This window comes from Triticum urartu, chromosome 6 (genome assembly GCF_003073215.2).
Source record: "Triticum urartu cultivar G1812 chromosome 6, Tu2.1, whole genome shotgun sequence".
NCBI classification, from domain to species: Eukaryota; Viridiplantae; Streptophyta; class Magnoliopsida; order Poales; family Poaceae; genus Triticum; species Triticum urartu.
In genome coordinates, this window is record NC_053027.1 from 140680777 (window position 1) to 140752865 (window position 72089).

General features: G+C 44.7%; 1 pseudogene; it reads right to left on the minus strand.

The window, feature by feature from the left end:
* Nucleotides 1–6944: 6944 nt before the first annotated feature.
* Nucleotides 6945–13140, minus strand: LOC125517343 (annotated as a pseudogene).
* Nucleotides 13141–72089: the final 58949 nt, after the last annotated feature.

A 72089-nucleotide genomic window follows, 5' to 3' on the forward strand; every position in this document is an offset into this window, starting at 1 on the left:
TTAGGCGATCTCCATTCCCTTACAAACTCCTTGGTTCAACTCCACAATCTTGACGGAGGCTCCCATGTGACACCTAACCAATCTAGGAGACACCACTTTCCAAAAGGTAATAGATGGTGTGTTGATGATGAACTCCTTGCTCTTGTGCTTCAAATGATAGTATCCCCAACACTCAACTCTCTCTCACACACACAGATTTGGTTTTGGTGGAAAGATGATTTGAGTCGAAAGCAACTTGGGGAAGGCTAGAGATCAAGATTCTTGTGGTTGGATTGGAATATCTTGGTCTCAACACATGAGTAGGTGGTTCTCTCTCAGAAAATAAATACTGGAAGTGTAGGCACGTTCTGATGGCTCTCTCCATGAATGGAGGATGGGTGAAGGGGTATATATAGCCTCCACACAAAATCTAGCCGTTACACACAATTCACCAAACTCGGTGGGACCAAATCGAGAAACTCGGTCAGACCGATATGGTTCAAAATGTGAACATTGGAGTTTTTGGTGGGACCGATGTGCTAGGGTTAGGGTAAAATCTCAACTCGGTTTGACCGATTACACAAACTCGGTGCGACTGATTTTGGTAATAAGCAAAACAGAGAGTTGGTCAAGCAAACTCGGTGGGACCGATTGCGTATCTCGGTGAGACCAAAATGATTGCAACAGGCAATAGAGAGTTTGCAAGCCCATCTCGGTGAGATCGAGATCCCATCAGTGAGACCGAACTGATTAGGGTTTCTGGCAGTGGCTATGTCAAGTGAACTCGGTGGCGCCGGATAGATCAAATCGGTAGGGCCAAGTTTGACTTTTGGTTTGGGACATATGTGGAAATGAGAAAGTGGTTGAGGGCTTTGGAGCATATCACTAAGAACTTTGAGCAAGCAAGCCATTAAGCAACACCTCATCCCCTTTTAATAGTATTGGCTTTCCTATGGACTCAATGTGATCTTGAATCACTAAAATATAAATGAAGAGTCTTGAGCTTTTGCCAATCTTTGTCCTTAGCATCTTGAAGGGGTTCCACATCCTCTTGTCCATGCCACTCTACTATTGAACTCATCTGAAATATACTAGATAAAAGTATTAGTCCAACAAGAGATATGTTGACATTAATTACCAAGATCACCCAGGGAGCACTTGTGCTTTCAAACACAAGTTGACAAGAACGTATGCAGCATAAGCATGCATGAATCATATAACAAAAGCATGACAAGTTTATCCTACCTACTATGATGTCATCCTAACACCACATCAAAAGAGAGTGTAATCCTATCACATCAAGCTCGCCATCTAAGGCGTTATTATCTACCACCTAAAATATGCAAGCCTTGGTTTTAATTTTATCAATTCATGGCTCACACAAAATATACATCATCATGCATGCATGCATCAGCACCACGACTAGGAGAGACCCTTCACTACATGTAGTAGTGCTTGGCCATGTAGGTCATAAGCCGGAGAGAAATATGGTACTCTTCCATTCTAATAAACCAAAGACAATGTGCCTTGTTGTCCATGAGGTGGCTTGGAGCCATCATCAGAGCCTCCGGGCGGAACCCAACGTTGCCCTTAATAGTGTTGTAGAGGGCGGGTTACACATCAACAGGCTTTCTCTCTCTCTCTCATGGCGGCTGCCACCTCCTTGACGGCCTCGGTCATGCTGGTGAAGACGATCACCTCCTCCTCCAAGGCACCCCTCTTCCTCTTCCTCTTAGGAGTAGGTACGTGATCACCATTTCACCAGCCTTGTTAGGGCCATCAAAGATGATGGCCTCTTACTCCTGGGTGTTTGGATAGTCAAGTGAAGGTGCATCAAGAGGCTCAGTGGAGCCCATGGAAATCTTGCCACTAGCCAAACTGAAGGAGGAGACAGCCTGCATTTGAGGGTAGTTCTGGATGGGCTTGTTGAGGTAGTCAGAATCCTTGGGGTGATCCTAAGAACGAAAGACAATGTGCTTAGTTGTGATTGACAAGTTAGATCAAGTGAAACAAGTGGTAGGTTAGCTAACCAGGACGTGGCCTCTATAGTGCTTAGCCTTCAACACAATAGTGAATGTGTCCTCTTCCAATTGTGCACCGCTAAGGTCTCTAAGCTTTGACACTTGGACCCACATAGTTCTCCACTTCCTAAGATGGTTGCTCGCCTAAGTTGAGGTCACTTATGTGTCACGGAACTCAAAAACTATCTTCGCAACATTGTTCAAATGCACCTACTTGAAGCATTTATCAGTCCTCACCCCGCAGGAGGAGATATCACATATCATGTTGAGGATTAAGGTGGATAGGAAAGGAGGGCACTTCATTGCCGCCCCTTCACTCAACCCCCTCATCAATGCCTTACCAGCCTTATTAGCCAACTTTCTAGCTAGCTCCTTGACACAAGAATTCTCACGCATCTCCACCACCAAAGAACACAACCTCGGCAGCTCGACCACCTCTACATTTTGAGGCTCCGACAACTGAGAGTCATCAACATAAGAGGGATACGGATGGGATACTTGCAGCGTTAGGGCCTGACTAAAGTTAGTGTCACTCATGGACTACTATGGTTAGCATCAGGACTAGAAGTCTGAACAAGAAAAATGCATCACTACAATGGTAAGCATCAAGAGAAAAAAAATGTTGATCATGCATCATTGGGTAAAGTTCGAATGATCTTCACTGCATGTTGACACGTATAAGAGGGAAGCTGGTACGAGGATGAGAACTACCAGCGGCGGAGCCAGAAAATATGTATTAGGGGGGTGGGGGTGCTACTAAAACAGGTTGGGGAGGGCCAAAGTGTTGAAAATAGATTTTTAGCAACAAATTAGTACTAATTTTGCCACTGTTCATAGCAAATTACTTGCAAAATCCTGGTTTTAGGGGGGCAGGCCCCTGCTGGTCCCCTCTTTCTCCGGCACTGAGAACTACGATGTGTAGAACCAACCCTCGTACCAACGATCGCCCTAATACATGGACTACACAACAATGAAGATCATGAAGCTCAACACACTACTACAGAACATGCATCTAGCGTACTACACATGATCAAGATGGCATCTGATCTACAACATCTGCACATAAGCATCGATCTGCTGCATGCAGAACCTGACATACTAGCACATAAGAATCGATCTACCACTACATCATCGACATAATCACTGCAAACAAGTCGTTCTTGCAAAACCTACCACATCCTCACACAACATCATGAAGCATCTACTACTCTATAAAAGCACGAAAGGGCGGAGAACCAATTCATCATATTCATCCATCCAACAAATCTTACGGCTCAGAATCATCCTGTGTTTGTGTTTAGTGCTAATTGCAATTAGCCCTTACCAAACGCACGTCTCCCTGCAGCCCACCTCCTCTCGTCGTAAAAAAGGGGAATGAAACCGCTCCTGCCTCCTCTCTCGAACTTCCCCCACGCGCCCACCGCCGCAGTCCCTCGCTCGAAGAAAACCCACGCGGCAGGCGGCGCTCGCACGCCTCCCCCTTGCCGCGCCCGGTGAACCCCGCGTCTCACCCTCGAAAAGGGAGACGTGTTGTGCCCGGCCGCCGCCCCGTGCCGCCGCGGTTGATGCCAACGAGGGTGCTCCCGTACTCTGGCCGAGGCTGCACTCTCACATCGTTTCCTCCCTGGCCCTTTCTTCCTCCTCGTCGACATAGGAACGGGGGTCGCCGTATTGGGAAGCAGCTCGCCGCCACACAACACGAGGATGGCGAGGCCTAGGCCGCCGCTGAGCCGGACGAGGTCGCCATCCGGGTCCTCTGCAAAGCTTGTGGTTGGCCACTTGGCTCGCCGCCCGTCTCACCTTTCAGCAAGCACCACTGTAGTTTGGGACTCCCCATCCAGCTCGCTCTTTGCTACAGCTTGCCGCTCCCAATTCAGGTCGCCATATGCCTCTGGACAATGTGTTTATACTACAGGATTAATTTCTTGCAACTGCACATGGAAATTGCTATTGCATGATCTGATATTTAAGTAGCTCTCACCGATGCGTACAAAAATTCAATTCGTTAGCAACCTGAACAGTTTCTTTTGTACAGGTTGAATCTTGTGCACGAGTGTGGCTTGGGTTTCATTTTGTTTTGCTTGGTACAATGCTTGCAATGGAAGTGCTGAACATTTGTGGAAGAATAGATTTTCACCTAAATTTCTGTTGTATAACACACATTGAGGCAAGCTGGCATCGGCAAGGAGAAATCGGACACCTCAAGTTTACGAAGTTAATGACAAAAAAGAGAACTTACTAGACTTGATGAGTGCAGACAATGGAATTCTCGATTTTTATTTGCGCTATTCAAAAGATGTTCTGGCTTCAAAACATATTTGTAAGCCTTGGAGCTTGAACATTGGCTTAATCCCAAGAAGAATGAAGTTTGATTGTACAGTACCTGTTGTTTCTCTTTGCAGAATTCCAAAGGTACTTTCATATATGACTCTTCATTATGCTATTTATGTCTGGACCACTAATTTTATAGTTTGGTTAAAAATCATTTAGTAGACTATAGCAACCTTGATTTCAGGTGTAAGGATATTATTGCACATCCATAGCTGACACTGGAAGCACATTGAAGTATCGAAGGCATTATGACAACATGCTGTACCAACTTGTTGATAAAAAATGAGTGCCTTTCAAAGTTCCAATGAATTTCTCACTAGACATTTTGTCGCATTGGCTTGAATATGTATGTTGCGTCATTTGTGCACAATGAAAACTGTATGAACCTGCACTGGGTGGTGTATTTTTAGGAAGGTTGTCCTTTCTTCAAAGACTGAAAGTTTCCTGGTAAGCGTTACTTTTTCTGAAAAACGGTGTGTTTGTGCACTGTAATTTTTTGTTTACATAAGGTTTCTCTTTGCTTTTGTGGGCATAATGTCGAGACAATAATATTCAGAAAGTTGTTGTTTTAGGGAAACTCTTAACTCCATATGTCAGACCCATATCATTGTTCAACATGCATAGTGTTCTTATATCATCTCTATGATGTACTCCCACCGTAAATAAATATAAGAGCATTTAGATCACTACTTTAGTGATCTAAACGCTCTTATATTTCTTTACAGAGGGAGTATTAGCTTCCTTTTATATCGCAGTAGTCTTTGTTTTGGCCATGTACCTTCAAACTGAACAAAATGGTTTGTCTGACCCCATGTGTGAGGAGATTATTTATATGATGTGTGACCATGTTTTGCAAGTTTTGTTTGAGGAATCTTTTATTCTTTTTGCAGTTGGTAAGACATGGGTTGGACTTACTTCCGTCTTCAATCTTTGTGCTAAAGTGATTCAAGGTATGTTCGATTGCTCACTTAGGATGGTTACTCAACGTCTTTGGGAACCGAGAAAGACAATTCTGTATTCACAAATAAGGCCTAAAGTTCGTTTTTACATTGAAAAACTATATACGAAAAATTTAGTAACAATCGAAATTTCATTCATTCACTTTGTGAGAGGTCACACAACACCATGTTCCATGTTGTCTATTTGATCCTTGTGGCAGAATCATAGACTCATACATACTTGCATATATACTGTGACTGGGCACCAGTACATATGCAACATTCTTAAGGGAGTTTGTTCTGATTTTTTTACCAAAAAATTTCTTCTAATTTATATGCATGCAGAGGATCTTCAATTGGTTTTATCATTTATCTAGGCTATGCAAGGTTGCATATTCGTGGATGGTCTTACTAATGGGTAGGAGAGTTTCTAAAGGGTTAATAAGGCATGCCAAAACCCCTTTTATGGCCATGTACATGTCAGAGCATGAAAAGGGAACAACAAGGCCTTGTTTGGATATCGTTTTTCTTTTAAATACACACATAAAAAAATTCATGTCTCTGCCTGCCAGTTTTGTGTCTAGCAGAATACACTTGTGTCCGGTAATATACACTTTTAAATTTAATACCTCCGCATTAAATTACACTGATGTGAAGTGCGGCCCAAAGAAGCTACTTCAAGTGTATTCTAGAAGAAAGAAACGATTGTAATTCTATGGAGTAACAATCAGGACTAACACAGTGTGTGTTCCTTCCAATGGAAGTTTTTCTAAGATCCTGGATGAGGAGTTGTTCCTGCATAGCATGTATTAACGTTTTAGGCATGCCTTTGATCAATGAATTTAGCATCTGGGCACTTCTGGTTTCTGTGTTGAGGCAACAATAGTTTCAATCCATAAGTTTTTATATATGTATTGGGAAACGTGCAATGCATCTTGTCTGGACTAAGAATATTTAATACTCTCTCTGTCTCATAATATAAGATTGTTTTTCAAGCTAGCACGGTTTGAAAAACGATCTTATATTGTGGGGCGGAGGGAGTACGTGTAAGGAAAAGTACAAAGTTTGTGGTGTCCGAAGAATTATCTATGTTGTTTCTTGACATGCAACAACTTGAACTTTTTTTTTGAACTTTGCAACAGCTTGAACTTCTTTTGTTGCAAAGTGCTTTACTATTTTGACAAATAGCAATTTCAATGATTGTAGTGTTTGACTAATTAATATTAAACATAACGTGCATTGCACGTGCATGTTTACTAGTTACTTACAAAACGTACCATACAACCTTTGAATCTGCCACATGCTTACACATCTAAGCTACAAGGCCCAGGGTTTGATGTTACTTACACCCATCGAAGGAGCGGGGAAGGAAGGGAACAACTCAGAGAAGAGGAGGAACAAGACTTGCCGCGCCAACCACCACCGACCGAAGATGTCGTCACTTATTCGTTGGTGAAAATGCTTTTCCCAGGACGGAGAAGATGATGTCCCTTACTTGTTCTCTAGTGTGTATACAAGTGAGACTTGTTCCTTTTACAAGGCCATCGCATTTCTTCCTTACGCGTATATGTGTTGCATGCTATAAACTTATTAACGATCTGTGATAACCACCCCTACATCTTCAGAACGCACAATCATGATATCATCGATCTGGAGTTAGATTGTACAGTATGACTTTGGTCTCAAAGACAATCTTCATACTTGTTGATCCATACCAACACACGGATATTTAGCTAGTACAAATAAATTGTGAAAACAACATCATTATATGCTCAACATCATCGTACACTGATTATACAGTGCCCATATAAATAACAGAAACCTGATACTCAACATACATCTCAGTTATGACCAGGTCTCAATGATAAACTTGCCATTCTTTTTCAGACCCGTCACCCATTGCCAAACATCATTTTTTGGAACACCACCCTGCTGACATAAAACTTCTTCCAATGCAGCCGTAACATCAGCAGGCATTCTGGTAGAAGACCCAGCAACGTATATTGTAGCCTCAGAGGAGCATAACATGTTCAACACTCTTGCACCCTGCTCCCTAATTTTATCTTGTACATAGACCTTTTGAGGTTGATCCCTAGAAAACGCAACAAATAAACCACCACCCTTTTCTAGGGAAAGCACCCCCTGGTCCTGGGCATGATTTAACCAGAAGTCCTTGTACAGAAAATCATTATCTTGATTTCTACAGCCAAAGAAGAATAGAACAGGAGCAGTTGGTTCTGCCACACTCTGTGCAGCCCTTTCCTCCACAAACGCACGGAATGGTGCGCATCCTGTTCCTGGTCCAATAAGCACAAGAGGAACTGATGGCTTTGGATGAGGCAGGGATCCTCGGTGTATCCAACACGGTATAATACTCTCTGCACGTAAGTAGACTGTGAGAGAATATTGATGGTTGTTTTATCATGTGATTATATGATATGTCAAGTGGAGAGTACACATTATTACTAGAGGAGCAGGAGTGCCGTCAAGGAAAAGAACACAAGAAAGACAACACAACATAGAGGTTCCCAACTTTAGCTAGACGAAGCAATTGATACCTTCATTTGGAGAGAGCCCCGCTAGCCATGTAGAGCAGAGACCATGTCGTGTCCTCTTTAAAGGAGTACGCCATGATACAATACTGACAGTCAAGTGTATCTGATTTGGATGGACTAATGGGGATGACGAAATGGAAAATGCTCTTCTTTTTAATGGCGGTGTCAGTTGCACCAACCATTCAAAAGGCATGTGCACCGAGGGAAACTCCTGCAAAACCTAAAAGCAGAACACATCCATGTCACTTTTGAACCAAAAAAGCTCAAGTCAAAGGACAACAGGCATGCTAAGGTATGTACTGCAAGAATTTTATCATCAAGAAGACAACTTACTTCCAAAACAGTCCGGTTCTCCTTCTGATTGTACCAGTAAAGGTCGTCTCTTCCTTCAGGAGAAGTTAAATACTGAAGTTTTTCCTTTTCATCGGTATCTGTTGCGAAATAGCTCATGATCTACAGAAGAACATCGTAGTTGTGTGAGCATAGAGGGGGCATATTAGTCATAGACATCAGGATTTCAGAGGCCAACATAAGATAGCAAACTACTACAAAAATATATGTATGAGATGAAGCATTCAGGGTATTCCTCTTGCCTCAAAGAAATATCGCCGAGGGGAAGCTGATGTGACATCCATTGTCAAAGCAACAAAGGTCTTTAGCTTGATGGGATCCATCAAACTGTTCATAGGTGAACCTTTGGAAAGTTTGTCACTACCCTTTGCTCGAATCTGGGCAGCAAAAAGATATTGTTTCCTCTTTGGTTAGCTACACAACTGCAACAGGTTGACTGGTTGAGAAGATATATAAGAATACATAACTACATCTAGATGTATCCCTTTTAATGGATAAAGTCAAGGATCATGCACTGATGAAAAAGGGAGTACTGTCTAAACCAAGATAAACTGCTAGCTACTAGAGCAAACAATCCCGCTAAAGGCAGTTATATGTGATTTTCAAACAGAGAAAATGTGCACATAACTACTATTGTGGGTTGTAAAAGTGCTAAGAAATTAAAGCTGCTTCTTTAGCAGAGAAACACACAGAAAGAAGTAGGAAAACTAAATCCAAAAGGCGACAAAACAGATCCACATACCGTTATGTAACAATCTGGATCCAAGTTACAGCGTTTAATGAAAGCATCAACAGCTGATGGATTCTGACTTGGTAGAATTTCTAGGGCATCACCAACTTGATAACTGATGGGCTAAAATGAAAAAAAATATGAAACAATATTTTAGTTTCTTCCGCGTGTTTAGAAGATGATTACAAGCGAATATGATCATATGGACTAAAGAACATACAGAATATCGATCTTCCAATTCAAAATGGCGGACATCTCTGTCAGAATCTCCCTTAGTCAAACATTGATTTGTTACCTAAAATGGTTAGCAATAGCATCAACAACAGAAACTAAGTAAAAAATGGATCAACTAAACTATAACACAATTATTACAACATTAATTTATTTTTTAGTCACAGTACAGATGAAGCATCCCCATAAATCATAATGAACCATTACTAATTTACTATCCCCAGATAAGTTTATTACACCACAGCCCAGCTATTCACAGAAACCCCAGCTATTGTGTAGAAATTCCTTAATGGTACTTACTGAGCAAAAGAACATGACAATCATGACAACAAAATGCAAGTTGATTGCAATCATGCATATTTAGGGATAAAGTGGACAGCTTAATTGTCTACGGAACAAGCAACCGTGCATCATTTAGTGCTGTAAAAGCTAGCTTTGCATTCGAAGCTTGCATATGGTGCATATTTGCCCGTAGAAAAAATGGTAAAATAAGCCAAATCCAGCATAAGGTGCCTCACGCAGTCATGCCCTCACGAGTCCACAGAAAATCTACTATGCAGGGGCTTGTGCATAATACTAGTATTGTACAACAAGGTCGTACAATGTACTAAACTACAGTCTAACGTCAGGAGATCGACTTCTATACAAATTAGTTCAGACGCTTTCAACCACTGTAGAATTTGGTAAGTTGCAGCAAATGAAAGTTACTGAGGAGCAAATAATTCAGTGACCCACCAAACAAGACAGGGCAGTATCTTATATGTAAGTGCAGAAGATTCCCTAAAGATGAATGTATACACACGTGTACAATTTCTGGATCAGTTAAACATTCATAAGAATAAAATAAATACTGATTTCAACTGTTAAGCTCTTGCAGAGGGTACAAAACATACCATTTGTAACATGAATTGTGGTTCTCCTTCATTATGATACTTCAGAGCAGGGGACATTGAGCGCGCGCTCTCAATTAATATTTTGGGGTCTAGAGAAGATGACATACAGAATCCATTAAAAAGAAATATTACATGGCACTTTACATATTACTGGTAAAAAATAGCAAAATTGAGACCTCCCACCTGAAATGGTGGTATCTTGTGGAGCCGAGTAATATATGACTTCTACCTTTGCATCCCCCAAAATATTCAAATTAGGATGAATGGCATCAGATATTCTTGGTAACAACGACGAATTTGTTTGATTCAGGGATTTCCACAAAATCAGCAACCACGGATCTAGAGCTCCTTCGTATCTAGTATACAATAACAAAATAATTCAGTAGTAACTTTGAGGAATTGCTTTGGAACTCCCCAAAAAGGTGCTTTCTATCAAGAAGTTCAAAAACCAATGCTTAAATTTATCACAAAAAACCATGTCATTTGACTTCTCGAAAGCCCGCACATGAATACAAAAACAATAGCAAATACCAAAAAAAGGATGGTAAATTAAAAGAATACCCAGATGAATGTTGATCATCTCCCAAGCCTTATTCTGTGATTCTTTTTGCACCAAGATTGAAAAGCCTTCGATCGAGCTTCTTTGCAGGATACTGCAGTGCAAACACGATTGTGAAGATGGAAATAAAAACAAGCATGTAAAATTTTGAAAACCATAAGAGTCATGATTTCCGAGTAACAGAGAACAATTTACTAGCCAAGATTTTCTTGAAAAGAAAATGAGCATAAAAACAGGGCACTACAGCCAAAGAAGAGTAATGAGATATCAAGATGGTTGATCATGCAGCAAAAATTTATGTTTAGAACATACAAAAAGGTTAATTCCTGAATGTGCAAAACTGGATATGCCAATATGACTTTGTTATTTTAATGATGTTTCTAGCTAAGCATTTGAATATGGCATAAGTCTTTTGTTCCATATCTTTTCTTCTAACCCTGCGCACCTCATGTGTTGCTAGAACTTTGGAATGTTATATTCATAATTAATTCTCACAAACAAATGAACTACAGATCATTTCATCAAATCAACATAAATAATTGGATTAAAATTTAAAAGCAACACATAGCCCAATAGCAGGCTGCAAAATCTAGTCCGAAGTCTCACATTGTACTTCCCATAGGTTGAATCGCCGAGCCCAAACACGGCATAAATAGCCCTTCCAGCCATCGCGCACCCAGAGACTTTCTGGTAAGGTATGTCCAAAAATCCTGACATCCAAAACCCAAACAAAAAATGGCAATTAGAAAATCAACACTCCAAAAAAATACCAAACAAAAGAAGCACCTATCTCCCAACCTTCATGGAATCTGGGGGGTCCCCCTGCCCCATGGTGGACACAACGAAGACCACATACCTTTCGCGTGGCAGGCAACTCTGCAAAAACAAGTGGAAGTAGCAAGTGATGTTCATAAGCATCAGATGAAAGGGTTTTGGAGTGGGTTTTCTAGGGTTCCCAGCTTACGGGATCGAAGCAATCCATGGAGAGAACATCGACAGCCAGGCAGCCTCCACGCTCAGCCTCTCGCCCTACACGTTCGGCAGCGTCCATGGCATTGCCAGTTTGCGATGCATAGAGCACGACGAGGCGCTCGGGCGGCTCTGATGACGAGGCCGCCATGGAGAGGTGGGAGCTTGGGAGGGTAAATGGAGTCTGGCCTACATGTTCAATTTTCAGTCTATCAGACACAAGCACAAATAGTCTTTGACAAAGATAGAGGTAAGCAAGTTCATTATGTCTTTTTTAACATCTAGTTGTATTGAAAAAACTTAAACAAAGACACACAACTCCAAATTTATCAGCATTATAAACATGCTCAAAAGCGCTGAGAACACATTTGTGCTGCACACCCACTCTTGGGGATGACAGTCATTACCATCGCGTCTGATGTACACATTCAACTAGGGTCATCTACCAACATGATTGCAGCGATAAGAACAAAATAAAAAGTTCAGAGAATTGTCTGCTTTGGCTTATGAGTCATAATGCCTCACTTTTCGTAAAGTATCCATTAGAGAACCCGTCTGGTAGATTTCTACAGCAAATAGGCTATAGATTTAACTATGATGTAGAAATAGCAATGATTACAGCACATGCATATCATGTTTTTATAATGTGAGGTAAGACATGACAAATCACTGGCAGCCGCGCATCGCCACGTTCTTGGTGCTTCCAAATCACTGGCAGTCTGCTCTCAAGGTGAGGCTGTTAAATTTGTGTTCTTTTTTCCGTGATATCGTCATGGAGTGACTTAAAATCAATCTGTACTGCCTTTGATTTCCCTTATAGTTTCTTCATTGGGTCTTCTATAGATTTGGTTGGGATAAGTTAGATTAGGATTTGTACCCAATTTTCCTAAGAAATACAACAATCATGCACCATACACATGTCCACCACATACATACATGTTAAATCCAATAAATCATGCTACAATTTACCACATAAATACATGTTAAATCCTATCGAATTTGCCTAAGCAATCCAACAACCATGTACATCACAGGATGGAGCAGCAAAGATCATGTGTGGATAAAGGGAAAAGGAGGGCAGAAATCTACCTTGGTCTTCACGGGATGGAGTGGCAACAGCAGCCGGATCACAGAATGGAGTCGGGGCGCCGACGTCCGGTGTTCGATAAGAAGCCGTGGGAGGAGGAGGTGTGGGTGCGAGGAGGCGCGGGGTGGAGGGAGTCACGAGTCGGCGAGTCGGAGGATAAAAGCTCGCCGGGGCTAGGTTTGCACGGGCGGGGTGCCGCCGCGTCCGTTCCAAACTTCCAATCGCTAAAACGCCATATCTGATGCACTAAGGTAATTGATGTTACCTTAGCCGTTTCTTGATCCAACGAAGATTGATGCAACACGAAGTGCGGAGATCCAACACAATATCTTAGCCGTTTCTTGATCTTCGTACGGTCTAGATATGCTCGCTAAAACGCGTTCGATCTAAACATCGTGTTTAGCAACCACCACCCCACCATACTAATCAGAACCATCCCCTCAACGTCCTAATGGAAAGAAAAGAGGAACCACGCCGTGCGAGTGTCGCCCCGGCCGCTGAGCAAGCTCATCCTCGCCCCACTGCGGGAGACGCATCCCTCAAGCGCTGCCCCACTGCCAAAGCCCCGCGCATGAGAGCCGTCCGATCGAGATTCAACGAGAATAGACCATTCATCAAAGGTGCATAACCATAAAAGATGTTACTCATATAAATAGAACAATCATTATTCTCTGACTTAAATGAATAACCGTTTCGCAATAAACAATATCCAGATATAATGTTCATGCGCAACGCCAGCATCAATTAACAATTATTGAGGTCTAAAACTAATCTCGAAGGTAGATGTAGAGGTAACGTGTCAACGGCAATCACGTCAACCTTGGAACCATTCCCGACGCACATCGTCACCTCGTCATTAGCCAATCTTCGTTTATTCCGCAGCTTCTGCTTCGAGTTGCAAATACGAGGAACTAAACATGTTGGGGATATAATTACTGGGTATGACCCACTCAGGAGGGGGCGGGTCATACCGCTAGCGGTTCATAAAAAACAAAGCCCATGAAGATGCTGGAGATGGCGGTTCACGAAACAGGCTTACTGAAGGCCTGAAACCCAAAGGCGACTTAAAGCCCACATGTGTAAACCGCCATATATGTATGACTTGTATTGTAAGGCATGCGTAGTTAGTCACCGGGCCGGACAAGTTGTGTATGAGCCGGCCGGGACTCCTTGAGTCGCTGGGCGTCAACCTGTATATATAAAGGGACGACCCGGCGGCGGTTTAGGGTAAGAAAAAATAGATCGAAAGCTAGGTCAGGCGTATTCACTCCCTGGTAATCGAAACCCAAGCAATACCACCTCAAACTAGAGTAGGCCTTTACCTTCACCGCAAAGGGCCAAACCACTATAAACTCCATGTGTCCTTTGTCCCGTTTAACCCCTTTAAGCTAACCTAGTTGCGATGACTCCACGACTAAGTCCTTCTGCTAGGACATCTGTCGTGACAATTCCATGACAGTTGGCGCCCACCTAGGGGCCTGTGCACGGTGGTTTCGAGTTCTTACAGGGCAACTTTGAAGGGGTCAAGGGATACGCTGTGGGCCGGATGACCAAGAGTCATCGTAGGAAGCTCTACATCGACGATGCAGACTGGGGCCCCGAGGTCGGCTCAATCGAGTACGGGTACCGGGTCCCCTTCGACGAATCCACATTTTCATCGGCAAGATCAGCGAACCAGGCCCTAAGCCGGACATCTACACCGACATCGTCGAGACGGCTCAACGTGCACGACCCGCTCTGGTTTAGCCCATCGTGAAACGCGCCTTTGTTGGGTTTATCCATGGGGCGGAATTTGAGGACGGATCTGTATCTGGCGGTGAGACGGCCATCTATTCTGATGGTGAATCGTCCACGGGCGAGACCAATTCATTGTATCAACTGCAAGACGGACGGCTTGGGGGCTATTCCGATGGTGACAGTACTCCGAACCCCTACGAGCCGCCGAACAAGGTTGCGATCTTCATGCCGGTACACAACCGGCGCTTGGTTCAACACCCGTCGCGGCTATGACCTTCAGGTCAATGGCTACGGCGGAGGCTGGTGCTAGCGGCTCTGCGCACGCATGGGCTCAAGTTCTCACCGAATTGTTAGAGGCTCTTGCGACTCTGATGGGGGTGGAGGTAACCCCGGACAACCAGAACAGCACAAGGTGGACGTGGCTAAGCTGCGAGATGAGATAGCTCAAGACAAGGAAGAGCTAGCGGCTGAGAACACCAGGATGGCTGCAGAACGGGCTGTTTTGGATGCTCAGGCACAGCGGATCCAGGCGGATTCCTTCCGGCTCATGTTGGATCAGAACGCTTCAAATGAGGTCATGAGGAGGAGGCACCGGAGTCATCTACCCCTGGTTTATGAGCCAAGGAACCTCCTCAACACACCCGGAGCAGGGACTAGTGATGGTTGAAGCGCTTGGGGCAGGAGCACCGGTTCAGGCACGCATGACGGGCTCTCCACATGTGAATAATACCCCACCTCAGCATGTTTCAATGCCACCGGGTCATTACTCTAACCCTTTGGACAATATGATTGTTGCGGCATTGCGATTGGCGGCTCTAACGGTTGAAGGCGAGTCTGCAACAACGATAGAGACACGGCGCGCCAGGGAACTCCTTTAGATAGTTGTGGCTCAGCAGGCGGCTTATTCTTATATCTGCGAGCGGATTCACTCAACCCCTCGTCCAAGACGGAGTTACACCAGGCACATTGAATCACCAGCGGTTTCAAGCAGTGAGCGGCGTCGTAGCCAGCCTCATGGACATGACCCGGCACGCGGTGGTGCCAATGCTCAGGCTCTGGTGGATCGGGGCAGAATGCGTCGGGAGACTGAGTTGGCGGCTCAGCAAACGGCTCATCAATACTCTCCGGCTTATCCGACAACTTCGGTGGAGGCAGGTGTGACCTCTAGAACCTTGGGTGTGCCATGTTTAGTGTCGGCTCTGCGTAACGAGCGTTTGCCCAAGGATTTCAAGGGTCCTCGTAAGATGCCTAACTACACAGCAGATCAACCCCCTGAAGCTTGGGTTGAAAGTTATGAGATGGCAATGGAGCTGCTGGATGTTGGCGATGCTGCATGTGCTAAGTATTTCACTATGATGTTGGATGGGACGGCTCGTACTTGGTTGAAAGGTCTGCCTGCCAACTCCATTGGATCATGGGCTGAGTTGAAAGCCCGGTCTATCCAGAACTTTAAAGACACGTGCAAGCAGGCTATCACTACTAGGGAAAACCCTATACATAGAATCTTAGCAGCAGCGCGGCTCAAAGAGGAGCGTTGCTGCTAATTAGCAGTAGCGCGGGTGTGGAAAACCCGCTACTGACAAGTGCTTAGCAGTAGCGCGCTCGGCGTAACCCGCGCTGCTACAAATATGGACCGATAGTGCCCACCCAACTCCATTTAGCAGCAGCGCGGTGCCGTGAGCCGCGCGACTGCTATAGCTGTAGCAGTAGCGCGGTTTTTCTGAGGTCGCTGCTGCTAATTTTCAAATCTGGCACACTTTTGGTCCCGGTTAGCAGTAGCGCTTGTACCTAAAGCGCGCTGCTACTACTTTCTTAGCAGCAACGCGGTTTACGTCCCGCGCTATTGCTAACCTGCACCCACCACCTTTTCCCCACCCACCCTCCCCCTCCCCATCCCCCTCCCCCTCCCCTCCCCCTCCTCTCCCTTTCCCCCTACCTCTCCCACGCACTCTTCTTCTTCCTCAATACTTCTCCCCCATTACTCTCCCTCTTCTACCTACCTTTCTCTCTCTTCATTACTCCTACCTAGCTACACCACCTCCATTAATGCATCTCCTTTCTCTTTTTTCCTTCCCCCTCCACTAGTTGAAGTTGTCTCCTCCCAAATTAGGTAGCTAGGTAGATGTAGTATTTAGTTAAGTGACCGATTTGCCCCCTAACTAGATCTATCTTTGTCAAGAAGAGCTTTGTGCACTTTTGATCTCCCTACATCGTCATCTCCACCATGTGCTCGATCTCGAGATATAGGTGATTAAAATTTCATGCTTTTGCAAAATGGAAATATGTTTATGTGTGTGTGTGATATGTTTATGGAAATTGTGTGTGTGGCATGAGTTGATGCCAAATTGTGATTTTGAGTTGCCTATGTTTTGCTAAAATGTCGATTTATTTCCGTTTCGGCGAATTTCGGGCAAACTCTAGATCTATATATGTCCTATTTTTAAGGAAGGTCATACCAAATTTTTGTATGACTTTGATGCATGAACGCATTTTTATAATCAATTTGTTTATTATATTACCGTGCAGAGTTGACGATGGTCAGTGGAACGATGGTGGACAGGTGGTTGCGGTCGGCGGTGCGGGACATGAAAGAAAATAATCGGACAGAGGTTTTATGTCCGTGTCGAAAATGCAAAGGAATAGTTTGGCTCGACCCCATGACGATGGTCGTGTCGAAGTGCACCTGCTCATGACTGATTTTATGGATGGCTATACTCGGTGGATAATTGAAGATGAGGATGACGATGTTGAGGATGCTGACGGGGCAGGCAATGATGACACGGGGCAAGACGAAGAGATGATCGATAATGGCGGCGGGGAAGAGGCCGGACATGGCGGCGGAGAAGGGGCCGGACATGGTGATGTCTACTACACAACCTTCTTCTTGTAGACGTTGTTGGGCCTCCAAGTGCAGAGGTTTGTAGGACAGTAGCAAATTTCCCTCAAGTGGATGACCTAAGGTTTATCAATCCGTAGGAGGCGTAGGATGAAGATGGTCTCTCTCAAGCAACCCTGCAACCAAATAACAAAGAGTCTCTTGTGTCCCCAACACACCCAATACAATGGTAAATTGTATAGGTGCACTAGTTCGGCGAAGAGATGGTGATACAAGTGGTATATGGATAGTACATAAAGGTATTTGTAATCTGAAATTATAAAAACAGCAAGGTAATGAATGATAAAAGTGAGCGTAAACGGTATTGCAATGCTAGGAAACAAGGCCTAGGGTTCACACTTTCACTAGTGTAAGTCCTCTCAACAATAATAACATAATTGGATCACATAACTATCCCTCAACATGCAACAAAGAGTCACTCCAAAGTCACTAATAGCGGAGAACGAACAAAGAGATTATGGTAGGGTACGAAACCACCTCAAAGTTATTCTTTCCAATCAATCCGTTGGGCTATTCCTATAAGTGTCACAAACAGCCCTAGAGTTCGTACTAGAATAACACCTTAAGATACAAATCAACCAAAACCCTAATGTCACCTAGATACTCCAATGTCACCTCAAGTATCCGTGGGTATGATTATACGATATGCATCACACAATCTCAGATTTATCTATTCAACCAACACAAAGGACCTCAAAGAGTGCCCCAAAGTTCTACCGGAGAATCACGACGAAAACGTGTGCCAACCCCTATGCATAGGTTCATGGGCGGAACCCGCAAGTTGGTCACCAAAACATACATCAAGTGAATCATGTGATATCCCATTGTCACCACAGATATCCACGGCAAGACATACATCAAGTGTTCTCAAATCTTTAAAGACTCAATCCGATAAGATTACTTCAAAGGGGAAACTCAATTCATTACAAGAGAGAAGAGGGGGAGGAGAAACATAAGATCCAACTATAATAGCAAAGCTCGCGATACATCAAGATCGTGCCAAATCAAGAACACGAGAGAGAGAGAGAGATCAAACACATAGCTACTGGTACATACCCTTAGCCCCGAGGGAGAACTACTCCCTCCTCGTTATGGAGAGCACCGGGATGATGAAGATGGCCACCGGAGAGGGATTGCCCCCTCCGACAGGGTGCCGGAATGGGTCTAGATTGGTTTTCGGTGGCTACGGAGGCTTCTGGCAGCGGAACTCCCGATCTATTCTCCTTTCTGGAAGTTTTAGGTTACGTAGGTATATATGGGTGCAGGAGGTACGTCGGTGGACCGAAGGGGGGTCACGAGGCAGGGGGCGCGCCCCAGGGGGGTGGGCGCGCCCCTACCTTCGTGAGCTCCTCCTTCATCTTCTGACGTAGGGTCCAAGTCTATCCGGTAGGTTTCCTTCCAAAAATAACTTCTCAAGTTGATTCCGTTCCGTTTCGACTCCGTCTGATATTCCTTTTCTTCGAAACACTGAAATAGGCAAAAAACAGCAAATCTGGGCTGGGCCTCCGGTTAATAGGTTAGTCCCAAAAGTAATATAAAAGTGGATAATAAAGCCCAATATCGCCCAAAACAGTAGATAATATAGCATGGAGCAATCAAAAATTATAGATACGTTGGAGACGTATCAAGCATCCCCAAGCTTAATTCCTGCTCATCCTCAAGTAGGTAAATGATAAAAAAGATAATTTTTGATGTGGAATGCTAGTTGGCATAATTTCAATGTAATTCTTCCTACTTGTGATATGAATATTCAGATCCGAAAGATTCAAGACAAAAGTTTAATATTGACATAAAAATAATAATACTTCAAGCATACTAACTAAGCAATCATGTCTTCTCAAAATAACATGGCTAAAGAAAGCTATCCCTACAAAATCATATAGTCTAGCTATGCTCTATCTTCACCACACAAAATATTTAAATCATGCACAACCCCGATGGCAAGCCAAGCAATTGTTTCATACTTTTGATGTTCTCAAACCTTTTCAATCTTCATGCAATACATGAGCGTGAGCCATGAATATAGCACTATAGGTGGAATAGAATGGTGGTTGCGGAGAAGACAAAAAGGGAGAAGATAGTCTCACATCGACTAGGCGTATAAACGGGCTATGGAGATGCCCATCAATAGATATCAATGTGAGTGAGTAGGGATTGCCATGCAACGGATGCACTAGAGCTATAAGTATATGAATGCTCAAGAAGAAACTAAGTGGGTGTGCATCCAACTTGCTTGCTCATGAAGACCTAGGGCATTTTGAGGAAGCCCATCATTGAAATATACAAGCCAAGTTCTATAATGAAAGATTCCCACTAGTATATGAAAGTGACAACATAGGAGACTCTCTATCATGAAGATCATGGTGCTATTTGAAGCACAAGTGTGGTAAAAGGATAGTAGCATTGTCCCTTCTCTCTTTTTCTCTCATTATTTTTATTTTTATTTTTTTATTTTTTTTATTTGGGCCTTCTCCTTTTTTATGGCCTCTTTTCTTTCTTTTTTTATTTGGGCTTCTTTGGCCTCTTTTATTTATTTTTCGTCCGGATTCTCATCCCGACTTGTGGGGGAATCATAGTCTCCATCATCCTTTCCTCATTGGGACAATGCTCTAATAATGATGATCATCACACTTTTATTTTTCTTACAACTCAAGAATTACAACTCGATACTTAGAACAAGATATGACTCTATATGAATGCCTCCGGCGGTGTACCGGGATATGCAATGACTCATGAGTGACATGTATGAAAGAATTATGAATGGTGGCTTTGCCACAAATACGATGTCAACTACATGATCATGCTAAGCAATATGACAATGATGGAGTGTGTCATAAACGGAACGGTGGAAAGTTGCATGGCAATATATCTCGGAATGGCTATGGAAATGCCATAATAGGTAGGTATGGTGGCTGTTTTGAGGAAGGTATATGGTGGGTTTATGGTACCGGCAAAAGTTGCGCGGTACTAGAGAGGCTAGCAATAGTGGAAGGGTGAGAGTGCGTATAATCCATGGACTCAACATTAGTCATAAAGAGCTCACATACTTATTGCAAAAATCTATTAGTTATAGAAGCAAAGTATTACACGCATGCTCCTAGGGGGATAGATTGGTAGGAAAAGACCATCGCTCGTCCCCGTCCGCCACTCATAAGGAAGGCAATCAATAAATAAATCATGCTCCGGCTTCATCACATAACGGTTCACCATACGTGCATGCTACGGGAATCACAAACTTCAACACAAGTATTTCTCAAATTCACAACTACTCAACTAGCATGACTCTAATATTACCATCCTCATATCTCAAAACAATCATCAAGTATCAAACTTCTCATAGTATTCAACACACTCATAAGAGAATTTTATTATTCTTGAATACCTAGCATATTAGGATTTTAGTAAATTACCATGCTATTAAGACTCTCAAAATAATATAAGTGAAGCATGAGAGTTCATCTATTTCTTCAAAATAAAACTACCACCATGCTCTAAAAGATATAAGTGAAGCACTAGAGCAAACGACAAACTATTCCGAAAGATATAAGTAAAGATCAATGAGTAGTCGAATAATTATGCAACTATGTGAAGACTCTCTAACATTTAAGAATTTCAGATCTTGGTACTCTATTCAAACAGCAAGCAACGCAAAATAAAATGACATCTAAGAATAGCAAACATCATGTGAAGAAGCAAAAACTTAGGATCAACCGATACTAACCGATAATTATTGAAGAAGAAAGGTGGGATGCCAACCGGGGCATCCCCAAGCTTAGATGCTTGAGACTTCTTGAAATATTATCTTGGGGTGCCTTGGGAATCCCCAAGCTTGAGCTTTTGTGTCTCCTTAATTCCTCTCATATCACGGTCTCCCTAAATCTCAAAAAGCTTCATCCACACAAAACTCAACAAGGACTCGTGAGATAAGTTAGTATAAACCATTGCAAAAACCTTATCATACTCTACTGTAGCAAATCACTAAAATTATTATTCAACATTGCATACTAAATGCCTCTGCATATTTAATAGTCCTATCCTCAAATAGAATCATTAAAGAAGCAAACATATGCAAACAATGCAAACATAACAGCAATCTGCCTAAATAGGATAGTCTGTAAAGAATGCTGCAACATCCATACTTCCCTAGCTCCAAAAATTTTGAAAGAAAATTCCCATTGTAGTAAATTTATCAGAGCTTAATATGAAAAAGTTTTCAACATTTTATCGCATTCTGAATTTTCTAGGGAATTATTGCAACAGCGGTAAACTTTCTGTTTTCAAACAGCAACATGTATACTTGTAACATAGGCATAGTAAAGGCTATCAATGACATTTTTATTGAAATAAAAGATGCAAAAAATTATCCTAAATAACAGCAATCAAATCCTAACAAAATAAATTGATGCTCCAAGCAAAACACATATCATGTGGCGAATAAAAATATAGCTCCAAGTAAAGTTACCAATGAACGAAGACGAAAGAGGGGATGCCTTCCGTGGCATACCCAAGCTTAGGATCTTGGCTATCTTTGAATATTACCTTGGGTGACTTGGGAATCCCCAAGCTTAGGCTCTTGCCACTCCTTATTCCATAGTCCATCAAATCCTTACCCAAAACTTGAAAACTTCACAACACAAAACTTAACAGAAAACTCGTAAGCTCCGTTAGTATAAGAAAATAAATCACCACTTCAAGGTACTGTAATGAACTCATTATTTATTTATATTGGTGTTATACCTACTGTATTCCAAATTCTCTATGGTTTATAAACTATTTTACTAGCCATAGATTCATCAAAATAAGTGAACAACACATGAAAAACAGAATCTGTCAAAAACAGAACAGTCTGTAGTAATCTGGATCAAACGTATACTTATGGAACTCATAAAATTCTCAAATAAATTTCTGGACCTGAGGAATTTATCTATTAACCATATGCAAAAATAATTAGCTAAATATCACTCTCCAAATAAAAATGGCAGCAATTCTCGTGAGGGCTAAAGTTTCTGTTTTTTACAGCATGATCAACAAGACTTTCCCCAAGTCTTCCCAAAGGTTCTACTTGGCACAAACACTAATTAAAAGCATAGAACCACATATAAACAGAGGCTAGATGAATTATTTATTACTAAACAGGAACAAAAAGCAAGGAACTAAAATAAAATTGGGTTGCCTCCCAACAAGCGCTATCGTTTAACGCCCCTAGCTAGGCATGATAATGACAATGATGCTCACATAAAAGATAAGAATTGAAATATAGAGAGAGCATCATGAAGAATATGACTAGCACATTTAAGTATAACCCACTTCCTATGCATAGGTATTTTGTGAGGAAACAACTTATGGGAACAAGAATCAACTTGCATAGGAAGGTAATGCAAGCAAAACTTCAAAACTTTAAGCACATAGAGAGGAAACTTGATACTATTGCAATTCCTACAAGCATATGTTCCTCCCTCATAATAATTTTCAGTAGCATCATGAATGAATTCAACAATATAACCAGCACCTAAAGCATTCTTTTCATGATCTACAAGCATAGAAAATTTACTACTCTCCACACAAGCAAAATTCTTCTCATGAATAATAGTGGGAGCAAACTCAACAAAGTAACTATCATGGGATTGAAAATTGAAATCAAGATGACAAGTTTCATTGTTATTATTATTCTTTAAAGCATATGTGTCATCACAATAATCATCATAGATAGGAGGCATGCTTTCATCATAATAAATTTGTTCATCAAAACTTGGGGGACAAAAAATATCATCTTCATCAAACATAGCTTCCCCAAGCTTGTGGCTTTGCATATCATTAGCATCATGGATATTCAAGGAATTCATACTAACAACATTGCAATCATGCTCATCATTCAAATATTTAGTGCCAAACATTTTATAGATTTCTTCTTCTATCACTTGAGCACAATTATCCTTTCCATCATACTCACGAAAGATATTAAAAAGGTGAAGCGTATGAGACAAACTCAATTCCATTTTTTTATAGTTTTCTTTTATAAACTAAACTAGTGATAAAACAAGAAACTAAAAGACTCGATTGCAAGATCTAAAGATATACCTTCAAGCACTAACCTCCCCGGCAACGGCGCCAGAAAAGAGCTTGATGTCTACTACACAACCTTCTTCTTGTAGACGTTGTTGGGCCTGCAAGTGCAGAGGTTTGTAGGACAGTAGCAAATTTCCCTCAAGTGGATGACCTAAGGTTTATCAATCCGTATGAGGCGTAGGATGAAGATGGTCTCTCTCAAGCAACCCTGCAACCAAATAACAAAGAGTCTCTCGTGTCCCCAACACACCCAATACAATGGTAAATTGTATAGGTGCACTAGTTCGGCGAAGAGATGGTGATACAAGTGGTATATGGATAGTACATAAAGGTATTTGTAATCTGAAATTATAAAAACAGCAAGGTAACGAATGATAAAAGTGAGCGTAAACGGTATTGCAATGCTAGGAAACAAGGCCTAGGGTTCATACTTTCACTAGTGTAAGTCCTCTCAACAATAATAACATAATTGGATCACATAACTATCCCTCAACATGCAACAAAGAGTCACTCCGAAGTCACTAATAGCGGAGAACGAATGAAGAGATAATGGTAGGGTACGAAACCACCTCAAAGTTACTCTTTCCAATCAATCCGTTGGGCTATTCCTATAAGTGTCACAAACAGCCCTAGAGTTCGTACTAGAATAACACCTTAAGATACAAATCAACCAAAACCCTAATGTCACCTAGATACTCCAATGTCACCTCAAGTATCCGTGGGTATGATTATACGATATGCATCACACAATCTCAGATTCATCTATTCAACCAACACAAAGGACCTCAAAGAGTGCCCCAAAGTTCTACCGGAGAATCACGACGAAAATGTGTGCCAACCCCTATGCATAGGTTCATGGGCGGAACCCGCAAGTTGGTCACCAAAACATACATCAAGTGAATCACGTGATATCCCGTTGTCACCACAGATATCCACGGCAAGACATACATCAAGTGTTCTCAAATCTTTAAAGACTCAATCCGATAAGATTACTTCAAAGGGGAAACTCAATTCATTACAAGAGAAAAGAGGGGGAGGAGAAACATAAGATCCAACTATAATAGCAAAGCTCGCGATACATCAAGATCATGCCAAATCAAGAACACGAGAGAGAGAGAGATCAAACACATAGCTACTGGTACATACCCTCAGCCCCGAGGGAGAACTACTCCCTCCTCGTCATGGAGAGCACCGGGATGATGAAGATGGCCACCGGAGAGGGATTACCCCTTCGGCAGGGTGCTGGAACGGGTCTAGATTGGTTTTCGGTGGCTACGGAGGCTTCTAGCGGCGGAACTCTCGATCTATTCTCCTTTCTGGAAGTTTTAGGTTACGTAGGTATATATGGGTGCATGAGGTATGTCGGTGGACCGAAGGGTGGGTCACGAGGCAGGGGCGCGCGCCCCAGGGGGGTGGGCGCACCCCTACCCTCGTGAGCTCCTCCTTCATCTTCTAACATAGGGTCCAAGTCTATCCGGTAGGTTTCCTTCCAAAAATAACTTCTCAAGTTGATTTCGTTCCGTTTCGACTCCGTTTGATATTCCTTTTCTTTGAAACACCGAAATAGGCAAAAAACAGCAAATCTGGGATGGGCCTCCGGTTAATAGGTTAGTCCCAAAAGTAATATAAAAGTGGATAATAAAGCCCAATATCACCCAAAACAGTAGATAATATAGCATGGAGCAATCAAAAATTATAGATACGTTGGAGACGTATCACATGACGGTGGAGAAGGGGCCAGACATGGCGGCGGAGAAGGGGCCGGACATGGCGGCGGAGAGAACGACATGGATTCCACGCAGCAGAGTTCGTCGGTACTAAGTTCAATCATGCGGGACCCTCATGTTCAAGCATTGCTTCGCAAGGAGACGAGTACTGAGAGAGCTGCTTCTGGAGAGGAGGCTAAGCTGGAGCAACTGGTGGTAGACTCGAACACTCCATTGTATGATGGTTGCAATTCCGAGGTGACCCGCTTGAGTTTCACGCTCAAACTCCTGAAGACGAAGGCTAAAAACAAATGGACCGACACTAGCCTCGATGAGCATCTCAAGTACCTAAAGGATGTTCTTACCGCGGGTAATCTATGTCCTAGTAGTGTTGATGAGGCCAAGAAGATCGTGTGCCCTCTTGATCTGCCACACGTTAGATACCATGCATGCATCAACGATTGCATAATTTATCGGAAGGAGCACGCGGAAAAAACAAGTTGTCCGGTGTGCAATGCTTCTCGATACAAGAAGGTCGGGAAGAAATGTCCCCAGAAAGTGGTATGGTACTTACCGATCACTCCCCGTCTCCAGAGGTATTTTGTAGATCCCAAGGAAGCAAAGCTAATGCGCTGGCACGCGGAGAGGAAGAAGCCCGGCGATGGAGATGATCCAAAGCTGAGACACATCAAGGATGGAAGCCAGTGGAGAGCGTTGAACAGTTTCTATCGGTATTTTGAATGTGATGCAAGGAACATCATGCTCGGCGCGTGTACCGATGGCATGAACCCGTTTGGCAACCAGAACACCAACCATAGCACATGGCCCATGTTTGTATGGATGTACAACCTCCCCCCTGGTTGTGCATGAAATCGAAGTACATTCACATGGGCATGCTTATTTAAGGGCCGAAACAACCATGAAATAATATTAATTTGTATCTGGGGCTACTTCAAGAGGAGTTAGACATGTTATGGAAAACACCGACCAAGACATGGGACGCTAGCAAAGGCGAGTATTTCAACATGAGAGTCGCGCTGATCACGACAGTGCAGGACTATCTCAGTTATGGATATGTGGCAGGCCAGGTGTGCCATGGATATTGCGGATGCACGCGGTGCATGGATGATACGATGTCTCAGCAGCTAACGTCAAGGAAAGATGGCGGGTCTGGGAAAATCGTGTACATGGGGCATCGAAGATGGCTCGAACAGGACGACTCGTGGAGAAACCGTGGAGATCTATTCAATGGTCACGCTGAGCATCGAGGACCTCCATGTAAGCGGAGCGGCGATGAGCTGTTGAAAAACTGGAAGGAGTGCCCCGCGCCGGGAAAGACGATGAGAAAGGTGCCAGAGCCGCTGCTGAAGGTATGGAAGACGAGGTCTGTGTTCTGGGACTTGGAGTACTAGCACAAACTTGATACACCTCATTGCCTTGATCAAATGCATATCTGTAAGAATGTCCTTGAGAGCTTGCTCGCAACACTGATGAACATGCCGGATAAGACCAAGGATGGACCGAAGGCAAGAAAAGACTTGCAAGATTTGAAAATCAGGGAATATCTGCACATGCCGCCCCGTAAAATGTCAGACGAGACAGAGACGGAGACAGAGGCACGGGAGAAGAAGGGCAAGAAAATAAAGAAAGAGGAGTAGTGCCCCCTTCTTGCTTCACCTTAAGTCAGGCTGAGATCCATCAATTCTTTAAGTGCCTTACCGGAGTCAAAGTTAGTTCCGGTTACTGTGTCAAGATAAACAGATATCTAGACATGGACAAGAAAAAGGTTTAGCGGGATGAAGTCACATGACTGTCATGTGATGATGACGCAGATACTACCTGTTGCCCTTAGAGGGATAATGGACAAGCACGTCCGTGACACGCTTATTGGTCTCTACAACTTTTTCGATGTCATCTCTCGAAAGTCGATCAGTGTGAAGCAGCTCCGAAGGCTACAGGAAGAGATCGTTGTGATACTGAATGAGCTTGAGATGTACTTCCCGCCCGCGTTCTTTGACGTGATGGTGCATCTATGTGTCCATATTGTGGATGACATAATAGACCTGGGGTCGTCATTCCTGCACAACATGATGCCGTTTGAGAGGATGAATGAGATCATCAAAGGATTCGTTCGTAACATGTCCCGTCCGGATGGAAGCATCGTCCAGGGCTATGTGACACAAGAGTGCATCTCTTTCTATGAGAATTTTCTATGTGGCGCAGACCAACCGCATGGTGTTAGTGTTGGTTTGCCCGTTAACAATCATGATGGGAGGCTTGAAGGAGAAGGTCATTGCAACGGTCACAGGGAACTGCATGTGGCATACTCAGATCGACGCAACAACTTTGACAGAGTAAACTTGGTAGTGCTACAACACCTAGATGAGGTAGATCCTTTCGTGGCATTGCACAAAGAAATTATTGCAAAGAAGTATCGTGACCGGGGGGTATGCAGGACGGATGCCGAAGTTACTAGAGAGCACAACTCCACTTTCCTGCATTGGTTCAAAGAGCATATTATTGCTAATCCCCCGGAGGAGGGCTCTAAGGACGGATTGCTCATATACGCCTTAGCACATGGCCCCTCGCCCAACCTCGTAACCTATCAGGCATATGATATGAACGGATACACGTTCTACACGGAGGCCAAAGATATGGACAGTGATGATCAGAACTCAGGGGTGACGATGGAATGCATGACCGGTAGCGACAACGGCGCAACTGAACAATTTTATGGAAGGGTCGAGGAGATCTGGGAGCTTGACTACTCTGGACTCCACAACACGACGATGTTCTGTGTTAGATGGGCTAAGAATGTCGAAAGAGAAAACCGGATTTTCACTACCATGACTATACCCGACGCCAAGAGCGCTACCGTGAATGCTATCGCCAAAAACGAGCCATGGGTACACGCTAAGCACGTGACACAATGCTTCTTCATAACCGACCCATGCAATCCCAGTCGTGTTGTCGTGAGGAGAGGCAAAAGGAACATCATTGGAATGGATGGAGTTGCCAATGAGGAAGACTATGATCAGTACAGCAACCCAACGAGGGAAGATGACGATGATGATGAAGTATACGTCAAAAGAAGAATCAATACTACATTACCTAAGAAAAATCGTACTCCATGGAAAAGGCAAAGTCACAATGAGGGCTCAATTATTCTTCGACGAACAAGAAGGGAAAGAAGCTGACTCAAAAACGAAAACGTCAGCGCTGAGGAATATATGTTCCTATTTTGTAGGTTATCGGTCAAATGATGTAATATATATATATATGTTCCTGTTTTGTATACACACTTAGCCATTATTATGCATGGGTCCAATGATGTAATATATATGTTCCTATTTTGTATACATATTTAACCATCAAATGATGCAATATATATCACCTTCCCTTCGTTCAATGCTCTCGGGAAATAAAAGTGGGAGAAACAGCTACAGTCAAGCTAGCAGTAGCGATTTCCTTATAAAACTGCTACAGCTAGTGAAGGTAGTAGCAGCGCGTTTTGTCTAAACGCGCTACAGCTAGTGAAGGTAGTAGCAGCGCGTTTTGTCTAAACACGCTACTACTACGTCCACTTAACCCAAAATTCTCACTCTCCCTGCTTCATCCCGCCTCTTTTCCTCCCAAATCCCCACTCTCTCCCCCATCGTACCGCCACGCCCCGTCGCACCGCCGCGCCCCGGCGCTCGCCCCCGACCCGGCCCCCGCCCCCGACCCTGGTGCTCGCCCCCGACCCCGGCGCTAGGCCCCGAGCCGGCGCTCGCCCCTGACCCCGGCACGCTCGCCCCCAACCCGTCGGCCCTCGCCTCCCTCCTCTGCTTCCTCCCCTCCCAACCTCGACCGTCATCGGGCCTGCCTCCTCGGCCCTGCACCCTCTATAACCCCCCCTCTCTCTACTAGCTAGGGTTCTTCGGTTAATTTACTTAGGTTTTAGGTAGGGCAGTAGGTTAATTAGGTTATCTATTTAGTTATGAATTTAGCAATTGTCCAAATCAACATCCCTTGTTAAAGCAAATTTAGGTAGGCTAAATTTATATGCAAATTTGAACTGGACATGTGATATGTGGATATGTCATGTTTTGGACATGTCATGTTTGGAATTTGAACATGTCATTTGGACATGTGATGTTTTGGTTCAATTTTGGTAAATGATCCGAGTGGCCTATGTTACGCCGGAATGTTGATTCATTTCCGTTCCGGTGAATTTCAGGCGCTCGATATGTCCATTTTTTAGCAAAGGTCATGCCGAAATTTGCCGTGAATAAAGGCATGATTTGTGCTACATAGTTGGCATATCGAGTGCTGGCATATAGATTTCTTTTTTATGTCATTTCTTATTTATTCATAATTTTAGAAATAACCGAGGACACTTAATGATAGGAAACATGTCGAACAACGAAGAAACTGAGCCTTCTGACCAAGATGCAGACGAGATGGATTATGAGGGTGAACAAGAGTACCTCGACTATTTGACTGCTAAGCATGGTTTGCAGGTTGGCCTCGATGATGGTACTGACGCCGACATCGACACCGACGGCGCTGACACCGATGGCGGTGGTGAGACCGACAGGGAAGGTACCGGCGGGGAAGGTACCGGCGCCGATGCCGCTACTGAAAAGAGGAAGCATAAGAAGCAGAGGATACGAAAACCTAACAAACTAGGGATTGGACGACTTGTGATCACAAAGATGGCACCTGGCAAGTTTGAGCCATTAGAGCCGGAAGAACCTCACAAGTGCTATGGGAACCAATTAGGATGCATCCTACGGGAATGCGCGAGCATCAACGATGATGACTTAAGGAGTAAAGAACATTTGACGCAGTTGCTCCTAACGAAGTTGCACAAGAGATTCAAGTCCCTCGACCGGGATGATAACATAGAACAACTGTGGGATGATCCGAAGATGAAAACGATTAACAATCACGCCATGGGCATGTTTAGCAATGATTTGGCCTCCTGGAAAGGGAGGGTGAAACGAGCTATTGAGGCTGACGAACCCCTGTCCAAGATTCTGGAGGAAAATCCGACACTTACGGAAGAGGAGTTTGAAAAGTTCAAGGACACTTGCGCTACCGAGGCAGCCAAGGCTAAGGCTGCGAAATTCAAGAGCCTTTGGCAAAGGAACACGGGGAAGCATCGCCTCGGAAGCCGTGGCTACCTCGGTAAAAGGCCCATATGGGATAAGGAGGACGCAGAACATGAAGCCGCGGGTCTCCCAGACCCCTTTGCAAAGTTCACCAACCCCTTGGAGCGTGACTTCATCAGGGCCCGCTACAAGTGGGACAAGGAGAAAAAGGTTTTTTACACGGACCAGATCACGAGGAAATTGATTAGACTACTGGAGAAGCATCACCAGCTTGCAGCCGAAAGCCCTACTTCTCTGACGAGGCCCAAGTGGGACACCCCTCTCAACCGGGCCTTGAATGAACTTAAGGGACTCCCTTTGGGCCAGCGGCCGCAATATGGTCGTGTGCACGGCGCTGGAGACGGCGCCACGTGGAAGGTGTTTTACAACGAGGGCCCGGAGGCCAAGAAACAGAAAAAGAAGTTTAGTCAGGCGAACATCGACGCAAAGGTGAAGCTTGCGGTCGAGAAAAAAGCAGCTGAGGATGCGGAAAATACAGCCGAGGAGAAAAATGAGTTGCTACAGCAGGCAGTCAATGCAGCTGTAACTGCCTGCAGAAATGATTTTGCCACTAACTTGGTTCCAGCTATCATCAACTGGACGAAGGAAAATCCAGACAAGACGGTACATGATTTCCCGATGCCCAGTTTCGTCGGGAGGAACTCCATGAACAACAACAACACCACACCATCACTTGCTCACGCAACCGGGCCTCCTCTCGCGGTCGCTCCCGCTCCTAGCAGCCCGTCCTCAGTCTCTGGCACGCTAGGTGGGCCTTCGTCTTTGGCTGAGCTCGACACCGTCACGGTAATTACATGTCGCACCAACATATATATGGAATATTCCATTTTCGTTGCCTTTCGGATGTTTTACGCCACAGACATATGTGTTTGTAGGGCAAAGAAACCCCATGCACCATACTCTACTTGATCAAAGGCCAGAAGGTGGACGTGGGAAAGGGGATGATAATCAACCCCATGCAACCCACGTTCCACAACCAGCCGATCCCCGCTGGGCACTTCAGGATTAACTTGTCCAGTGTGAAATCGGGGCACGAGAATTTGCCTCCTCTGGTATATCCCGTGGGAGAGGACGACGAGACCCCGCCACGGATTGGAAACTGCAAGGGTTGGGTGCTACTATGGCCGAAGAATCTTATTCGTCTGGAGCCGACCTAGAGCACACCAATAACCACACATCAACAAGCATGTGCGGAGACCACCACCCCGCCTACGCAATTACCAGCTCCTGTAGTGCCGAGTGAGAGCGGAGGACGACATGATGAAGGGGGTGCAATAGTACTGGCTGATGTAATCAGTCCTGTAGAACATATGGATGATGATACGGAGGTCGACCCTATGGGTTTCCTCAATACAAACGCGTATGACTATGACATGGATCTGATGAGTCAACCAAATGACGAATCAGGCTATCAGCATGCTAATGAGGATATGGATGATATGCCCGGGCAGGAAGGTCGTTGGAAGGATTACAAAAAGTCTCTCTTCATGAATTCCTCACAGGACATGCCTGAAGATGTCGCCTCAACACAGGCTCAACTATCTGGGGGTCGTACAGTGCTTAGCCCGGGAACCCTGGGGTAGGGGTTAAGGAAGGGTCTGGAAGGTGTGCCCAAGAAAAAGGAGAGGAAGAGATCGGGGAAGATAACTGCCTCCAAACAAGCCAGAGCACAAAGCAGCCAGAGGATGCATTCTGAAGAGCGTGTACCCGTGAAAGGTGCGGCCATGTTCCATCTCACGGGCGAGCCGATGCTACCGCCAAAACCGCTGGAGGCACTATCAGGGGATCTCAGGAGACTGCACGACCATGTGCTGTCGACTGAGAAAAGCCTACTAGCCTCAAAGGATCCAGGATATCCGACATACGCGGCTCGTGTGCCTGAGGGGAAGTGCTACGTCGACACACGGCCCGCGGAGGTGTTCTTCCTGCGGTTTGACCATATCTTTGAGATGTTTCTGACAAGGCGGCTCGATTTTACAATCGTCCGCCTTTTTGCGCTACATATGAGCTCTGTCATGAAGAGTGAAGAAGTCTCGCAAATCTGTGTGGCGGATCCGTACTACATGCACGAGTCTTTCTTGAGTCTCAGCGACTTTGAGCGTGAAACTGCTAGGGAGTACCTCCAAAACTTCATGGTACAGAATAAGGACCGGGAAATTGTCCTCGTGCCTTATCATCCAAAGTAAGTCAGTTCCGGACAACCCTTTCGTACATTTCAATCATTCCTTCTCTCTCATATGGGGAATAATTTGAGGTGTCTTTTCCCCGCAGCAACGGGCGCGCCATCCTTATCGTTCTTTACCCGCAAGTCTCCCACGCCGTGTATTTTGACCCTTCCAGAGACTATGAGAAAAAAGACTACACCCACATAATGAATATTCTAGATGATGCTCTCCAAGGCTTCAGCATTAGAGGTGGCCACATGCAAATCAGGAAACAAAGGAACAAGAAGATGGTTTCGCGCATAAAACTAACTTCTCCTGCATCCATGTCCCAAAGCCAAGCAAGAAGGATGGATTCTACATCGTCCATCTCATGATTCAGTTCAACACGGATCACCAAAAGCTTCTCATGAAAAGCAGAAATGATGATCATATCCACAAGTGGCTAGAATCTCATGGAGAAGCGGATTATAAACTTAGAGATGACTTCTTTCGCATCCAAAGCGACATTGCGATGATCATCATGAAAGAAGTCGTCGATGAGAAGGGGATGTTCCACCACGGCCCTATATCGAGAGGTGACGTCCGAACTCGCATAGGCATGCAACGTCTAGACCTCACGCCGTTCAAGAAGCTAGGGTCCATCCTCGATGATATGGAAGGATGGAACTTCTAGTGATTTATGATGCCGATGATGATGATATGTGTCGATTGAACTTGTATACTTTTTGTAGCGATGAAACTTTGTGATGTCCATGGTCCCTGCCGAACTTGCGTAACACTACTTTGTTAGTTTGCGTACGATGACCTGCGTACCTCTAGTTAATTAATTTGCGTACTGTATGTTGCATTTAGTTGCTAACCCTTTCTTTTTTGGTGTTGCTCTAGTATATTTTGTTGCATATATATGATTGTACATCCTCTTCATGAACATGCATCTCTAACAGGTACCTAGTTTCTTGATGGCAAGATGGAAGTGCTATGTCGTGTACAAAGGGAAGGTTCCGGGGATGTACAACGAGTGGCATGAGTGTCAGGCGCAAGTGAATGGATTCTCGGGCGCCAGCCATAAAGGCTTCAAAAGCAGACAAGAAGGAGAAGCTAGTTACTTGAGGTTCACGCTAGCGCGAGAGAGGACTCGTAACCACCACCTCATGTACTGCATAGTTCCGCTCTCACTCATAGTGATAGCTCTTCTCGCGTATACCTTTGTTTAGATGGATGACGTTGTAGTTGCAAGTATTCGAGACTTGCATGTATCTCTGTTTTCGAGATGATGACAAGATACCACTTTGTGTTGGATGATGATTATGATGAGACTATTTGTATGTATATGCTATGATTACATTTGTGGTCTCGGAGGCATTTGTATGTGTATCATGATGACATTTGTATGTGCTAAAGATTCTTCTATAAAGCCTGTTCAAATACAAAACAAATATGCCGAAAAAAACAAAAAACTACTAAAGTTAGTAGTAGCGAGTGGAGAAAAGTTAGCAGCAGCGCGGTAGTAGCAGTAGCGCGCAGAGGAGAAGCGCGCTATAGCTATTAGCAGTAGCGAGCTTCCATTAAGCGCGTTGCTGCTACACTTGTGTAGCAGTAGCGCTGGTGAGCACGCGCTACTGCTACGTGTTAGCTGTAGCGCCTTATTAGTAGCGCCGGTCCCCATGCTACTGATACACCTAAAACCCGCGCTGCTGCTAGCCTTTTCCCTAGTAGTGTATGTCTATCGTAGATTTGGACTCTTGTGTCCAAGAGGAGGGCGAGTCAACAACCCATTGGGTACGTGATACGTCTCCAACGTATCTATAATTTTTGATTGCTCCATGCTATATTATCTACTGTTTTGGACTATATTGGGCTTTATTTTCCACTTTTATATTATTTTTGGGACTAACCTATTAACCAGAGGCCCAGCCCAGAATTGCTGTTTTTTTGCCTATTTCAGTGTTTCGGAGAAACAGAATATCAAACGGAGTCCAAATAGAATAAAATCTTCGGAAACATGATTTTCTCATCAGATAAGATCCAGGAGACTTGGACCCTCTGTCAAGAAAGCCACGAGGTGGTCACGAGGGTGGAGGGCGCGACCCCTGCCTCGTGGGCCCCTCGAAGCTCCACCGACGTACTCCTTCCTCCTATATATACCTACGTACCCCCAAACAATCGGGGATGGAGACAAAAACCTAATTCCACCGCCACAACTTTCTGTATCCACGAGATCCCATCTTGTGGCCTGTTCCGGAGCTCCACCGGAAGGGGAATCGATCACGGAGGGCTTCTACATCATCATCATCCAAGCCTCTCTGATGAAGTGTGAGTAGTTTACTTCAGACCTACGGGTCCATAGTTAGTAGCTAGATGGCTTCTTCTCTCTTTTTGCATCTCAATACAATGTTCTCCCCCTCTCTCGTGGAGATCTATTCGATGTAATCTTCTTTTTGCGGTGTGTTTGTTGAGACCGATGAATTGTGGGTTTATGATCAAGTCTATCTATGAATAATATTTGAATCTTCTCTGAATTCTATTATGCATGATTGGTTATCTTTGCAAGTCTCTTCGAATTATCAGTTTGGTTTGGCCTACTAGATTGGTTGTTCTTGCCATGGGAGAAGTGCTTAGCTTTGGGTTCGATCTTGCGGTGTCCTTTCCCAGTGACAGAAGGGGCAGCAAGGCACGTATTGTATTGTTGCCATCGAGGATAACAAGATGGGTTTTTTTATCATATTGCATGAAACTATCCCTCTACATCATGTCATCTTGCTTAAGGCGTTACTCTGTTTTTAACTTAATACTCTAGATGCATGCTGGATATCGGTCAATGAGTGGAGTAATAGTAGTAGATGCAGGTAGGAGTCGGTCTACTTGTCTCAGACGTGATGCCTATATACACGATCATACCTAGATATTCTCATAACTATGCTCAATTCTGTCAATTGCTCAACAGTAATTTGTTCACCCACCGTAGAATACTTATGCTCTTGAGAGAAGCCACTAGTGAAACCTATGGCCCCCGGGTCTCTTTCTCATTATATAAATCTCCATCACTTTATTATTGCTTTGCTTTTACTTTGCCTTTACTTTTCAATTTGCATCTCTATACCAAAAATATTATTTATCATCTCTATCAGATCTCACTTTCGTAAGTGACCGTGAAGGGATTGACAACCCCTAAGCGCGTTGGTTGCGTTGAGCTATTGTTTTTGTGTAGGTACAAGGGACTTGAGCATAGCCTCCTACTGGATTGATACCTTGGTTCTCAAAAACTGAGGGAAATACTTACGCTACTTTGCTACATCATCCTCTCCTCTTCGGGGAAATCCAACGCAGTGCTCAAGAGGTAGCAAGAAGAATTTCTGGTGCCATTGCCGGGAGTCTGCGCAAAAGTCAACATACCAAGTACCCATCACAATCCCTATCTCCCGCATTACATTATTTGCCATTTGCCTCTCGTTTTCCTCTCCCCCACTTCACCCTTACCGTTTTATTCGCCCTCTCCCTATCCTCCCTCTCTATTTGCCTCTTTTACCCGTTTGTTTGCTCGTGTGTTAGTTTGCTTGTTTGTCGCGATGGCTCTACCTAGATTTGGTGATCTTCACCTTAAAAGGTTAGAGGAGATCGAAAACAACGTCAGGAAGTTTATGGTTTTGCAATTTGAGCATAATAATTTGTTTAGAAATGAGCTTAAGGAACAAAAAAAGTTTCATGAATTATATGAATAAAGAGCTCGATGATATGTCTAAAGAATTTGAATGTATAAGAGCCCAAATTACTCGTCTTGAAAAATTAACTGCTGAAATTTCGGATATGCAAGCCACCTTAGTCAATAAGATGGCCGCTAAACCGGATTCCTATGAAAATAATGATGAAGATCTAAAAGTTATTGATGTGTCCCCTATTAAATCTTTGTTTGGCAATATGAATCTTGATAATGATGGGACTGAATATAATCCACCTTTACCTAGAAGGCGTTCCAAGAATTCTGAATCTTTTGATCTTGATGCTAAATTTGATAAAAGTGGGATTGAAGAAATTAAAACCCTAGATGTTGCTAAACCCACTATTATGGATTTCAAGGAATTTAACTATGAAAATTGATCTTTGATTGATTGTATTTCCTTGTTGCAATCCGTGCTAAATTCTCCTCATGCTTATAGTCAAAATAAAGCGTTTACTAAACATATTGTTGATGCCTTGATGCAATCATATGAAGAAAAACTTGAATTGGAAGTTTATATCCCTAGAAAACTTTATGATGAGTGGGAACCAACTATTAAAATTAAAATTAAATATTATGAGTTTTATGCTTTGTGTGATTTGGGTGCTAGTGTCTCTACTATTCCCAAAACTTTGTGTGATTTGCTAGATTTCCGTGATTTTGATGATTGCTCACTAAACTTGCATCTTGCGGATTCCACTATTAAGAAACCTATGGGAAGAATTAATGATGTTCTTATTGTTGCAAATAGTAATTATTTGCCCGTAGATTTTATTGTTGTTGACATAGATTGCAATCCTTCATGTCCTATTATTCTTGGCAGACCTTTCCTTAGAACGATTGGTGCAATTATTGATATGAAGGAAGGGAATATTAGATTCCAATTTCCATTAAAAAAGGGCATTGAACACTTACCTAGAAATAAAATTACCATATGAATCTATCATGAGATCCACTTATGGATTGCCTACCAAAGATGGCAATACCTGGATCTATTCTTGCTTGTTATGCCTAGCTAGGGGCGTTAAACGATAGCGCTTGTTGGGAGGCAACCCAATTTTATTTTTATTCCTTGCTTTTTGCTCCTGTTTAGTAATAAATAATTTATTTAGCATCTGTTTTGGTTGTATTTTTGTGTTTAATTAGTGTTTGTGCCAAGTAGAACCGTTGGGAAGACTTGGGGAAAGTCTTGTTGAACTTGCTGTAAAAGACAGAAACTTTAGCGCTCACGAGAACTGCTGTCATTTTTATTTGGAGAGTGATATTTAGTTAATTATTTTTGGATATGAATTAATAGATAAATTCCTCACGTCCAGAAATTTATTTTAGAATTTTTGGGGTTCCTGATCTTGCGCTAGCTACAGATTACTATAGACTGTTCTGTTTTTGACAGATTCTGTTTTTCGTGTGTTGTTTGCTTATTTTGATGAATCTATGGCTAGTAAAATAGTTTATAATCCATAGAGAAGCTGGAATACAGTAGGTATAACACAAATATAAATAAAGAATGAGTTCATTACAGTACCTTGAAGTGGTCTTTTGTTTTCTTTCGCTAACGGAGCTCACGAGATTTTCTACTTTAAGTTTTGTGTTGTGAAGTTTTCAAGTTTTGGGTAAAGATTTGATGGATTATGGAACAAAGAGTGGCAAGAGCCTAAGCTTGGGGATGCCCATGGAACCCCCAAGATAATCTAAGGACACCTAAAAGCAAAGCTTGGGGCTGCCCCGGAAGGCATCCCCTCTTTCGTCTACTTCTATCGGTAACTTTACTTGGAGCTATTTTTTATTCACCACTTGATATGTGTTTTGCTTGGAGCGTATTTTATGATTTGAGTCTTTACTTGCTAGTCTACCACAATCATCCTTGCTGTACACACCTTTTGAGAGAGCCATACATAATTTGGAATTTGATAGAATACTCTATGTGCTTCACTTATATCTTTTGACCTTTATAGTTTTGCTCTAGTGCTTCACTTATATCTTTTAGAGCACGGTGGTGGATTTGTTTTATAGAAACTATTGATATCTCATGCTTCACTTAGATTATTTTTAGAGTCTTAATAGCATGGTAATTTGCTTAAAATCCTAATATGCTTGGTATGCAAGATTAATAATAAAACTTTCTTATGAGTGTGTTGAATACTAAGAAAAGTTTGATGCTTGATGATTGTTTTGAGATATGGAGGTAATAATATCAAAGTCGTGCTAGTTGAGTAGTTGTGAAGTTGAGAAATACTTGTGTTGAAGTTTGCAAGTCCCGTATCATGCACGTATGGTAAATGTTATGCAACAAATTTGAAACATGAGGTGTTATTTGATTGTCTTCCTTATGAGTGGCGGTCGGGGATGAGCGATGGTCTTTTCCTACCAATCTATCCCCCTAGGAGCATGCGCGTAGTGCCGAGGTTTTTGATGACTTGTAGATTTTTGCAATAAGTATGTGAGTTCTTTATGACTAATGTTGAGTCCATGGATTATACACACTCTCACCCTTCAATCCTTGCTAGCCTCTTCGGTACCGTGCATTGCCCTTTCTCACATTGAGAGTTGGCGCAAACTTCGCCGGTGCATCCAACCCCTGTGATATGATACGCTCTTTCACACATAAACCTCCTTATATCTTCCTCAAAATAGCCACCATACCTACCTATTATGGCATTTCCATAGCCATTCCGAGATATATTGCCATGCAACTTTCCATCATTCTGTTCATCATGACACATTCATCATTGTCATATTGCTTAGCATGATCATGTAGTTGACATAGTATTTGTGGCAAAGCCACCATTCATAATTCTTTCATACATGTCACTCTTGATTCATTGCATATCCCGGTACACCACCGGAGGCATTCATATAGAGTCATCTTTGTTCTAGTATCGAGTTGTAATCATTGAGTTGTAAATAAATAGAAGTGTGATGATCATCATTATTAGAGCATTGTCCCAAGTGAGGAATAAAAAAAGAGAGAAAGGCCATAAAACAAGATAAGACCCAAAAAAAAGGAAGGCCATAAAAAAAGAGAAGGCCCCCCAAAAAGAAAGGCCATAAAAAAAGAAAAGGCCCAAAAAAATGAGAGAAAAAGAGAGAAGGGACAATGTTACTATCTTTTTACCACACTTGTGCTTCAAAGTAGCACCATGATCTTCATAGTAGAGAGTCTCTCATGTTATCACTTTCATATACTAGTGGGAATTTTTCATTATAGAACTTGGCTTGTGTATTCCAACAATGGGCCTCCTCAAGTGCACTAGGTCTTCGTGAGCAAGCAAGTTGGATGCACACCCACTAGTTACTTTTGTTGAGCTTTCCTACATTTATAGCTCTAGTGCATCCGTTGCACGGCAATCCCTACTCCTTGCATTAACATCAATCGGTGGGCATCTCCATAGCCCATTGATTAGCCTCGTTGATGTGAGACTTTCTCCTTTTTTGTCTTCTCCACATAACCCCCTCATTATATTCTATTCCACTCATAGTGCTAGGTCCATGGCTCGCGCTCATATGTTGCGTGAAAGTTTATAGGTTTGAGATTACTAAAGTATGAAACAATTGCTTGGCTTGTCATCGGGGTTGTGCATGATGAGAGCATTCTTGTGTGATGAAAATGAAACATGACTAAACTATATGATTTTGTAGGGATGAACTTTCTTTGGCCATGTTATTTTGAGAAGACATAATTGCTTAGTCAGTATGCTTGAAGTATTATCATTTTTATGTCAATATGAACTTTTGTCTTGAATCTTTCAGATCTGAATATTCATACCACAATTAAGAAGAATTACATTAAAATTATGCCAAGTAGCACTCCGCATCAAAAATTCTGTTTTTATCATTTACCTACTCGAGGACGAGTAGGAATTAACCTTGGGGATGCTTGATACGTCTCCAACGTATCTATAATTTTTGATTGCTCCATGCTATATTATCTACTGTTTTGGACTATATTGGGCTTTATTTTCCACTTTTATATTGTTTTTGGGACTAACCTATTAGCAGGAGGCCCAGCCCAGAATTGTTATTTTTTTGCCTATTTCAGTGTTTCGGAGAAACAGAATATCAAACAGAGTCCAAACGGAATAAAATCTTCGGAAACGTGATTTTCTCATTAGATAAGATCCAGGAGACTTGGACCCTCCGTCAAGAAAGCCACGAGGTGGTCACGAGGGTGGAGGGCGCCCCCCTAGGGCGCGCCCCCTGCCTCGTGGGCCCCTCGAAGCTCCACCGACGTACTCCTTCCTCCTATATATACCTACGTACCCCCAAACGATCGGGGATGGAGCCAAAAACCTAATTCCACCGCCGCAACTTTCTGTATCCACGAGATCCCATCTTGGGGCCTGTTCCGGAGCTCCACCGAAAGGGGAATCGATCACGGAGGGCTTCTACATCATCATCCAAGCCTCTCCGATGAAGTGTGAGTAGTTTACTTCAGACCTATGGGTCCATAGTTAGTAGCTAGATGGCTTCTTCTCTCTTTTTGGATCTCAATACAATGTTCTCCCCCTCTCTCATGGAGATCTATTCGATGTAATCTTCTTTTTGCGGTGTGTTTGTTGAGACCGATGAATTGTGGGTTTATGATCAAGTCTATCTATGAATAATATTTGAATCTTCTCTGAATTCTTTTATGTATTATTGGTTATCTTTGTAAGTCTCTTCGAATTATCAGTTTGGTTTGGCCTACTAGATTGGTTGTTCTTGCCATGGGAGAAGTGCTTAGCTTTGGGTTCGATCTTGCGGTGTCCTTTCCCAATGACAGAAGGGGCAGCAAGGCACGTATTGTATTATTGCCATCGAGGATAACAAGATGGGGTTTTTATCATATTGCATGAAACTACCCCTCTACATCATGTCATCTTGCTTAAGGCGTTACTCTGTTTTTAACTTAATACTCTAGATGCATGCTGGATAGCGGTCGATGAGTGGAGTAATAGTAGTAGATGCAGGTAGGAGCCAGTCTACTTGTCTCGGACGTGATGCCTATATACATGATCATACCTAGATATTCTCATAACTATGCTCAATTCTATCAATTGCTCAACAGTAATTTGTTCACCCACCGTAGAATACTTATGCTCTTGAGAGAAGCCACTAGTGAAACCTATGGCCCCCGGGTCTCTTTCTCATTATATCAATCTCCATCACTCTATTATTGCTTTGCTTTTACTTTGCCTTTACTTTTCACTTTGCATCTCTATACCAAAAATACCAAAAATATTATTTATCATCTCTATCAGATCTCACTTTCGTAAGTGACCGTGAAGGGATTGACAACCCCTAAGCGCGTTGGTTGCGTTGAGCTATTGTTTTTGTGTAGGTACAAGGGACTTGAGCGTGGCCTCCTACTGGATTGATACCTTGGTTCTCAAAAACTGAGGGAAATACTTACGCTACTTTGCTGCATCATCCTCTCCTCTTCGGGGAAATCCAACGCAGTGCTCAAGAGGTAGCAGTACTGTAACTCCCCGAGACCGATGTGCCAGGTGTCTTCTAGTTATTCGCTACATTGCCTTGTCTTTTGCTTATGTGTCATGCATTCCAGATCATGTCATCATATGCATTGCATCATCATGTTTTTCAAAACTTGCATCCGCCCGGGTTCCCACAGTTCTCTCCATTGTCCGTTCTGAGCCCAGACACACTTGCACGCGCCGCGGCATGTCCGAAATAGTATTTTATAAGTGGCCGGAAAATGTTCTCGGAATGGGATGAAAGTTGGCATGTGGTGTTGTTATGTTGTTAGTAGGTCGCCTGCCAAGTTTCATCGCATTCGGAGCTTGTTTGATAGCCCAACCGTTAAACTATATCGGCAATATAGTCGGTCTAACGTCGGACGTTTTCGGTCTCCGAAAACTGTTGCCGGGCCTCGCTCTCCTCTCTTCTCAGCCCATCTCTCTCTAGCACAGCCCACTAGCCCACCTATCTAACTGCCTCCGCTCCGGGTCGTCCGATCGAGATCGAATGGCTCCGAAACGGCCTCAAACCCCCTAACCCTAGCCCCCTTACCTTATATAGACCACCTCCATGCCATTTTGGGCCTTGTCCTTCCTCCTCCTCGAAATCCGCGCCAACCAATCATCAGCCAGCCGCCTCCCACCTCCTCTCCTCTATTTCTGCCGCCGGCCACCTTGTCCCTGCCACTTGGCGCCATCCTGGTGGCCAGCCGCCACCACGCAGTACGCCCGCAGCCAACAGGAAGCCGCCACGTCGCCTCCCAGCGCCCCACATCGCCTCGGTCCCTGCCAGGCCCATCCGAGGCCCGCCCAGGGCCGTTCTGGGCCGAGGCGCCCGCACCGTGCCGCCGTCCCTGACCAGGGTTGAGAGAGCCCGATGCTCCCTCCCGCTCATGCCCGTCGCTGGAATCGCCTCGCACCGCGCCGGGATGAACTCCGGCGACCCGGAGCCGCCGCCGGTGACCCCAGGCCAGATCCGTCTCTCTCCTTTCCTCTGTCCTCCCTCTCCCTCACGTCTCTCTCTCTCTCTCTCTCTCTCTCCCGCACAGGGCGCCATCGCAGATGAAGTTCCACTCGCCCTCGCCTCGTTGACCTTCGCCGGAGTCCACCACCTTCGCCGCTCGTCCCCCTGACCGTCCTCGTCGTCAGATCCGATGCCCCAAGGCCGGATCCATCCATCCCCGACCTCGCCGGAGCTCTTCCCTGCCGCGCCATCCTTCCACATCGCCGGCGGGCGCCGCCCCACCTGGTTCTGCCTCTGCATCGAGCAGAGGAGGACGGCGACCCCCAGCACCGTTCGCTCCGCGCGTGGGCCAGACGGTCCATGCGAGGCCCAGTTCCGCGCCAGCGCCAGGAGGGCCCAGCCTCCTCCGCGGCCTGCCCGCACCGCGCCATGCGCCCCAGGCTCAGATGGGCTTGGCCCAATGTGAGCAACCCTTGCCAGATCCAGTTTTAGCCCGTGTAGCTATTTTTTCCAGTCTGTGCGTTTTTTTTCCAATGCATGCATAATTACAGGAGGATGTCATTATTTTAATTTGCTCACAAGTAAATAACCGTGCATCGGATTAAAACAAACTTAATATGAAACTTGCTTAGAATTTCATCTAGTTTAATAATATCCAACTTTCATCCATGTTTAACATGTTTAAAATGCTGTTTGTTTAAATTTGCTTAAATGACTTGCTAAAATGCTTTAATTCATAACTAAATAACCGTAACCGGAATTTAATAATTTTATATGTAAATGGGGTGAAAATGCCTAGTTTAACATGGTGGTTTTATTTTGCATGTTTAATAACTCTAAAATTATGTTTAGGGCAGAACAGTACCAAATCTAATTTATGCACATGAGGAGTTTCCGGATTTGTTGTTCGTTGCTTCCGGCCTCATTTAACCTTGACTAGATAGGTAGTTTTACTTTGCTTCACCCTCTTGCCATGTTTAACAACATTTAATATTGTTGGGTACATAAACGAATCGAACTAAATAACTTGGTGTTTCCAAATATGCAACTGTGCATATTGAGCTCCACTTAATTTGTAGGATTGTTTGTGCACTTTGCCATGCCATGCCTTCATTAAACCGGACATGCATCATACTTGTTGCGCATCATGCCATGTTCTATGTGGTGTTGTTTACTATGTTGTTGCTTCTTTCCGGTGTTGCTTCTTCGGGTTGGTTCCTAACGTCGCGTTTGTGAGGACCTCGACTACGTCCGTTTCTTCTATGGACTCGTTCTTCTTCCTTGCGGGATTCAGGCAAGATGACCATACCCTCGAAATCACTTCTATCTTTGCTTGCTATTGCTCGCTCTTTTGCTATGCCTATGCTGCGCCTACCACTTGCTTATCATGCCTCCCCATATTGTTGAACCAAGCCTCTAACCCACCTTGTCCTAGCAAACCGTTGTTTGGCTATGTTACCGCTTTGCTCAGCCCCTCTTATAGCGTTGTTAGTTGCAGGTGAAGATTGAAGTTTGTTCCTTGTTGGAACATGGAGATGTTGTTCTGTTGGAACATGTTTACTTGTGGATATCACAATATATCTTATTTAATTAATGCATCTATATACTTGGTAAAGGGTGGAAGGCTCGGCCTTATGCCTGGTGTTTTGTTCCACTCTTCCGCCCTAGTTTCCGTCATATCGGTGTTATGTTCCCGGATTTTGCGTTCCTTACGCGGTTGGGTATAATGAGAACCCCTTGACAGTTCGCCTGATATAAAGCTCCTCCAGCAATGCCCAACATTGGTTTTACCATTTGCCACCTACCTTTTCTTTCCCTTGGGTTCTGCAGACTCCAAGGGTCATCATTATTTACCCCCCGCCAGTGCTCCTCTGAGTGTTGGTCCAAACTAGAGCCCTGTGCAGCGCCCCCTCGGGGAAACTCGAGGTTTGGTTTTAGTTGTATGGAGCGCTCATCTGAGTGTGCCCTGAGAATGAGATATGTGCAGCTCCTATCGGGATTTGTCGGCACATTCGGGCGGTGTTGCTGGTTGTTTTACCATTGTCGAAATGTCTTGTAACCGGGATTCCGAGTCTGATCGGTCTTCCTTAGAAGGAATATCCTTCGTTGACCGTGAGAGCTTGTGATGGGCTAAGTTGGGACACCCCTGCAGGGATTTGAACTTTCGAAAGCCCGTGCCCGCGGTTATGGGCAGATGGGAATTTGTTAACGTCCGGTTGTAGAAAACCTGAAGTTGACCTTAATTAAAATGCATTCAATCGCATGTGTAACCGTGATGGTCTCTTTCCGGCGGAGTCCGAGAAGTGAACACGGTGTTGGAGTTATGCTTGACGTAGGTTGTTCTAGGATCACTTCTTGATCATAGTTTCTCGATCGTGCTTTGCCTCCTCTTCTCGCTCTCATTTGCGTATGTTAGCCACCATATATGCTAGTCGCTTGCTGCAGCTCCACCTCATACCTTTACCTTACCCATAAGCTTAAATAGTCTTGATCGCGAGGGTGTGAGATTGCTGAGTCCCCGTGACTCACAGATACTTCCAAAACCAGCTTGCAGGTGCCGATGAGTTCGTGCAGATGACGCAACCAAGCTCAGGAGGAGCTCGATGAAGATCTTGTCCTTTGTGTTGTTTCATTCAAGTTGATCAGTAGTGGAGCCCAGTTGGGGTCGATCGGGGACCTTTGTCGCTTTTTGGGTTCTTTTTTTATTTTGGTTCCGTAGTCGGGCCTTGATTGCATTTGGATGTTGTAATGCTTTATCCATGTAATTGCGTGAAGTGGCGATTGTAAGCCAACTATGTATCTCTTTCCCTTATGTATTACATGGGTTGTGCGAAGATTACCTCACTTGCGACATTGCTTTCAATGCGGTTATGCCTCTAAGTCGTGCTTCGACACATGGGAGATATAGCCGCATCGAGGGCGTTACAAGTTGGTAATCAGAGCCTTCCCCGACCTTAGGAGCCCCCACTGCTTGATCAAATTAGCGGACGAGTTGAGTCTAGAAAAAATGTTTTGAGTCATTTAGGAATTATATATCAGAGAGTTTAGAAATTCTTTTTACTCCCCAGTCCCTTCATCGCTCTGGTAAGGCATCCTGACGTAGAGTTTTGACTCTTCTCTTCTCAAATTTCACTAAATTTTTTTTAGGATCACGTGGGTATCTTGGAATCGTTCCGATGGTTTTGTGACGAGAACATTGTTCTTGGTGCCTCCTGTCATTTAGGGGTTGTGGCAGTGTCCCGGGGAGTTGAGCTCCAAGGTGTTGTCGTCACAATTTTATCGTTGCAGTTCTGGAATACCCGAGTTTAGTTTCGCCGACATCGAAAATCTCTTTTATGCAGTTGTTGGTGAGATAACCTCGACGCCACTCAGTACTGGGGCGGGAGTTCAGGAGTTTTGCCATAACTCGTATAACGGATGCTTTTCAAAGGTTGAGGTAGACGATTTCTGAAGGTTTCTTGGTTATGTGTTGAAGGATGGATACAGCTGGATGTAGGATTTGCTAGTTTGGGTGAGATATTATGCTTCCCCTGTATCCCCAACACCTGATTGCATAACCGGAAAATTTCGGGAGTTTATAAGTGGGAATTCAAGTAGCTCTGAGGATATCTTTCCGACAGATGTATGATACGAAATTGGGGTTCGACGTCTAGTGGTCCGCCTATCCACGGTTGATTTTATAGTGGTCTCGTTGTGTCTTAAAGAGTCCTTGGCTATGCCGACTCAGGGACACTTCGTATGTCATGTGCACTGCCTTGTACATGATGGTGCTGTATGATCGAGCCCGTGTAGGCCCCACCACGAAAACTTCGGACGAAATTTCTATTATATGTTTGTTCCGGTTTATTTTGCAAGCCAATCCTTTGTTTTGTTTTCAGTTGTGGTATTCGAGTTGCTTCAATGTCAAGTATTGATTCCATACCTTCCCCAAATGGTGTTCTCATACTCCGGTGTGGATACCAATCCTTCTTGATCATCAAGATTGTCTTGTTAATCCTTTTCACCGACGTGTTTCTCTTCAAGTGGATCCAATCATTTCAACATCAGCAAGATCAATTATCATTTCTTCTCAACGGTGTTCATTTCATTCTCAATGGTGTTTTCCCCCCCCCCCCCCCTTTTTTTTTTTAAGGATTTAGATTTCCTGATCAAGTATCCATCTTATTGATGTGAAGTCTCTCCATCCTTTTCCTTCAATGTTCTTATCCGGTGATTCACATGAAGATACTAACGGAGCCTCAAGTTCTTCACTCTTCATTCTTTTCTTCTCCGGTGAATCCAATTCAAGCTTTCGGTGTGTCATATTCTTTTCCTTATTTCAAATGCCTTCTCATGCCGGTGCACCTCATAATCATTCCCCGTTTGCTATTCAATTGTTCCGGAGTGCTCAAGATATCTCGAGGCTGTTATCTTATTCAAGTCTTTTAATTAAACCGGTGCAATCTCTCTCTTGAAATCGTTCTACGGTGTTTCTTTTGAGTGGGCCCTAACCCACAGGTCTTTTCCCAGGATCTTACCCGACTCTTCTAATTCTCCCGGAGATACCCGTAAAATTCTTTTCGAAGTTTGACGTAAGAATGAATTGTCATCAGTCAAATGCTTTTCTCCAAGATCTTATAATTCTTTTCATCGTTGGTTCAACCTTTCCAATTTTAATTCTGGAGTACTCAATAATTCTTGGTGGTGTTTCTCATCGTCATTCTCTGCATTTGAAGACCGAAGAAGAGTTTTTCCTCCATTTCTTGCTCCATTCTCTTCAAGATTCGTGGTTCTAGCTTGTTGCCATCCTCTCGGTTGTTTTCGATTGTGAGAATTCTTTTCACCATCCAGAGTAATTCAAGATTCTTCTCATTTTGTTATCCGGAGTCCATCAATTCTGGATTATTCATGTCAGCTTCCAGCTATCATTCTCCAATCATACCGATGCATCATTCAAGTATATTCTCTAATCAGCTCATGATCTTTTGTTCTCGTGGATCTAATTTCCCTCAAGTATTTCAATTCGTTCTCTAATTCCTTCCCGGTGATTTATCCCTTTACTTTGTTCTTTGTCAATGCTTACGGTGGTTCATTCAAGATTTCTCTTCCTTCGTTTATCATATCAATTCATTCGTTGTTTCAACCCTACCGGTGGTTCGTCGAAGACCTTCTTAAGTTTGCGCCATATCTATCTTCATCTTTTCCATGAGAATAAGTAGTGTGCCAAATCCATTGTTTGTCATCAATTAAATTGGTGAAGGATAAACATAACGTAATTCTTATTCTTGTTCATCCAAGCGATTAATTCCTTATTCCAGAGGTGCATCAACTTCTTGATTCCAATTGTGTTCAGCTTTTTCTGTTCCCGGAGTTTCAAGATCTCTCTTTTATCTCGTCGCAAGCTTCATCTAATCATTTCAAGGCTTCAACCTTATTCTTTTCATCCTTCACTTCTTTGTGATCATTCTTTTAATCGGAGTTCTTCATGAAGGTTCTACATGATGGTTCATCAAGGATTTATATTCCTTCTCGAAGTGTTCATTGAGGTTCTTTTTTTAAGGAGCTCAAGCATTCTTCATCTTGCATTCCGAAGTGCAATTCCTTCTACCGTATCATTGGAGGTGGTATTATGTCATTCTTGATAATTTGAGTCCATGTTTCATGATTCACACGTTGTTAAGAATGAGGTATTTTCCATCAATCTCTTCATTGGAATTATCTTGGGTTATATTTCACCTAAAACTTTCCCTAAGGATTGTTGCTAATTATGGTGCTTATAAATGATCCAATTTCTTCATCTATCCTCCCGGTGTAATAGCTTTCTCGTCTCCTTGTTCATACCAATCCAATTCTTTTCCCGTGAGTGGCAGGTTGTCACCTCATAATTTGAGATGTATTCCATAAGACCATATCAAGCGTATTCTTTTCGTTGTTGGTGTTCCAACAACTCCGTTCGACCCCTCTCCTAAGGATGCTTTCCAAGTTCATTTGTGGTAGGAGTAGTCATTTTCTTCTCCGTTCTTTTGTTCCGATGATCTACCTTTGATTCTTTCATCCGGAGGCATTGTGATGTTGCTCTTTTCAACCCATCATCTCGTTTCGTCAAAGATCATGTTCTTTTCATGCTTATCCTATTTAACTGGAGTGTTGTGCCCTCTGCTCAAGTTATTTTCATCTTATCAAGCCTTGCACCTCTTTTCAACCAGAGTGCCGTCTGAGATCTTTCTTACCCTTGTTCCATTCATTCAATAGTTCTAGAGGCAGTGTGTTGTGATTTCATCAAGTGTCTTCTCATCTTATCAAGTTCTTATTCAATTCCTTCTCTTTTCTATCGGAGTGCTGCCCGAAGTTGTTCTCCCTTGTCCGTCTTTTCTAACGGAGTGGTTTCAACTTCGTTCATCTCCGTTGCTTTCTTTCCTTAAATTTGTTCAACCTCCCAAGATTCTTGGTCTCACTCGTTTGTCAAAGAAGCAACTTAGGTTTACCTCTTCTCTTTCTCTTCCGTTGCCCCTCCGGTGCCATTCTAGATCTCAGGACGAGATCCTCTCGTAGTGGTGGAGTGTTGTAACGCCCCGAGACCGATGTGCCAGGTGTCTTCTAGTTATTCGCTGCATTGCCTTGTCTTTTGCTTATGTGTCATGCATTCCATATCATGTCATCATATGCATTGCATCATCATGTTTTTCAAAACTTGCATCCGCCCGGGTTCCCACAGTTCTCTCCATTGTCCGTTCTGAGCCCAGACACACTTGCACGCGCCCGCGGCATGTCCGAAATAGTATTTTATAAGTGGCCGGAAAATGTTCTCGGAATGGGATGAAAGTTGGCATGTGGTGTTGTTATGTTGTTAGTAGGTCGCCTGCCAAGTTTCATCGCATTCGGAGCTCGTTTGATAGCCCAACCGTTAAACTATAGCGGCAATATAGTCGGTCTAACGTCGGACGTTTTCGGTCTCCAAAAACTATTGCCGGGCCTCGCTCTCCTCTCTTCTCAGCCCATCTCTCTCTAGCACAGCCCACTTGTAACACCCTCGATGCGACTATAGCTCCCACGTGTCGAGGCACGACTTAGAGGCATAATCGCATTGAAGGCATATGTCGCAATTTAGGCAATCTTCACAACATCCCATGTAATATAGATAATAAAAGGGGAGATAACATAGTTGGCCTACACTCGCCACGTCAATCAAGTACATAAATAACATTACACCATCCAAACACTCAAGGCCCGACTACGACGCCAAAATAAAAGATAACCCAACATGCGACACGGTCCCGATCACCCCCAACTGGGCACCACTACTGATCATCAGGAAAGGAAACATAGTAACGTTGAGAGTCCTCGTCGAACTCCCACTTGAGCTCAAGCGCGTCTCCTGGAGCGGAATCATCAGGCCCTGCATCTGGTGTGATAGTAATCTGTGAGCCACAGGGACTCAGCAATCTCGCACCCTCGCGATCAAGACTATTGAAGCTTATAGGTAAGGCAAGGTACAAATATATGTGGAGCTGCAGCAAACAACTAGCAAAATATGGTGGCTAACTTATTCGCAAAAGAGAGCGAAAAGAGGAGGCAAAGCGCGAGCGAGAAACTAGAGAGCAACCTGTGCAAACATTACTCCAACACCGTGTCCACTTCCCGGACTCCGCCGAGAAGAGGCCATCATGGTAACACACTCAGTTGATTCATTTTAATTAAGTTAAGGTTCAAGTTATCTACAACCGGACATTAACAAATTCCCATCTGCCCATAACCGCGGGCACGGATTTCGAAAGTTCAAATCCCTGCAGGGGAGTCCCAACTTAGCCCATGACAAGCTCTCACGGTCAACGAAGGAATAGACCTCCTCCCAAGACGTTCCGATTAGACTCGGTACCTCGGTTCTTCAAGACGCTTTGATAGGTTAAAACAAGACCAGCAACACCGCCCGAATGTGCCAACAAATCCCGATAGGAGCTGCACATATCTCTTTCTCAGGGCACACTCAGATTGTCCTAGGTACGGGTAGGCCAGCCTAGAGTTGCCCCTGGTGGCCACCGGCAGCTGACAGGTGGACCAACACTCAGAGGAGCACTGGCCCGGGGGTTTAAAATAAGATGACCCTCGGGCTCCGGAAACCCAAGGGAAAAAGGGCTAGGTGGCAAATGGTAAAACCAATGTTGGGCATTGCTGGAAAAGCTTTAATCAACGCGAACTATCAAGGGGTTCCCATTATAACCCAACCGCGTAAGGAACGCAAAAATCCGGGAACATAACACCGATATGACGGAAACTAGGGTGGCAAGAGTGGAACAAAACACTAGGCGAGAGGCCGAGCCTTCCACACTTTACCAAGTATATAGATGCATTAAGATAACATGGCAATATAATGATATCCCAACAAGTAAATAAATGTTCCAACAAGGAACGGCCTCCAAACTTCACCTACAACTAGCAACGCTATAAGAGGGGCTGAGCAAAGCGATAACATAGCCAATCAATGGTTTGCTAGGACATGGTGGGTTAGATGTTTGACATGGCAATTTGAGAGGCTTGAAAGCAAGTGGTAGGCATCGCAGCATTGGCATAGCAAAAGAGCGAGCAAACTAGCATAGCAAAGATAGTAGTGATTTCGAGGGTATGATCATCTTGCCTGCACAGTTGTCAGAGTTGACTGGATCCTCGAAAGCAAACTCAACGGGCTCCTCGTTAGCGAACTCGTCTCCCGGCTCTACCCAAACAAGACAAACAAGCAACAAGGAACACAATCAACCACGAGCAAGGATCAAACAATATGATGCAAAGATGATATGTTATGCGGGATGCGATGCGGGATGCATATGCAAGATGTGACAAGGAATGCATGAACCTGGCCTCAACTTGGGAATCCAAGTGTGCCACTGGATAGATGAGATGAAATCGCTTGAAAATGATATAAAGAACGCTGGAATCAGAGTTACGGTTTGGAAATGGCGAGCAATTCAAATATGACACCGGTCTGCGATTTACAGCAAGTAGCCATCTAAATGCAACGAGATGAACATGCTACAGCACCCAAACATGACAACAAAATACATGGCAGGGATGCATTCAAGATGATTAACAAAAGTATAGCACTGAGCTACGGCCAATTCATCCATTAACAGGTTCAAACAAGCATGGCAAAAATGCATATGGCAAACAGATATCAGACTTAGTGAAATTAACACTTGTCTGGAATTTCAGATCAGGTAGCACTCTTCGGAGCAACAAAACTACATGTTACAGGACCTGAACATGGCAAAGTAAAGCATGGAATGGAGCTACTCAAAGAGATTAACAAAAGTCCCTTAGTGACCTTGATCCAAAAGGGATCAAAAAATACAATTGCAAGCATGTGAACATAGCAAAAACAAAATCAGTTTTCGGACTTAGTGAAAACTGGCACATGCTGAAACATAACTCAAGTAGGCATGTTTACGAGCTCGATGCACTCACTACGGTGCAAGTCATGATAAGCTAAGCCTACATCCATCAAGAATTCACAAAATGCAAGCTATACATGGCAATAACAATAACATAGCATGCATGGATCAACTACAACATCATCGGCAAAATTGCAAACAAGTTGACAATCTGCCCAGATTCACAAAGTAGCAAAAGTAGAGCTCGATTGACTCAAGCAAGGGTGCTCCATAATTGCAAACAAAGACATGGATGAATAGAGCACTACAAGATTAATAAAACATCCTTACTGATCATCCTCAAAAGAGGCACAGATCACTAGGAAACAACATGAACATATGGCATCATGAGATAAACAGATCAAGGACTTAGTGGAAATGCAAGTCCCTGAAAACAGCATTACCAAGTGTCTCACTTGGCAAGCTTGTACTAGTCACCACACACATCACAAAAATACATGGGTTGCACCTCTGGAAAGATGACAAAACCCTTAACAAAACATATGTAGAACTCCTGGGCATATCAGGCACACATAAATCATGGCAAAAATGACAAAAAGCTAAATGGAGTAGCAGATCTGACAAATAACTCAAGTAGCCCTCTTCTAACAGCATTTCAGGCATCAAGATGAACTCAAATAAAAATGATGCAATGGAATGAAATTATGTACTCTCTGAGATGAACATTTTGATATGCTATATGCCAAAAACGGAGCTACGGATGAGGAGATACGATGCTATGAACAGGAGCACATGGATCTGAAATCTCAGGACTTAGGAAAACATTGAGGTCAACCCTAGGGTTAGCTCGGATCTGGATCTGGCGCACGCCGACCGAGGCAAGTCCGGCGAGCTCATCGGGGAGGCAGGCCGGGCGGCTTGCCGGCGAGGAGAGGAGGCCGGGCAGCAAGGCGACGAGGGAAGGCGGCGGGGCGCAGCTCCGGGCGGCGAGGCGCGGCTCCGGCCGGCCGGCGTCGAGCGGCGCGCGGCGGCTCCGGTCGCCGGGGCGGAAGGAGGCGGCGGCGGCGGGGCGAACGCGGCGGCGGGGTCTGGCATGGTGCGGCTCGGGAGGCAACGGGCCTCGGGGGCCCTCCCTAGGCCTCCCAGGCCGGCGAAGTGGGGCGAGGCGGCGGGCGAGTGAGGAGGCGACACGTGGCGGCGGCGGGGTGGATCCGGACAATGTCCGTCGGTGGCGATTTGTCCGGCGGCGTGCGAAGAGGGTGGATTTTAGGGTTTCGGAGAGGGGATCCGCGAATTTGAAGGAGGGGGTCTATATATAGGCATAGGAGGAGCTAGGAGAGTCCAAGTGAGGTGCGGTTTTCGGCCACGCGATCGTGATCGAACGATCTAGATGATGGAGAAGGCTTAGGTGGGTTTTGGGCCAACTTGGAGGGGTGTTGGGCTGCAACACACACGAGGCCTTTTCGGTCCCTCGGTTAACCGTTGGAGTATCAAACGACGTCCAAATGGTATGAAACTTCACAGGCGGTCTACCGGTAGTAAACCAAGGCCGCTTGGCAAGTCTCGGTCCAATCCGGAAATGTTTAATCCCCACACACGAAAGAAAAGTAGAAATGACCACCGGAGGAGAACGAAGCACCGGAATGCAAAACGGACAACGGGGAAAAAGCTCGAATGCATGATATGAACACGTATGCAAATGCAATGCACATGATGACATGATATGAGATGCGTGACAACGATAACAACACATGGAGACAAAGACCTGAACCCGAGAAAATAAAATAACTTAACGCCGAAACGGCAAGAGTTGGAGTACAAATTGGGAAAGTTACATCCGGGGTGTTACACCACTAGCCCACCTATCTAACCCCCTCCGCTCCGGGTCGTCCGATCGAGATCGAACAGCTCCGAAACAGCCTCAAACCCCCTAACCCTAGCCCCCTTACCTTATATAGACCCCCTCTATGCCATTTTGGGCCTTCTCCTTCCTCCTCCTCGAAATCCGTGCCCCCAATCATCAGCCAGCCGCCTCCCACCTCCTCTCCTCTATTTCCACCGCCGGCCACCTCGTCCCTGCCACTTGGCGCCATCCTGGTGGCCAGCCGCCACCACGCAGGACGCCCGCAGCCAATGGGAAGCCGCCACATCGCCTCCCCGCGCCCTACATCGCCTCGGTCCCTGCCAGGCCCATCCGAGGCCCGCCCGGGCCGTTCTGGGCTGAGGCGCCCGCACCGCGCCGCCGCCGTCCCTGACCAGGGTCGAGAGAGCCCGATGCTCCCTCCCGCTCGTGCCCGTCGCTGGAATCGCCTCGCACCGCGCCGGGATGAACTCCGGCGACCCGGAGCCGCCTCCGGTGACCCCAGGCCAGATCCATCTCTCTCCTTTCCTCTGTCCTCCCTCTCCCTCACGTCTCTCTCTCTCCCGCGCAGGGCGCCATCGCAGATGAAGTTCCACTCGCCCTCGCCTCGTTGACCTTCGCCGGAGTCCCCCTGACCGTCCTCGTCGTCAGATCCGATGCCCCAAGGCCGGATCCATCCATCCCCGACCTCGCCGGAGCTCTTCCCTGCCGCGCCATCCTTCCACATCGCCGGCGGGCGCCGCCCCACCTGGTTCTGCCTCTGCATCGAGCAGAGGAGGACGGCGACCCCCAGCACCGTTCGCTCCGCGCGTGGGCCAGACGGGCCATGCGAGGCCCAGTTCCGCGCCAGCGCCAGGAGGGCCCAGCCTCCTCCGCGGCCTGCCCGCACCGCGCCATGCGCCCCAGGCTCAGATGGGCTTGGCCCAATGTGAGCAACCCTTGCCAGATCCAGTTTTAGCCCGTGTAGCTATTTTTTCCAGTCTGTGCGTTTTTTTTCTTTCCAATGCATGCATAATTACAGGAGGATGTCATTATTTTAATTTGCTCACAAGTAAATAACCGTGCATCGGATTAAAACAAACTTAATATGAAACTTGCTTAGAATTTCATCTAGTTTAATAATATCCAACTTTCATCCATGTTTAACATGTTTAAAATGCTGTTTGTTTAAATTTGCTTAAATGACTTGCTAAAATGCTTTAATTCATAACTAAATAACCGTAACTCGGAATTTAATAATCTTTATATGTAAATGGGGTGGAAAAATGCCTAGTTTAACATGGTGGTTTTATTTTGCATGTTTAATAATTCTAAAAATTATGTTTAGGGCAGAACAGTACCAAATCTAATTTATGCACATGAGGAGTTTCCAGATTTGTTGTTCGTTGCTTCCGGCCTCATTTAACCTTGACTAGATAGGTAGTTTTACTTTGCTTCACCCTCTTGCCATGTTTAACAACATTTAATATTGTTGGGTACATAAACGAGATCGAACTAAATAACTTGTCATGGTGTTTCGCCAATATGCAACTTGTTGTATATTGAGCTCCACTTAATTTGTAGGATTGCTTGTGCACTTTGCCATGCCATGCCCTCTTTAAACCGGACATGCACCATTCTTGTTTGCGCATCATGCCATGTCTATGTGGTGGTTGTTTACTAGGTTGTTTGCTCTTTTCCGGTGTTGCTTCTTCGGGTTGGTTCCGATAACGTCGCGTTTGTGAGGAACCGTTCGACTACGTCCGTTTGTCTTCCTCATGGACTCGTTCTTCTTCCTTGCGGGATTTCAGGAAAGATGACCATACCCTCGAAATCACTTCTATCTTTGCTTGCTAATTGCTCGCTCTTTTGCTATGCCTATGCTGCGATGCCTACCACTTGCTTATCATGCCTCCCATATTGTTAAACCAAGCCTCTAACCCACCTTTTCCTAGCAAACCATTGTTTGGCTTTGATACCGCTTTGCTCAGCCCCTCTTATAGTGTTGTTAATGGCAGGTGAAGATTGAAGTTTGTTCCTTGTTGGAACATGGAGATGTCGTTCCTTGTTGGAACATTGTTTACTTGTTGGGATATCACAATATATCTTATTTAATTAATGCATCTATATACTTGGTAAAGGGTGGAAGGCTCGGCCTTATGCCTAGTGTTTTGTTCCACTCTTGCCGCCCTAGTTTCCGTCATATCGGTGTTATGTTCCCGGATTTTGCGTTCCTTACGCGGTTGGGCTATAATGGGAACCCCTTGACAGTTCGCCTTGAATAAAACTCCTCCAGCAATGCCCAACATTGGTTTTACCATTTGCCACCTAGCCTTTTCTTTTCCCTTGGGAGTCGCGCTCCTGAGGGTCATCATTATTTTACCCCCCCCGGGCCAGTGCTCCTCTGAGTGTTGGTCCAAACTAGAGTCCTGTGCAGCGCCCCCTCGGGGAAACTCGAGGTTTGGTTTTAGTTGTATGGAGCGCTCATCTGAGTGTGCCCTGAGAATGAGATATGTGCAGCTCCTATCGGGATTTGTTGGCACATTCGGGCGGTGTTGCTGGTTTAGTTTTACCATTGTCGAAATGTCTTGTAACCGGGATTCCGAGTCTGATCGGGTCTTCCCGCTAGAAGGAATATCCTTCGTTGACCGTGAGAGCTTGTGATGGGCTAAGTTGGGACACCCCTGCAGGGATTTGAACTTTCGAAAGCCGTGCCCGCGGTTATGGGCAGATGGGAATTTGTTAACGTCCGGTTGTAGAAAACCTGAAGTTGACCTTAATTAAAATGCATTCAACCGCGTGTGTAACCGTGATGGTCTCTTTTCGGCGGAGTCCGGGAAGTGAACACGGTGTTGGAATTATGCTTGACGTAGGTTGTTCTAGGATCACTTCTTGATCATAGTTTCTCGATCGTGCTTTGCCTCCTCTTCTCGCTCTCATTTGCGTATGTTAGCCACCATATATGCTAGTCGCTTGCTGCAGCTCCACCTCATACCTTTACCTTACCCATAAGCTTAAATAGTCTTGATCGCGAGGGTGTGAGATTGCTGAGTCCCCGTGACTCACAGATACTTCCAAAACCAGCTTGCAGGTGCCGATGATTTCGTGCAGATGACGCAACCAAGCTCAAGAGGAGCTCGATGAAGATCTTGTCCTTTGTGTTGTTTTGTTCTAGTTGATCAGTAGTGGAGCCCAGTTGGGGTCGATCGGGGACCTTTGTCGCTTTTGGGGTTCTTTTTTTATTTTGGTTCCATAGTCGGACCTTGATTGCATTTGGATGTTGTAATGCTTTATCCATGTAATTGCGTGAAGTAGCGATTGTAAGCCAACTATGTATCTCTCTCCCTTATGTATTACATGGGTTGTGCGAAGATTACCTCACTTGCGACATTGCTTTCAATGTGGTTATGCCTCTAAGTCGTGCTTCGACACGTGGGAGATATAGCCGCATCGAGGGCGTTACAAGTACGCCGGGTCTTGGCCATCCTGCACTCATCAGATCATATCAATGCCGGTTCAGCAGTTCTAATGTTGGAGAAAAACTGCCGCTTTATGCCTCTTAAGTAGAAGCTGGGGCGACTCAAACGCCACTGTAGTGACATGGGGGAGCTAATGGCGGCTCTATTCAAGTATGCCGACTCTGATAGTACCAAGGACCCGAGTCTAATGAGGAAAGGTCGGGTAAGGGAAAGAAGAGTAGCAATACCAAAGGGCAGCAGCATAACTCGGTGAATCAGGGGGGCAATGGTAAGCGCAAAGCTGATAGTAGTTTGGATTTTGTGGCTAACACCAATACACAGAATAATGGTCAGCGTCGTAAGGGAAAGCCACCCCCTCAGTTTGGAGGGAAAAATTTCAATCTTGAAGAGATGATGAACCAGCCCTGCCCAAAGCATGGTACACGGGAAAAGCTGGCTGCTCACCTCTGGAAGGATTGCTTCATTATGAGATAGTACATAAATTCAAAATTCTTTCATAACAATCGCGGGCTGGACGGCGGCTGAGGACCCGGCTCTCATGGTCCGGGTTACGGTGGTGGTGGTTCTAGTTCCGGTTTTCAGGGCCAAGGCAATCAGGGTGGTTTTAATCAATAGTCTAGTCAAGGGAATCAGCAACCGTCTGGTTATCAGAGTAATCTGAAGTAGTTAAATAGTGGACAGTATCATGTTTTCACGACGAGTTTATGTAAGAGAGATCAGAAACTCCATAAGAGGGCAGTAAACGCGGTTGAGCCGGCAATTCTGCGTTACTTGCGATGGTCTGAACACCCTATTCTTTGGAGCCGTGAAGATCACCCGCCCCGGGTTGATAACCCAAGTCACTTGGCTTTGGTGGTGGCACCCCAGGTTGGAGGATAAAATTCACTAAGGTGCTCATGGATGGAGGTAGTAGCATCAATATCCTTTATTATGACACTTTCCATTGCATGGGGTTGATTGATAAAAATCTTAAGCCGTCGAACACTGTTTTTCATGGTGTGGTGCCTGGTAAGTCAGCATATCCATTGGGCAAAATATCTTTGGAGGTTGCCTTTGGAGATGAGTATTATTCTAGATCTGAGACGTTGACCTTCGAAGTGGTTAAAATCAAGAGCCCTTATCATGCTTTGTTTGGGCGACCGGCTTATGCTAAATTTATGGCAAGGCCTTGTTATGTTTACTTACAACTTAAGATGCCGGGTCACAAGGGCACCATCACAGTTCATGGAAGTCGCAAGGTAGCCTTAGAGTGTGAAGAAGGCGATGCTGCTTGCGCGGAGTCTGTCTATGCAACAGAGGAATTGAAATTTTACAGGGACAATGTTGACCCAACGGATATGACATCTTTAAAGAAGCCAACCACAGAGCATGACCCCTAATTGAAGTTTAAATCGGCAGATGACACTAAGCTAGTTGACTTCGTTCCTGGTGATCCATCCAAGCAGTTCAGCATCAGTGCTAATCTGGACCTAAAATAGGAAAGCGCGCTCATCGAGTTCATCTATGAGAACCGGGACATCTTTGCATGGAAGCCTTCAGACATGCTAGGGGTACCGAGGGAACTCGCTGAGCACACTCTCAACATTGATCCAAAGTTTAAACTAGTCAAGCAATTCCTTCGCCGTTTCAATGAAGAGAGGCGCAAGGCTATTGGTGAAGAAGTGGTCCGGCTCTTGGCGGCTAGGTTTATCGTTGAAGTTTTTCATCCTGAGTGGTTGGCTAACCCGATGCTAGTACTTAAGAAAAACGGCACCTGGTGCAGGTGTGTGGATTATACAGACTTAAACAAGGCTTGTCCGGCTAATCCCTTTGCTCTCCCCCGTATTGATCAGATTATTGATGCTACGGCGGGTTGTGAGCATTTGAGCTTTTTGGATGCTTATTCTGGTTATCATCAGATCAAGATGGCAGTTAAGGACCAGGAGAAGACAGCTTTTATTACTCCCCTTGTAGCCTTCTGTTACGTGTCTATGCCTTTTTAGCTCAAGAGTGCCTAGGCGACTTACCAACAGTGTGTGCACAATTGCCTTCATGATCAAATTAGGTGCAATGTTCATGCTTATGTGGATGATATTGTGGTGAAGTCCAGGAAGAAGGAGACCCTGATAGATGATTTGAAGGAGACCTTTGACAATCTCCGGGTCTATAAGATGATGCTTAACCCGGCCAAGTGTGTTTTTGGTGTGCCAGCAAGCAAGCTCTTGGGTTTTCTGGTTTTGGAACGGGGTATTGAAGCTAACCTGAAGAAAATAAAGGCTATCACCTCTCTGGCTAAACCAGCGTGTATCAATGATGTTTAGCGTTTGGCGGGTCGTATTGCGGTCTTAAGCCGGTTCATAATCCGGTTGGGTGAGAAGGCTATCCCCCTGTACCAGATGATGAAGAAGACAGATCACTTTGTCTGGAGTGATGCTGCTGATCGGGCATTTGAGGTCTTGAAGAAACAATTGGCTGAGCCGCCAGTTCTTGCTACTCCCATTGATAAAGAGCCTTTGTTGTTATATGTGGCTGCCAATAGACGAGCTGTTAGTGTAGCCATTGTGGTGGAAAGGAAGGAATCAGGCAAGGAGCATCCGGTTCAGCGGCCGGTTTACTACATTAGTGAGGTGCTTATTGAGTCCAAGCAGAGGTATCCGCATTGGCAGAAGCTTGTATATGGGGTGTTCATGGGTAGTCAAAAACTCAAGCAATATTTTCTGGATCATCCCATCACTGTGGTTAGTTCTGCTCCTTTAGGGGATATTATTCAAAACAGAGAAGCCACAGGTCGGGTAGCCAAGTGGGCCATTGAGCTTGGACGTCATGGATTGAAGTATATGCCTCTAACAACCATCAAGTCTCAAGCACTTGTGGATTTCATAAATGATTGGACAGAGCTGCAGATGCCCGAGGAGAAGCCGGATAACACATATTGGACTATTCACTTTGATGGATCTAGGCAGTTGGAGGGCTCAGGGACTGGAGTTGTTTTGGCTTCCCCACGAGGTGATAAATTTTCTTACGTTCTCCGGTTAATGTTTCCTTGTACTAACAATGCAGCTGAGTATGAAGCTTCACTCCATGGTCTTCGGATGGCTAAGGAGATGAACTTAAGCCAGGTGAGGTGTTTCGGTGACTCAGATCTGGTAGCTCAACAAGTTTCTGGCACTTGGGATTCCAAGGATCCACTCATGGCGGCGTACCGCCGAGAGGTCGATGCTATCACTGGTCACTTCAAAGGTTATCCAGTTGAACATGTCGATCGCAGGAAAAATGAGGTGGTTGATGCTTTGAGCCGGTTAGGGTCCCAGCGTAAGCCGGTGCCACCTAACACTTTTCTGGATATTCTATATAACCCTTCAAACAAATTGCCTACAAAGGAAGATTTAGCTATTCCTGACCCGGAAGCACAATTGGTGGCGGCCCTTCATGTTATTCCTAATTGGACAGTTCCATATTTGGCTTATATGACCCAGGGCGGGTTACCTGAGGATGAAACTTTGGCCAAGTAAATAACCTGGCGGTCTAAGTCAATGACTATTGTCAATAGAGAGTTGCATCATCGCAGTGTCACAAGGGCGTTTCAACATTGTGTTTCTCCTAAGGAAGGCTGTGAGATTCAACGAGAGATTCATGAAGGATATTGTGGTCATCATGCCGACTCTAAGTCTCTTGTAGCCAAGGCTTTCCGTCATGGGTTCTATTGGCTGACGACTCATGCTGATGCAGAGGATTTGGTCAGTAAATGTGATGGTTGTCAGAAATTTTCATGGCAAGCTCATGTGCCAGCTCAGGAATTGAGGATGATTCCAATTGTTTGGCCGTTTGCAGTCTGGAGGCTTGATATGGTTGGGCCTTTCAAAAGGTCCAAGGATAAAAGACCCACCTTTTGGTGGCAGTTGATAAATTTACAAAGTGGGTTGAAGCGGAGCCGGTTAGTAAGTGTGACACGGCAACGGCGGTTCAATTCATCAAAAAAGGTGATTTTCCGTTTTGGCTTTCCCCACAGAATTATAACTGATAATGGCACTAATCTCTCCAAAGGTGCTATGAAAGAATTTTGTCAACGACAGCATATTCGACTTGATGTATCATCAATGGCTCACCCCACTCCAATGGTCAAGCTGAGAGAGCCAATCAAGAGATTTTGAGAGGCATCAAGCCCTGCCTTATGGTTCCTTTGCAGGGGACGCCGGGTTGTTGGGTGGAAGAGTTGCCCTCAATGTTATGGAGTATCAATACTACCCCCAACAGATCTACGGGTTGCATGCCTTTCTTCAGGGTTTATGGAGCAGAGGCGGTTCTCCCTAGTGACATACGTCACGACTCACCCAGGGTGGCGGCTTATGTTGAAGCTGATAATGAAAAAGCACGTCAGGATGCACTTGACCTGTTGGATGAGGAGTGTGACCTTGCGGCGGCTCGCTCGGTGATTTACCAGCAAGATTTACGCCGTTATCACAGCCGCCGGATTAAAACCAGAACCTTTCAAGAAGGCGACTTGGTGCTTCGGCTTATCCAGGATCAGACTGATATGCATAAATTATCCCCACCTTGGGAAGGGCCCTCTGTGGTCAGCAAAAATCTGAACAATGGGTCATACTACCTTATCGATGTTCAAGACCACAATGACTCACACACATCGGAGGAGGAGACCCGCCGGCCGTGGAATATTGCTCATCTTCGGCCTTATTACACCTGAACCACTGGCTCTTGTGATGTACATATCTTGACATTGTATATATTATGATGAATATAATAAATCCGGCATCCCTGATAATTCAGGGCCTATGTCATTTCATTTTTGAATAATGAGCCTTTATTGTCACTTCATATGGTCAATTGGGGGCTTCCTGCTCATTGAGCATAGCTATGATTACCCTATTCATCCGGCTTGTACGCCTGGAATAAAATATTATTTGGGGGCTCTTTGTTCAACGGACAAGAGTTTTTATTACCCTTGTAATAGGCTTGGAAGCCAGGTGTATTCACCTAAAAACCTGGGTTATCCTGCCTTTTAAGTCTACCACTCCACCCAGATTGACTGGAATGACTCACCCTACTTTTGACAAGTCAATATTATAGAGACCCTGAACTTGTCAAAGTTAAAATGACGATTGGTCATGTGAGGCCAGACTTATAAGGTTGAGTGAAGGTTTAACTCAGCGGCTGTGCGACCCTTTGAAAGCACTTGATTTAAAGGTTTGGCAGCCTGTGAAAGCCTTGTGTTTTGTCTTCTATTTATTTTTGGTTTGAATATTTTTGAGGTTCATCTTTTATGACATGTTAATACATGGTTGAGAACCAATGAGGGCTATGATGCCTTATGGTTCACATATGAATCTATCCGGAGTTTATTAATCCGGCCTGGCTTTGGACTATAAGTCACCAGTGTATGATGATCTTATAGACTTGGAATCACAGTGCTCTAAGTTTTGGGATATTATCCCCTGCTGCATACGTCGTTGTAAGACGACAGTATATGTCAATGGAAAAGGGCATAGTGTGCTCCATCTTTTGGGTTGTAACCCTTCCTACATAGGTATGATAAGCCGACAGTGTGAGCAAATATCACATGCATGATATTTTGTTATGTCTATATAAGGTTATGATTGAACTGGCCCTGGTTATGGACTGCTTTCAGTCACCAGTGGTTTTTATACGGCATTATGACCCGCCCTGGGGTAAACCGCCAGGGTACTTGTGATATGTTGTGTGCAGGTAAAATAATAAATCTGATACACATAGTTGATGAAATCATGAGCACAAGTGGTAGATCTTCAATCGGCAGATCAACAGTGTCAGGCAAAACAAAATGTGCACGATGGCACAACAGATCAAACGTTTAACTAGCCTATTACAAGGCATACAATGGCCCAAGAAGGATAAGTGTTTTCATGATGCAAGTATCAGAGCCTTATGGTGAATAAGCCGGTTCATGACTCCTGATGGGTTGAAGCTTCTGGGTCATCTTGCGTTTTTTCTTCTTCTTCTTCTTCTTCAGCTCCTTGATTATCCATCAGCTGGAAGTCAGGCGTAGCCCAGTTGATACCGGTCAATGCTCTAAACATAGCTTCATCATCAATAAGATTTGATGGATCAATGGCGGGAGCGAAGGTGTGCTTACGAGTTGGCGGGATGAGATTTGTCTCCTGATGAATCAGCGCCTTCACCTTTTTATTATCAGCGTCATAAGCCTCCTGATATTGCGATAACTTGGTCTCTTCAGCCAGTCGGGTTGCCAACGGACGCATTGATCTTACTATATCTGCAAAATCATCTGCACTGAAGGGTGTCCCATCTTCCTTTACACTTGGGAAACCATTGGCCAGGTCTTCCGGATCAAGATCTGCTTGCCATGCTTTAGCCCGACTTAGGGCAGTTAAAGCACCGACTCTGGCAGAGGCTCGTTTTAGCTCTTCAATCCTCTTGAGTACTACTGACAACCTTTCCAACGTCTTCTTGATAAGAGTAGGCGGCTGTTTTTTGTGCAGAGCGGCAACAATGGCCTGTTGAGCGCCAGTATATAATTGTTCTACAAGAGTGTAGACGGCCTTCAACCGGACGCGCATGTCTGAGCCCAAATTGACGCTTCGATAGCCTGTGTCAGTTCATTTATTGATAAGCCAACATAGTTTATAGCAGATTCATTGGGATGAATGGAATCGGGATTAATACTTACCGGAGATAGCCACATGTTATTGATTTGCTGCTTTAAGTCAGACAGTTCATCAGTCACCGGCTTAAGAGTGGCTTCAACTTCTTCTACTCTTTTCAATAGAGCCGCCTTTTCAGTTTCCCAACCATCTTTGTCAGTATTGAAGTTCTGCTTGAGCTGCTCAATGTTTTCCAAAGCATTCTTCAATTCTGATTGGGCCTTGGATGTTTCAGATTGTTGAGTTTTTATATTGGCCTTCAGATCATTGAGATGTGAGTCCTTCTCAGAAAGTTTAGCCTGTGGTATAAGCATGGACAAATATCATGAGTATAATTATTATTGAAGTCCCAAGCACAATACAAGTATTTTCCTTGGCACTTGAGGGCTAATGTATCTTGCTCTTAAGAATTTTTTTGAAGTCCCAAGCACAATACAAGTATTTTCCTTGGCACTTGGGGGCTAATGTATCTTGCTCTTAAGAATTTTTTGAAGTCCCAAGCACAATACAAGTATTATACTTGGCACTTGGGGGCTAATGCATATTTCTCTTTATTAAGACAGAATTATTGGTTAACCCAGACAAATGATGTGATCCGGTTTATAAAGGCTATAGATTGGATTGTTGATTTCTAACAGGATGATTAGTCCCGACTTATTCATCACTGATTAAGCCGGCCCTTGGGGGCTACCAATGCAAAGTTGATTTTTGTTACTTAAAGTCCAGGCTTGACATGATGAGTTAAGCTGAACCTTGGGGGCTATGGATGCAAAGTTCATCACTACTATTTAAAGTCCTGGCTTAACATGATGATTTAAGTCGGCCCTTGGGGGCCACTAGTGATGCTACGCGATTCTTTATGGCAACCGGAAAGTCTACAACATATTCAAAATTCTATCATATCATATAGACTTGGCGGCTGATAGACAGGTAATTATGAAAGAGAATGGTGATTGAATTACCTCATAGCGTTCCTTCATCAAATTAGCCAAGCCGACTTCAAAGTCACGACTGGTGTATAGACGGTTCAAATAACCAGAGTGGATGACTTGGGCACTGAATTGAGCATAGCTCTCTAAGTCTACCTTGCACTTGCCTTTATCTTCAGCAGAAATTTCTTCTTTGGCGCTGTGCTTAGACAAGACAGTGGGGTGACCCGGTGTTGTGAAACCAAACCCGGTGACAACCACATCGTCAGTTTTTTCCTCAAGAGGTTTAACTGGGCTTGGCGGCTTAGAGATGGCCGGCTCAGCATCCATGTCTGTGGAGACTTCATGGTCTTGAAGTGGTGGATCATCAATAATATCTTCAACAATTGGGTGAGAGAGTTTTGGTTGTTGTTGCTCCAGTTTAGACGGATTGGCATTGTCGACCGGCTTATTCAGCTTCGCCTTTTTGCTGGGTTTGGCCTGGCCCCTGAAAATAAGAAGCATAAAGAGGTCAGTATAATAATCAGGCATAAGATCTCAATGATTGAATATACTCTTACCCAGGTACAGTCTTGAAAGCTGGGATTTGAGTTCCCGTTGACTCGCTAGAGGTGGAATGAGAAGTCCCCTGATAGTTTGAATCAGACGGGTTCAGTACAAAAAAAGACACATCCGTGACATTTTGGGCTGAACGAATCTTTTTCTGTCATACATATGACACTTCTATGACGATAATTGTGACAAAACCCGATATCATCATAGATGTGGTGGGCTCCTACTTCTATGACAAAAAATCATGACAGAAAATGGGCTTTTCGTCCTCGGCAGGCCGGAGCAGCTGCATGACATTCTTTGGGCCGTCCATGACGGAAAAAACCATGGTAGAAGCGAGGGCGAGGAAAATTTCGGGGAGTTCTCGGTTACGGTGGGAGGTCGGGGGCCGAGCGATGCGTGTTTCTCTCGTACACGTACACGCGTGTGTGCGAGGCATTGGCTCTAACTAAACCCGAGCGAGGCGTTGGGCTCTAACTGAACCCGAGCGATTGCACTCCAGGCTACACGTTACTGAACCCGAGCGATCGAGCAATGGCTGTTAACTGAACCCGATCGAGCGATTCCTTCCCTACTGCTGCTAACTTAAGCCGATCGATGCTGCCTCTGGGATGAACAGTGAGCATTGCGGGGGGGTTGGATGAATAGTGAGAGGTGGTGTTGCCTCTGGATGAACATGACCCCGTGGTGTGGTGGAGGGCTGGATGAACAGTAGACGGTGGAGGGGTGCCCGTGGAGGGGTGGTTGAACAGGACCCCATGGTGTGGAGGGCTGGATGAACAGTAGACGGTGGAGGGGTGCCCGTGGAGGGGTGGTTGAACAGTAGCCGGTGGAGTAGCGCGCAGTGGAGGCTGGATGAACAGGAGCCCATGGAGGCTGGAGGAGGTCGACGGTAGCCCGTGGAGGCTGGAGGAGGTCGATGGTGGAGATGAACAGTATCCCGTGGAGTCCCGTTTTGCGGTACGCCACACCCCTCCCGATGAACAGGACCCCCGTTTCGACCGTAGGAGGTCCGTTTCGTCCGTTTTGCGGTACGCCACACCCCTCCCAATCAACATGACCCCCGTTTCGACTGTAGGAGGTCCGTTTCATCCGTTTTGCGGTACGCCACACCCCTCCCGGTCAACAGGACCCCCGCTTCGACCGTAGGAGGTCCGTTTCCTCCGTTTTGCGGTATGCCAGACCCCTCCCGATCAACAGGACCCCGTTCCGAACATAGGAGGTCCATTTCCTCCGTTGTGCGGTACGCTAGGCCTCGTTTCCATTGCCTGTTCCGTCCAAGCCCTCCCGATGAACACGACCACACATTCCGTTCCCACCCAGCCGGTTGGCTCCCACGCGTTCCGTTGCCTCCCGATGAACACGACGCATTCCGTTGCCTCCCCATGAACACGACACATTCCGTTGCCTCCCCATGAACACGAGAACGACGTTGTTTCTCCGTTCCGACCCAGCCATGTACACGACCCTTGGCCGTATGTATGCGCGAGTAGGCTTTCAAGACTCCGCCCGTATGTACACATACGTGGCCGTATTTTCTTTCTTGCACCCTGGCCGTTGTACGTACGTGTACATGCTACGTGCGCGCCTCTACTACGACACATACGCGCCTCTACTACGACACGTGCGCACCTCTACATCCACCAGTATATATGTACGTACACGTTCGCGACCAGAATGACAACGCTACGTACGCTTCGACCAGGTGGTTCATGACTGTCAGGCACTTCCTTGCCTGTGAAGATGTAGCCGGTGGGTCCCAGTAGTCAGGGGAGCGAATCATTTTTTTCCCGAACGCACTTCCTTGCGTGCGAAGATCTAGCTGGTGGGTCCCAGCAGTCAGGGGCAAACGTTTTTTTCACGAAATACGGTGGCCCATCCGGTGGGTCCCCGCTGTCAGGTGGAGGAATAATTATTTTGCACGTAATAAGGAGGCACTTCCTTGCTGCGGCCGTGGACCTAGCTGTCAGCCTCTCCATGTACAGTCCACGTCTGATGGAAGCCGTTCCTTGACCACGTTGACCATGCTGTGCTGAGAGCACCAGGGCGGTGGATGACGGCGAGGCCTAGGAAGGGGACGACGCGGAGCCGGGGAAGACGCGGCAGTGGATGCCCACGCGCAGAGGAGTATGAGGGTTCACTGGTTCGCTGCGGTGTGAGGTTGCCGTCACCACAGAATAACAGGGGGTGTGGGTGAGTAGAGGGATGGCCTGGCCAGCGATGGGAGTAGTAGGGGGCGGTGAGGCCTCCGCCGCATCGCAGCCGGCCACGGGAGGCAGGAGCACGAGGCACGACCGGCGATGGTTTGGGCGGCTGGAGCAAGAAGACCAGAGGTTGAAGAAGCACTACGGCCATTGGATGGACATTGTATGGTCACTGGAGCTAGAATCGTGGATATTGACTAAGTTGACAAAGCCCTCCGTCCCCATCAACTTAGTAGGCCCACAAGTCAGCCTACCACTATACTATGTCTTAGCTATCAGGGGGAGTATTCATATTTTTGTGTGTAATAAGGAGGCACTTCCTTGCGTGCGAAGATATAGCTGGTGGGTCCGAGCTGTCAGCGGCGGTAACGTTTTTTTCGTGAAATACAGAGGCCCTTTCGGTGGGTCCCTGATGTCAGGTGGAGGAATCATTATTTTGCGTGTAATAAGGAGGTATTTCCTTGCGTGCAGCCTGGACCCAGCTGTCGGCCTCTCCACGTACAGTCCACTTCAGATGCATGTCGGTCGTTGACCACGTTGACCAGGCCGCGCCGAGAGCACCAGGACAGTGGACGACGACGAGGCCTAGGAAGGGAATGACACAAAGGCAGGGAAGACTCGGCAGTTGTTTCCCACACAGAATGAGACAAGGAAGACTGTACGAGGCTTTACTGGTTCGTCTGCCGTCACCGGAGAATAATAGAAGGTGTGGGTGAGTAGAGGGATGGCTAGGCCAGCGATGGGAATACGGTGGGGCGGTGAGGCCTGTGCGGCAGCATAGCTGGCCCGGGGAGGAGGGAGCAGGTAGTCCCGCCGGCGCTTGTTTGAGCGACTGGAGCAGGAAGAGCAGAGATTGAAGAAGCACGACGGCCGTTGGATGGCCATCCAACAGTCACTGCTTGTGCGTCAACCTTTTTTTTTAGGAAAGCCTCAAATCAGTGGAAAACAGCATACGACCCATCTGCCATTATTTCTAATAATTTACAGCCCATTTGCTAATTCTTAAGGTTTTTTTGGAGCCCATATTCTTTTTGTTAGCATTACAACCCATATTGTGGCCACGGTTAAAAAATTATACGAAATTTTGCATATTCCGGTGCGGTCCGAACTGTTTTTAATCCTGAAATTTCGACTCACATTCAAACTGTTTTTAAAAATAAATGTATATCAATATAAAATCCAACAAATTCTCCATGCATAAAAATTAATGTAATTTAAAATCTCAAAATTAAAAAAAGATATTTGAAACTAATTACCGGTTTGATGTGTTTTATAAATGTACAACCCATTTCTCATTACTGATAGGCCATTTCCTCGGCCAGCCGAATGAAGCTCTCCTCGTCTTGAAAGATTTGCAGCCCAACATGCCTGACAAAGCAACTTACTTGGCAAATCACAAAAAAACTGGGCCGTGGCTGTGGACCCAGCTGTCAGTCCATTTGTTTTTAGTCCATTTGGTGGGCTAGGTGAAACAATGAGATAGCATCTATGCAGCCCGTTTAAATCCCATTTGCATTTTTCTCGAAATCCGCGGACTTGTTGGGCTGGGTGAAAATATCATGTTGGGCTAGACGGAGAAATGTTATAAAAACATAAACACATGATTGCACGTCAGTAAAATCTTTGCAAGCTTATGTACGCAATCACTAGGAGTTAACTTGCCAAGTTATATATAAACAATTATTATTATTATTTTGTAAGAACTTGCAACTTACGAAATAAAATATGATTTAATTTGATGAGTTAATAGTACGTGGGGTATTATTATTTTTTAGGCTAGACGTGGGACAGTTGAGTTGGTTCTAGGGGAAAGTACTGGGAGAAAACTCAGTTTACATCGAAAAAGAAAGTGGGAGAAAATTCAGAGACCTGCTGGGTCCACCCGAGGAGGGGAATATGTTGAGAGGAAGGAGATTCAAAGCACGGCAGCCGAGTGAACTAGTTTTTTTACGGACAAGTGAACTAGTTTACATACATAAGCAAATAGCCAGCTAAAAAGCAATCATGTTAATGGATTCTTAAAAGAAATATTTCGGACAAAACAGATAATTACGACACATAGGCTAATGCATGAAACACTCAGATGATAAAGGTGCTTATAAACAGATAAAGTACAACATCTAGACCTTCCTGGCACGCTTGATCATGACGCTGTGGCTGTCCGTGTACTCGTCGGTTACGGGAAGTAGACACGCCCTCAGGTCCAAGATCTTCCTGTACATGTCGTAGCATGCGTATGCGTCCTTGGCTGCATAGGTTATGTAGGCTAGATTCATAGGTACCTCCCATGTGTTCAGGTCGTCTTATTTCATGTTGGCGTATCAGGGGTCGATGATGGTCTCAGCGAGGTCAACCACGGAGTCCTTCTCCTGCCCGTTGTTGATGATCTTGTATTGCTTCTGTATGTCGACAAGCTTGTTGCACCAGATGGCCGAATCGTCGCGTTCTTCCTTCTCTCCATCGTAGCGAAGGTGCAGTCGGCGCTGCCGATGAAACGGGCGAATGCTCCAGAACCTGGTGCAGCCATAGGACTGAGGTGAGGCAGAGCTTCACCGAGTCTGTATCGTTGGTGTACATCACATTCAACTTGGTGCAGCCATAGGACTGAACGACGAACTCAAAGGGGAACTCCTTGCTGAAGTCCATATCCAGCAGGCTCACCCCTCAGATCGCCATTGGAGTCTCTTTGAGTGAACGAGTGTGTAGGCGGCGGAAGCAGTTCGTTTTTCAGCTCTTGGGGAACTAGAATCAACAGTAAGCTGAGTGTGTACAGGCGATAACAGTTACTACCCCTCCCTCGTCCGTTGCATGCCCAGCAGAAGATGCACCCTCGACCACACGTCGGTTCACGAGCGGGTTTGTATTGGTACTGTAATAACAAGAGTTAGTGGTCACTTTACTTAAATTCAATTAGCTTTAATAGAAATTTATACTTAAAACAAGCAATGCATTCGCTCGTTCTATCAGTGCCACAGGATCAACATGCACAACAATTAGAATTATTATTCTCAGGACGCACATGATCAGCACATTTGTCGCACTTTCACAAAGATAATACTACCAAGTTTGAACTATTTGTTATGGTTTTTGTCCTCTGCATCATCATGCCGTGTTTCCCAGCTTGCAAGATTCAGAACCAACAAATAAGATCCAAATAATAAGTACAACAAAGATGCCTACACATCTCATTGATTCCCAGCTTGCAAGATTCAGAACCAACAAATAAGATCCAAATAATAAGTACAACAAAGATGCCTACACATCTCATTGATTCCCAGCTTGCAAGATTCAGAACCAACAAATAAGATCCAAATAATAAGTACAACAAAGATGCCTACACATCTCATTGATTCCCAGCTTGCAAGATTCAGAACCAACAAATAAGATCCAAATAATAAGTACAACAAAGATGCCTACACATCTCATTGATTCCCAGCTTGCAAGATTCAGAACCAACAAATAAGATCCAAATAATAAGTACAACAAAGATGCCTACACATCTCATTGATTCCCAGCTTGCAAGATTCAGAACCAACAAATAAGATTCAAATAATAAGTACAACAAAGATGCCTACACATCTCACTGATTCCCAGCTTGCAAGATTCAGAACTAACCCATTAGAGCCTTTTGATAAAGTGAATATCGGGATTAAATCCATCTTGGCTAGCCATGTCATACAATCGAAGAACTTGGCAAATGCTCTTGAGCGTCACAACATCTGTAGTTGAGTATTCCTGTTTGCACAGCATGTTTGCACAGCATAAACAAGGAGACAGGAGAGCAGGATTTTGCTTTAATAGCGGCCTCCTTGAACTCAACCTCCAGCTCTACTTGGATGAGGTCTGCCTGGAGTTCCATGATTGAATTCATGCACCTTTTTCTGCAGTTCACCTGAAATGAAGCAAAGATTGCATCATTCAGCTAGCAAGAAGTACTTGCTCTTGTGAGCTGGCAGGTTCTTCTTTAGTAGTTGCACAAAAATCGAGGAACATTAAGGTTGGCTGTCCGGCTCATGTAAGGTGCAACTATAATTTTCTTATCCTTTTGTGCAGTTCCATTAAAATAAAGTGCCATTGTGGTGACAGTGACGGGTCCATATTGCAAAGGCTAATAAAATGTTGCACGAGATTACCAGCAGAACTTGACGGAGATTTTGGAAACTCCAATCACCATTTTGTGCAGTTCCACCAAAATTGAGAGATGTTGCCCACGTGACATTTTAGTTGAACTGCACAAGACACTCATTCCAAAAAAGTGTTTTGTGCAGTTCACCAAAAGGTCACAATAGCAACAAGGTGAAATGGATATCCCTATCTGCACAAAAAGATAGAAAGTAAACAGTTGCTGGTCAATAAGAATATACAAAACATATACAAAATGAAAAGAAGCATCTTAATTATGTTCATGGCAATCACGCAAGGACAATAGAAATTTTAAAACGTCAGCAATGCTTCATGTTACCAGAAGCATTACGATCAACAATGAGATTCCTCAAATATGGGATTACTTTAATGGTGGCATTGCTTGTTTACCAGACATAGTAAATCAACAACAGCTAAAGAGTTGGTTTAAGGGCATGGGA